The sequence below is a fragment of the Ovis aries genome, chromosome 2 (assembly GCF_016772045.2).
Source record: "Ovis aries strain OAR_USU_Benz2616 breed Rambouillet chromosome 2, ARS-UI_Ramb_v3.0, whole genome shotgun sequence".
Lineage (NCBI taxonomy): Eukaryota > Metazoa > Chordata > Mammalia > Artiodactyla > Bovidae > Ovis > Ovis aries.
This window is the reverse complement of record NC_056055.1, coordinates 91,007,243-91,079,331: the sequence shown is the minus strand read 5'-3', so window position 1 is coordinate 91,079,331 and position 72,089 is coordinate 91,007,243.

Genomic DNA, 72,089 nt, shown 5'->3' with positions numbered 1-72,089 from the left:
CTAGAAATCCATCTCCATGAAGCTTTTGACCACATGGTATAAAGAATGAAAGGGGTGTATTAATGGAACAAATAATGAAGGTATCTCTCTCCTGTTGGCATGATGAAGAGGCCCCAAATGAGAAGACCTGAATTCAACCGTCAGGATTTTCTTATAGAGCTTTACCAATTGTATTTTCACTCTATTCATTGAGTTCAGGCCCTGAGGACCAAATGAATGAAAGAGTTGGGGGGAAATATTTTATAAGTGGTTTCCATTAATCACAAAATAAATTATGAATAAGTAGACTGAGGTCATTATATGTCAGTGCCCCTACCCTGGCTAATGCTATTGGTGACGCTAGTGGTAAAGAATCCACCTGCCAATGCAGGAGAAGCAAGGGACACAGGTTCTATCCCTGAGTTGAGAAGATCTGCTAGAGAAGGAAATGGCAACCCACTACAGTATTCTTGCCTGGAAAATTCCAAGGACAGAGGATTCTGGCAGTCCATGGAGTGGCAAAGAGTCAGACATGACTGAACACATGAACACATATTGAACATGTTTGTATACATTGACTTAACCCCATTTGACAGATGAGAAGGCTAAAAGACTATAGCTCAGTATGAGTGAATATAAGACTCAAACCCAGGACTGCCAGACTTGGAGACCTATGCCTTTTAACAGTTTTCTATTGAATATATAATTATAAAATATCTCAAAACCCATTTTCTAGGGCAGAGAACTAAGCAGCATTATCCTTATTTTTTTTAATATAAAGATTCTATAAAGTGATAGGCCTCTCCTCTCTTTGATGATAAGTCATATGCCATGTCCTGCTTAATCTAACCTGTAATAGTCATGACGCAGGAAATTTTTCAGATGCCTGATATAAGGCTGCCAGTTTATGCTAATTGCTAAGCTAATGAGAATTCAAAAGAAAATCAGAAGGTCATTTGAAAGAAAGAATATGATGCAATATGATTTTGCCATTACATCATCAAAGACATTCTCTACACTGAGAAAACGTGTCCACTATAAACAGAATGATATATGTGGTCAAATTTGTAGAAGACTTAGATGATTATTTTCATCCGTTAATACATACTGAAAATTAATTTTTAACAATAATTATGGAGATGCAAAGCATTTCTTAATGATTAAGACCCTTCCAAGAACTACAGATATACAAAGGAACATTCACCCCACTTGCTTAGTATCCTTTAGGAATAATTCTCATTTCCAGAATCATTTTGTACTCATAAATTATCCTTAGAGGATGAGAAAAGATAAAAGCTCTAACAAAGAACACATGAAGATTCTTTTGAACTCTAGGTAAAAATGCAATATATGTCCAAAAAAATCAATACATTGTATTGCAAACTAAATTTAATTATCAGAAATTCATCTTTTCAGAGTTTGAAGGTGCCTCTGAAGACAAATGATCAAATCTTCATCCCTTTCCTTTTACGCACTCTGCCCACCACTGATAAAACTTGTATCTATCTTCCATATAACATTCTTTTTTTTTTTTTTTTGAGCTTCCCTGCTGGCTCAGATGTAAAGGAGTCTGCTTGCAATGCAGGAGACCCGGGTTCAATTCTTTTTTAAATTTTATATTAACATTCTATTTTTAATTGTATATTAACACATATATATGGAATCTAGAAAAGTGACACAGATGAACCCATCCGCAGACCAGGGATAGAGATGCAGGCACAGAGAATGGACATGTGGGCCCGAGGGTGGGACAAATTGGCAGGTTAGTATCAATGTATAATTGCACTCATCTCACATGCTAGTAAAGTAATGCTCAAAATTCTCCAAGCCAGGCTTCAGCAATATGTGAACTGTGAACTTCCAGATGTTCAAGTTGGTTTTAGAAAAGGCAGAGGAACCAGAGATCAAATTGCCAAAATCCGCTGGATCATCAAAAAAGCAAGAGAGTTCCAGAAAAACATCTATTTCTGCTTTACTGACTATGCCAAAGCCTTTGACTGTGTGGGTCACAATAAACTGTGTAAAATTCTGAAAGAGATGGGGATACAGACCACCTGACCTGCCTCTCGAGAAATCTGTATGCAGGTCAGGAAGCAACAGTTAGAACTGGACATGGAACAACAGACTGATTCCAAATAGGAAAAGGAGTATGTCAAGGCTGTATATTGTCACCCTGCTTATTTATCTTATTTGCAGAGTACATCATGAGAAATGCTGGGCTGGAGGAAGCACAAGCTGGAATTACGATTGCCAGGAGAAATATCAATAACCTCAGATATGCAGTTGATACCACCCTTATGGCAGAAAGTGAAGAGGAACTAAAAAGTCTCTTCATGAAAGTGAAAGAGAAGAGTGAAAAAGTTGGCTTAAAGCTCAACATTCAGAAAACGAAGATCATGGCATCTGGTCCCATCACTTCATGGGAAATAGATGGGCAAACACGGGAAATAGTGACTGACTTTATCTTTCTGGGCTCCAAAGTCACTGCAGATGATGATTGTAGCCATAAAATTAAAAGACGTTTACTCCTTGGAAGGAAAGTTATGACCAACCTAGATAGCACATTAAAAACCAGAGACCTTACTTTGCCAACAAAGGTCCGTCTGGTCAAGGCTTTGGTTTTTCCAGTGGTCATGTATGGATGTGAGAGTTGGACTATAAAGGAAGCTGAGTGCCGAAGAATTGATGCTTTTGAACTGTGGTGTTGTAGAAGACTCTTGAGAGTCCCTTCGACTGCAAGGAGATCCAAGCAGTCCATTCTAAAGGAGATCAATCCTGGGTGTACATTGGAAGGACCGATGTTGAAGCTGAAACTCAAGTACTTTGGCCACCTGATGAGAAGAGCTGACTCAGTTGAAAAGACCCTGATGCTGGGAAAGATTGATGGCAGGAGGAGAAGGGAATGCAGAGGATGAGATGGTTGGATGGCATCACCGACTTAATGGGCGTGGGTTTGGGTGGACTCCAGGAGTTGGTGATGAACAGGGAGGCCTGGCGTGCTGTGATTCATGGGGTCACAAAGAGTCCAACACGACTGAGAGACTGAGCTTAACTGAACTGAACTGAACTGATATACACCACCATGTGTAAAACAGGCAGCTAGTGGGAACCTGTTGTGTAGCACAGGGAGCTCAGCTCAGTGCTCTGTGATGATCCAGATGTAGGTGGGATAGAAGGGTGGGACAGACGTCCGAAAGGAAGGAGACATATGTACACATGTAGCTGATTCACTTTGTTGTACAACAGAAGGTAGCACAACATTGTAAAGGAATTATATTCCCCAAAATGTCTGTACCATTTTGCCTTCCCTGTAACAGTGAGCAAGAGTTCCCATTCCTCCACATCCTCAACAGCATTTGGTTTTGTCTGTGTTCTGGATTTTGATCATTCTAGTAGGTGTGTAGTAGAATCTCATGATTGTTTTAAATTGCAGTTCCCTGATGATATATGATGTTGAGCATCATTTCATGTTTATTTGCCATGTATATATATTTTTGGTGAGGTGTCTACTAATGTCCTTGACCCATTTTTTAATTGGGTTGTTATCTTATTGTTGAGTTTTTAGCTACTTGTATATTTTGGATAATAGTCCTTTAGCAGATATGTCTTCTGCAAATATTTTCAACCAGTTTGTGGCTTGTCTTATTCTCTTGACAGTGTCCTTTGCAGAGAAGAAAGGTCAAATTTCAAAAAAGTCCAGTTTATGGACTTCTTTCACAGACTGTGGTTTTAGTGTTGTTTCTAAAAAGTCATCACTAAACCCAAATTCATGTAAATTTTCTCTTATGTCAATTTCTAGGAGTTTTACAGTTTTGCATTGAAAATTTAGCTCTAAGATCCATTTTGAGTTAATTTTTGTGAAGGGTATAAGGTGAATATATAGATGCATCTTTTTACTTGTGGATGTACAGATATTACAGCACCATTTACTTAAGAGACAAACTTTTCTCCATTGTCTTGCATTTAGCCCTTTGTCAAAGATCAGTTGTCTATGTCAGTATATTTCTGGACTCTGTGCTGTTCCATTATCTATTTGTCTAGTCTTTTGCCAGTATCATACCGTCTTGGTTCAGTTCAGTCACTTAGTCATGTCCAACTCTGCAACCTCATGGATGACAGGACACTAGGCTTCCCTGTCCATCACCAAGTCCCAGGGCTTGCTCAAACTCATGTCCATAGAGTCAGTGATGCCATCCAACCTCTCATCCTCTGTCATCCCCTTCTCCTCCTGCCTTCAATCTTTCCCAGCAGCAGGGTCTTTTCCAATGAGTCAGTTCTTCACATCAGGTGGCCAGAGTATTAGAATTTCAGCTTCAGCATCAGTCCATCCAAAGAACATTCAGGACTGATTTCCTTTAGGATGGACTGGTTGGATCTCCTTGCAGTTGAAGGGACTCTCAAGAGTCTTCTCCAACACCACGGTTTAAAAGCATTAATTCTTTGGCACTCAGCTTTCTTTAGCTGAATATCAGATCCATTTTATTAATTTTTTGTGAAGGACGTAAGGTGAATATATAGATTCAATTTTTTTTTAATTATCTTGATTACTAAGTCTTAAAGTCAGGTACTATCAGTCCTCAGACCCTGTTCTCCTTCAGTATTCAGTTGGCTATTCTGCATCTTTTGCTTATTCATATAAAATTTAGTGTCATGTAAACTTCCTGGGATTTTTTTCCCCTCCCTTTTGAACCTCTCTCACATCTCCCTCCCCACCCCACTCATCTAGGTTGATACGAAGCCCCTGTTTGAGTTTCCTGGGCCATACAGCAAATTTCCATTGGCTATCTGTTTTACACATGGTAATGCAAGTTTCCATATTACTCCTTCCATACATCTCACCCTCTCCCCATGTCCACAAGTCCACTTTCCACATCTGTTTCTCTACTTCTGCCCCACAAATAAATTCATCAGCACCATTCCCCCAGATCCCATACACATGCACTAGAATACGATTTTTATCTTTTTCTTTCTATGTCAGAAACAAAATAGTATAATAGGTCAGTCATCGAACTGACTCAAATGTGTTCCATTTTATAGCTGAGTAATATTCCATTGTGTATATGTACGACGACTTTTTTTTTAATTTAAATGTATTTATTTTAACTGGAGGCTAATTACTTTACAATATTGTAGTGGTTTTGCCATACATCAACATGAATCCACCACAGGTGTACATGTGTTCCCCATCCTGAACCTCCCTCCCCTCTCCCTCCCCATACAATCCCTCTGGGTCATCCCAGTGCACCAGCCCCAAGCATCCTGTATCCTGCATGACTTCTTTAACCATTCATCTGTTAATGGACATCTAGGTTGCTTCCGTGTTCTAGCTATTGTAAATAGTGCTGCAATGTATCTTTTTCAATTTTGGTTTCCTCAGGGTATATGCCTAGGTGTGGGATTGCTGGGGCATATGGGCTTCCCTAGTGGTTCAGACAGTAAAGCATCTGTCTGCAATGCAGGAGACCCGGGTTCGAGTCCTGGGTTGGGAAGATCCCCTGGTGAAGGAAATGGCAGCCCACTCCAGTATTCTTGCCTGGAAAGTCCCATGGACCATGGAGCCTGGTAGGCTACAGTCCATGAGGTCGCAAAGAGTCGGACACAACTGACTTCACTTTCACTTTCATGGTGGTTTTATTCCTAGCTTTTAAGGAATTTCCATACTGTCTTCCATAGTGCCTGTATCAATTTGCATTCCTACCAACAGTGCAATAGTGTTCCCTTTTCTCCACACCCTCCGCAACTTTTATTCTTTGTAGATTTTTTGATAATGGCCATTCTGACTAGTGTGAGGGGATATCTTATTGTGGTTTTGATTTTCATTTCTCTAATAATGAGCAATGTTGAGCATCTTTTCATGTGTGTTAGCCATCTGTATGTCTTCTTTGGAGAAATGTCTGTTTAGATTTTTTCCCACTTTTTGATTGGGTTGTTTGTTTTTCTGGCATTGAGTTGTATGAGCTGCTTGTATATTTTGGAAATTAATCCTTTGTCAGTTGTTTCATTTGCTATTATTTTCTCCCATTCTGAGGGTTGTCTTTTCACCTTGCTTATAGTTTCCTTTGCTGTGTGAAAGCTTTTAAGTTTAATCAGGTCCCACTTGTTTACTTTTGTTTTTATTTCCATTACTCTAGGAGGTGGGTCATAGAGGATCTTGCTTTGATTTATGTCATTGAGTGTTCTGCCTATGTTTTCCTCTAAGAGTTTTATAGTTTCTGGTCTTACATTTAGGTCTTTAATCCATTTTGAGTTTATCTTTGTGTATGGTGTTAGGAAGTGTTCTAATTTCATTCTCTTACATGAAGCTGTCCAGTTTCCCCAGTACCATTTATCGAAGAGGCTGTCTTCGCCCCATTGTATACTCTTGCCTCCTTTGTAAAAAATAAGGTACCCATAGGTGCATGGGTTTATTTCTGTGCTTTCTATCTTGTTCCATGTGTCTATATTTCTGTTTTTGTGCCAGTACCACTCTGTCTTGATGACTGTAGCTTTGTAGTATAATCTGAAGTCAGGAATGTTGATTTCTCCCAGCTCCATTCTTTCTCAAGACTGCTTTGGCTATTTGGGGTCTTTTGTGTTTCCATATGAATTGTGAAATTTTTTGTTCTAGTTCTATGAAAAATGCTATTGGTGATTTGAGAGGGATCGCATTGAATCTGTAGACAGCATTTGGTAGTATAGTTATTTTCACAATATTGATTCTTCCTACCCAGGAACATGGACTATCTCTCCCTCTGTTTATGTTGTCTTTGATTTCTTTCATCAGTGTCTTATAATTTTCTGTGTAAAGTTGTTTTGTCTCCTTAGGTAAGTTTATTCCTAGATATTTAAGTCTTTTTGTTGCAATGGTGAATGGGATTGATTCTTTAATTTCTCTTTCTGATTTTTCATTGTTAGTATATAGAAATGCAAGTGATTTCTGTGCATTGATTCTGCATCCTGCAACGTTGGTAAATTCACTGATTAGCTCTGGTAATTTCCTGATACTACCTTTAGTGTTTGCTATGTACAGTATCATGTCATCTGCAAACAATGAGAGCTTTACTTCTTCTTTTCTGATCTGGATTCCTTTTATCTCATTTTATTTTTTTCTTCTCTGATTGCTATAGGTAACAGATTTCCAGAACTGTTGCATAATGGTGGTGAAAGTGTACACCCTTGTTTTGTTCTTGATCTAGGGAATGCTTTCAGTTTTTCACCATTGAGAATAATGTTTGCTGTAGGCTTATCATATATGGCCTTTACTATGTTGAGGTAGGTTCCTTACATGCCCATTTTTTGAAGAGTTTTAATCATAAATGGCTGCTGAATTTTGTCAAAGGCTTTTTCTGCATCTATTGAGATGATCATGTGATTTTATCTTTCAATTTGTTAATATGGTGTATCACATTGATTGATTTGTGTATATTGAAGAATCCTTGCATTCCTGGAATAAACCCAACTTGATGATGGTGTATGAGCTTTTCGATGTGTTGCTGAATTCTGTTTGCTAAAATTTTGTTGAGGATTTTTGCATCTATGTTCATCAGTGACGTTCGCCTGTAGTTTTCTTTTTTGTGTGTTGTCTTTGTCTGGTTTTGGTATCAGGGTGATGGTGGCCTCACAGAATGAGTTTGGAAGTGTTTCTTCCTCTGCAATTTTTTTTAAAGACTTTTAGAAGGATAGGCATTAGCTTTTCTCTAAATGTTTTATAGTATTCTCCTGTGAAGCCATCTGGTCTGGGCTTTTGTTTGGGGGGAGATTTTTTATCTCAGCTTCAATTTCATTGCTTGTAATTTGATTGTTCATAATCTCTATTTCTTCCTGGTTCAGTCTTGGAAGATTGAACTTTTCTAAGAATTTGTCCATTTCTTCCAGGTTATCCATTTTATTGCCATATAGTTGTTCATAATAATCTCATAATCCTTTGTATTTCTGCATTGTCTGTTGTAACCTCTCCTTTTTCATTTCTAATTTTGTTGATTTGATTCTTCTCTCTGTTTTTCTTGATGGGTCTGGCTAAAGGCTTGTCAGTTTTGTTTATCTTCTCAAAGAACCAGCTTTTAGTTTTATTAATCTTTACTGTTGTTTCTTTCATTTCTTTTTCATTTATTTCCGCTTGGAACTTTATGATTTCTTTCCTTCTACTAATTTTGGGGGTTTTTTTGTTCTTCTTTTTCCAGTTGTTTTAGGTGTAAAGTTAGGTTGTCTATTCGATGATTTTCTTGTTTCTTGAGGTAGGATTGTATTGCTATAAACTTCCCTCTTAGGACTGTTTTTGCTGCATCTCATAGGTTTTGAGTTGTCGTGTTTTCATTTGTCATTTGTTTCTAGAAATTTTTTTATTTCCCTTCTGATTTCTTCAGTAACCTGTTGGTTATTTAGAAATGTGTTGTTTAATCTCCATGAGTTTGTGTTTCTTACAGTTCCTTTTTTTTCTTGTAATTGATATCTGGTCTCATAGCATTGTGGTTGGAGAAGATTCTTGATACGATTTCAGTTTTCTTAAATTTACTGAAGTTTGATTTGTGACCCAAGATGTGGTCTATCCTGGAGAATGTTCCATGTGCACTTGAAAGGAAGGTGTATTCTTCTGCATTTAGATGGTATATCCTGAAGATTATCAATGAGATCTATCTCATCTAATGTATCATTTAAGGCTTGTGTTTCCTTATTAATTTTCTGTTTTGATGATCTATCAATTGGTATGAGTGGGGTGTTAAAGTTTCCTACGATTATTGTATTACTGTCAATTTCTCCTTTTATGTCTGTTAGTGTTTGTCTTATGTATTGAGGTGCTCCTATGTTGGGTGCATAGATATTTATAATTGTTATCTCTCTCTCTTGGATTGATCCCTTGATCATTATGTAGAGTCCTAATTTATCTCTTGTAATCTTTATTTTAAGGTCTATTTTGTTTGATATGAGGATTGCCACTCTGCTTTCTTTTGCCTCCCATGTGCATGGAATATATTTTTCCATCCTCTCACTTTCAGTCTATATGTGTCTTTAGGTCTGAAGTGGGTTTCTTGTGGACAGCATATACATGGGTCTTGTTTTTGTATCCATTCAGCCAGATTGTGTCATTTGGTTGAAGCATTTAATCCATTTACATTTACAGTAATTATTGATATATATGTCCCTATTGCTATTTTCTCAATTGTTTGGGGTTGATTTTGTAGATCTTTTTTCTTCTCTTGTATTTCTTGACTATATAAGTCCCTTTAACAGATGTTGTAAAGCTTTTTTGGTGATATTGAATTTTCTTAACTTTTGCTCATCTGAAAAGCTTTTTATTTCTCCATCAATTTTGAACGAGATCCTGCCAGGGACAGTAATCTTGGTTGTAGATGTTTCCCTTTCAGTACTTTAAATATATCCTGCCATTCCATTCTGGCCTGCAGACTTTCTGCTAAAAGATCAGCTGTTAAGCTTATGTGGTTTCCCTTGTATGTTACTTGTTGCTTCTTCCTTGATGCTTTGCTATCATTATTCTGAATTCTTTTTCAGGTAGTTTGCCTATTTCCTCTTCATTTATTTGGACTTCTGTGTTTCTAGTTTGTTCCTTCATTTGTGTAGTATTTCTCTGCCTTTTAATTATTTTCTTTAACTTGTGTTTGAGGTCTCCTTTTCCCTGGCTTCAAGGTTGAATTCTCTCTTCCTTTTGGTCTCTTCCCTTCTAAGGTTGGTCCAGTGGTTTGTGTAAGCTTTGTATAGGGTGAGATTTGTACTGACCGTTTTTGTATGTTTGTTTTTCCTCTGATGGGCAAGGCTGAGTGAGGTGGTAATGCTGTTTGCTGATGATTTGGTTTGTATTTTTGTTTTGTTTGTTGTTTAGATGAGGCGTCCTGCACAGGGTGCTACTGGTGGTTGGGTGAGTCCAGATCTTGAATTCTAGTGGTTTTCTTTGTGTGGGTTCTCACTATTTGCTACTCCCTGGGGTTAGATTGCTGGTAGTCTAGGGTCTTGGAGTCAGTGCTCCCACTCCAAAGGCTGAGGGCTTGATCTCTCCTCCAACAGCAGCCGCTGCTTCTCTCCATACATGCCTCCCTCAGGATGACTTCCAGCCTCAAGCTCCACTTCTCATAGCCATCTGTCAAGTGTCAGGTGCAAGTCTTTCCCATCCCTTTACAGCATGCATATAACATTCTTTACAGACATTTTCCCCCTCGATAGTCCTACTGCAGTAACCAACATTTGATATTCAAAGTCAATTGGTAGGTAAGAACTAGTATTTTATCTTGAGACTTCTGGATAAGAAATAGAAATTCAGGGACTTACCTGGAAGTCCAGTGGTTAGGACTCCATGCCCCTAGTGCAATGGGCATGGGTTTTATCCCTGGGTGGCAAACTAGGATCCTGCATGCCACACAGCACAGTCAAAATAAATAAATAAATCATAAATACATAAATAAATAAACATACACCCAAAAAAAAGAAAAGAAGTAGGAGTTCATACCGTAACCTAAGATATACCATTGAAAACAGTGCTCATTCTTGTCATTTAATAGACAAACAAGTGTCCTCTCAAATTGATGTTGTGCCTTTTCTTAGCTCTGTGTTTCTTATCTTCTCATCCTATCCTACCTATCAATCAGGATTCTCTCTCCAAAAAGCTTTAATGATTATCCCAAACCCACTACAAGCTTGAATTTCTATAATTTTTAAAGTCTAGTCTTCTACAAAATATATTATGTTTATTAGTTTAAAAATTGCACCATTTTTAATAAAGATTTTTTTTTCACTCTTCCCTGATAACCCTCAGTTTGTAGACAGCATCATACAGGATGAAGAGAGATTCTTCAATAAATACTTAAAGGTGGAAACTGTGATTTATTGGAAAAAGACCCATTCAATAATCTTACTTAAAAGCTATCATAATACTCGAAATCCCCACACATAAACCACCTTTTTGGCATGTCCCATTAAAGGTATTTAAAATCACACATTGTTATGAGGAAATAAAGAAGCCCATATTAATCTCAGTCACTAAGACTTTAGTAGAGGTGTGTTTAAAGATCCACTAGTCACTGATCAACAAAGTCCTAGGTATCTAAAACTCATAAACAGTTATTATAATAGCTAAAAACTAGCAAAAATATATTTCAAAGCATGCCAGAAGTAATTTTGGTTGCTTCACATGCATTTACTCATTTCATTTTTGCCAAAATGCTATGAGGTGGATTCTACAATTAAACATTTTATAGATGAGTAAAGTAAGGCACAAGGACATTAAATAACTTCAAAAGATTTACACAGTGTGTAAAATAAGGGAATCAGGATTTGGTGGTAGGCAGTCTGATCCAAAACCCATGCTTTTAACATCTACATTTCACTATCAAATAAATTTTAGATAAAGAAAATTGGGAATGTTTTGAACTCTAGAGTTCTCCACCAAGGAAAAAAGATTGTATAATATCAAGAGTGTTTAGAAAGCAGCATAAAATACCTATGTGCTATTAATAAGATCATACATCATGACCAAGTGGGCTTTATGCCAGTGATGCAAGGATTCTTCAGTATTCACAAATCAATCAAGGTGATATACCACATTAACAAATTGAAAGATAAAAGCTATATGATATGGAATTTAGAAAGGTGGCAATGATGACCCTGTATGCAAGACAGCAAAAAAGACACAGATGTATATAGCGGACTTTTGGACTCAGAGGGAGAGGGAGAGGGTGGGATGATTTGGGAGAATGGCATTGAAACATGTATACTATCATGTAAGAATCGAATCACCAGTCTATGTCCGATGCAGGATACAGCGTGCTTGGGGCTGGTGCACGGGGATGACCTAGAGGGATGTTGTGGGGAGGGAGGTGGGGGGGGGGCGTTCATGTTTGGGATCGCATGTACACCCGTGGTGAATGCATGTCAATGTATGGCAAAACCAATACAGTACTGTAAAGTAAAATAAAGTAAAAATAAAATTTTTTTTAAAAAAGCTATATGATTATCTCAATAGATGCAGAGAAAGCCTTTGACAAAATTCAAAATCCATTTATGATAAAGAACCCTCCAGGAAGCAGGCATAGAAGGAACATACCTCATCATAATAAAAGCCATATATGATAAACTCACAGCAAACATTATCATCAATGGTGAAAACTGGAAAGCATTTCCCCTAAAATCAGGAACAAGACAAGGATGCCCACTCTCACCACTACTATTCAACATAGTTTTGGAAGTTTTAGCCATAGCAATCAGAGAAAAAAAAGAAATAAAAGGAATCCAAATTGGAAAAGAAGAAGTAAAACTTTCACTGTTTGCAGATGACATTATCCTCCACATAGAAAACTCTAAAGACTCCACCAGAAAATTACTAGAGCTAATCAATGAATATAGTAAAGTTACAGGATATAAAATTAACATACAGAAATCCCTTGCATTCCTCTACATTAACAATGAGAAAACAGAAAGAGAAATTAAGGAAACAATTCCATTCACCATTGAAATGAAAAGAATAAAATACTTAGGAATAAATCTACCTAAAGAAACAAAAGACTTATATATAGAAAACTATAAAATACTGATGAAAGAAATCAAAGATGACACAAATAGGTGGAAAAATATACCATGTTCATGGATCGGAAGAATCATTATAGTTACCCAAAGCAGTCTATAGATTCAACACAATCTCTTTCAAGCTACCAATAGTATTTTTCAGAGAACTAGAACACATAATTTCACAATTTGAATGGAAATACAGAAAAACTTAAATAGCCAAAGCAGTCTTGAGAAAGAAGAATGAAACTGGAGGAATCCACATGCCTGACTTCAGGATATACTAGAAAGCAACAGTCATCAAGACAATACGGTACTGGCACAAAGACAGAAATATAGATCAATGGAACCAAATAGAAAGCCCAGAGATAAATCTATGGACACCTTATCTTTGACAAAGGAGGCAAGAATATACAATGGAGAAAAGACAATCTCTTTAACAATGGTGCTGGGAAAACTGGTCAACCACTTGTAAAAGATGAAACTAGAACACTTTCTAACACCATACACAAAAATAAACTCAAAATGGATTAAAGACCTAAACGTAAGACCAGAAACTTAAAGCTCCTAGAGGAAAACATAGGCAAAACACTCTCTGACATACATCACAGCAGGACCCTCTATGACCCATTTCCCAGAGTAATGGAAATAAAAGAAAAAATAAACAAATGTGACCTAATTAAACTTAAAAGCTTTTGCACAATGAAGGAAACTATAAGCAAGGTGAAAAGACAGCCTTCAGAATGGGAGAAAATAGTAGCAAATGAAATGACTGACAAAGAATTAATCTCAAAAATATACAAGCAGCCCCTGCAGCTCAATTCCAGAAAAATAAATGACCCAATCAAAAAACGGGCCAAAGAAATAAACAGACATATCTCCAAAGAAGACATACAGATGACTAACAAACACATGAAAATATGCTCAATGTCACTCATGATCAGAGAAATGCAAATCAAAACCATAATGAGACACGATCTCACACTGGTCAGAATGGCTGCTATCACGAAGTCTACAAACAATTAATACTGCAGCGGGTGTGCAGAAAAGGGAACCCTCTTACACTGTTGGTGGGAATGCAAACTGGTACAGCCACTATGGAGAACAGTGTGGAGATTCCTTTAAAAACTGGAAATAGAACTGCCATATGAGTCAGCAATCCCACTGCTGGGCAAACACACCCAGGAAACCAGAATTGATAAAGGCACGTATACCCCAATGTTCATTGCAGCACTGTTTACAATAGCCAGGACATGGAAGCAACCTAGATGTCCACTGGCAGACGAATGGATAAGAAAGCTGTGGTACACATACACAATGGAATATTACTCAGCTATTAAAAAGAATGCATTTGAATCAATTCTAATGAGGTGGATGAAACTGGAGCCTATTATACAGAGCCAAGTAAATCAGAAAGAAAAACACCAATACAGTATATTATCGCATATATATGGAATTTAGAAAGATGGTAACAATGACCCTATATGTGAGACAGCCAAAGAGATACAGATATAAAGAACAGACTTTTGGACTCTGTGGGAGAAGGCAAGGGTACAATGATTTGAGAGAATAGCATTGAAACATATATTATCATATATCAAATAGATCATCAGTCCGGGTTCAATGCATGAGACAGGGTGCTCAGGGCTGACGCACTGGGATGACCCTGAGGGATGGGATGGGGTGGGAGGTGGGAGGGAGGGTCAGAATGGGGAACACATGTACACCCATGGCTGATTCATGTGAATGTATAGCAAAAAAATCACCACAATATTGTAGAGTAATTAGCCTCCAATTAAAATAAAAAAATTTTTTAAATCCCTATGTGCATAGCCAGGGGTGCAAGTCCTTCTGTTACTTTGTAACTTTGTCTAATGCTTAACAATTTTGATTGATTTTCATTCATCAATCCATCCAACCAACAAATGCTTACTGAGGATTCATGACGTGTTAAGCTTTATGCTATATAATGAGACATTTAAAAACATAATACCTAGGGGATTTCCCTGGTGGTCAAGTGGTTAAGACCCCAAACTGCCAATGCACAGGTGCAGATTCAACCACTGGTCAGTGAGAACCAAGATCCCACATGTTGCACATGTGGCCAAAAAAACCCAACCCCTTCCCCCCGCCCCAATAGAACTTAGTCCTTTATCTCAAGGTGTTCATTCTTATGGTATAACAAATATTTTTTAAAGGATTAAGTTTAAAATAAAGGCATAGAAATAAATCCAGGAGACTAATTGATTGGTTCTTCTGTCAGAAGGAGTCATAAAGACAATCTAAATGGAGTTAATGTTTTAAAGGGTTTTGAAGGATTGGTCTGAATTCTCTAAGTGAAGTAAAGAAGTGTCAATCCAGGAAAAATAAAAGGCAAATCCAAGGCCAAAAGAGAAGAAATTATAAAGTGTGTTCAGAGAAATAAACTTAATTTGTAACATCTATGGAAGGGCATGGTGGTAGACAACCAAGGAAAGGAAGGTTTGGTTGTGATTCAGGAGCTTAGTGTACAATCAAGTTTGGATTTGATTATATGCACCATGGAAAGTCATCAAACTAATAATTTAAAACTTAATTCTGCATTTTAGAAAGGCTATTCTGCAAGCTGTATTGACACTAAGATGAGTTTAATAGAATCAAGATAGGGAAACTGGTTAAAAGACCATTGAATTTATGTGAGACACTGAACTAAGAGTGGGGAACAGAAAAGAGAAAGAGCGATATGAAAAACCTTTTGAGTTAAAATTAGAATAACTGAATGCAAACTTGGATCATCCAAGCACTTCTTGGAAGAGGAACATCAGTCATAATTACACAATGATAGCTTTTTATGTTATTTTAAATGTAAATTCAAACTGCTGTCTCTATTTTTAAGGAAAAATACCATTTGTTTAATTTTAAGCTTGCTAAATATGGCAATATCAAGATAATGTATTTTCAATTTTAAATATAATGATTTATTTTATGTTTAATATTGCATTAAATTTTATTCAACAATTATTATTTATCTCCAGCTAATGAAGCATACTTGACAAATAAAAGTTGTATATATTTAAGGTATACAATGTGATGTTTTGCTATATGTATTTATTGTAAAATAATTATAACAAGGAAGCTAATTAACATATCCATCACTTCACTTAGTTATGAATGTCCTTTTTGTGTGGTGAGAACACTTGTGTTCTACTCTCTTAGGGGAACACTTCCAAACTCATTTTATAAGGCCAGCATTACCCTGATGAGAAAACCAGACTGGGAAGAAATTTTTCTTTTCTTGGATCATTTTAGTGATGATGTTAATATTCTATCCCCATTATTCCTGGTGTTTGTTTGCTTAATGTTAAGATGCCAAATCATTATCATCAATGATAGAGACAAACTGAATATTATGGTCTTGTCAATAAATAAACCTGTAATACAGAAGAACAAATCTGACACCATATTGGATCTGTTTCTTTAAACTTTATATCCTATCATTTCCGCTACAAGTTAATCACTAAAGGGATATTGCCTATATCTTAAATTATACATAACGGCCCATCTCCAAGAACCCTGCTTCCCATGCAAAGAATGTTAAGCTAAAATACCTTTCCTTAAGCTCACAGGAATCATCCTAACCATGCCCACCTGTGAATGGATGCAAGAAGAAATTAACACATCTTCTCTGAAGTCTGGCCAGAAACAGGAAATATTTGCAATACTATTTCATATTTTTTAATGTACCTCCTCACCTTCCACTCTCTGTTCTATAAAATAAACTAGCATCCAAACCCAGGCAAGAGTGTTCTTTGGGACACTAGTCCACCATCCTCTCAGTCTGCTGGCCTTCTGAATAAAGTCACTCTTCCTTGTGCCAAAAACTTATCTCTCAATTTATTGGCCTGTCATCTGGTAAGCAATACAAACTCAGACTCAGTAACAAAGCAACCTTTTTTTGAGAATATTTCTATACTTCTCTTCCAAGAGCTATACAATTTGTGGCAACATTATTCTCTTACTCATAGGTACAACAGAGTTGGCCCCACAAATCAGTGAAATTACCTGCTGCTGCTGCTGCTAAGCTGCTTCAGTCCTAGTTGCATACTATTCTCTATAACACTTAAAAACGCATTGTCTAAAAAATGAAACATAAAACATTTCCAAAAGGTCCTAAATTTGCCTTTTCCTGTCAGACAACTCTGGTGAAATAAGTGATTGAAGAAGCACAAAAGACAGAAAAAAAGAGTAGTCTTCACTGTGAAAAATAAAGTAATCTTAAAAGGCAAGTTTATGCAAATGCTCATGATTCTTTTGTCCTGTTTCAAAGCTGTAACACTTTTGGAAACTTCTTGGGATTTTCAATCTTCTTTTCTCTCACAGAACAGAAACAAACACAAACAAGGCACCTATAATCTATGCTTTAATTTGGGGGGAAATGAGAGAGTAGGATGAATCATTCTTCTACATAGATATTTCACTGTGAAAAACATTTTGATATATTGATTCAAATTTAATGTGTTTTCTGAAAATAGCATTATTATCTCCTGGTGTTAATATCTTATGATGCTTATAATTGCATGTAATTCATTAACATTCACAACCGTTTGCCAGCCAGCCCACACAGGCACCTCATTTTTCAAAGAACAAAATGTGTTTGATAACCTTTATAATGAATTGTTCACCTGATAGAAAATGAAAGTATATACCTGTATCTTTTTGTAAGCTTCCGGTTGCTATTTCTGTTCTGGAGTAACTGTCCTGAGTTAACCAATAAATTGGCAACTCCATTAGCTCAGAAATACTCCCCTGGGGTGATTTGCGTTAAATTAGCATTGCTGGTAAATGCTTTCAAGAACACTATTCAATTATAGCCAGATGAACACATTCTTCATACAATTTCAGGATTAATATTAGTCTCTTAACAACCTAGAAACCAAGATCATAATTACCGACTGCCATTTCCCCTCATTGTCCAGGTAACTGGCCCTCAATATACAGCCAATTTGAAACCTGGGAATCTTGGGGGAAAGCATCAGGTCTGCTGTTGGGAAATTGAATTCAAGTGCAGCCCTGCTCCCTGAACACTCATATTCTTCTTTTCTCTTTGTGCTATTTGTTTGTCTCTATTGTGCAGAGCTATCGTTTGTGCACACATTCTGTGTTAGATTTTCTACCCGATTGAGCTTGAAAAACCAAAGCTTAAGTACTAAATGTTTCCCTAAAGCCTGAATGGACTTAAAAGGACATAGGTGCAAAAAGAAAAGAAAGGAAAATAGGGGGAGAAAACACGGCTTGTTAAGTTGTTGCAATAATCTCATGCTGAGAATAAAGACCTTCAGAGTTAAGAGAATGAAAAACACTCTTCTAAATAGATTGCTTGCTTTTGTTGCACAGGTGGCAAGGCCTGGAAATATAAGATATGGGGAACAGCAGGGCAGCCTGCTAGCATTTCATTACGTTTAGAGAATAGCAGAATTGTGGAGTGGTCTCTTCCCACTTTACAAGAGACCTAGGCTTCTTGACAACTTGGACTTCAGAGTGTTGGTTTGCCGGTATAGAAATACTCTGAGGAAAGAGTGTATATCCTTACATCTTGTAGAGATTTACCCCCTCCCCATCATTAAACCTGGAGGAGGGCACAGCAACCCACTTCAGTATTCTTGCCTGGAGAATCCCATGGACAGAGGAGCCTGGAGGACTATAGTCCATGGGGTCGCAAAGAGTCAGACTCGACTGAGTGACTTAGCATGCACGCCATTATTAAAACAAAGCCTTTCACATGGGGCATGGATATGTGATCATCATTGCTTTGGGCTTTCCATCATTTAGATACTGTCATGCCTTCAATATAAAGTCTGTATGATAGATAACAGAACTTTAAATAAAATGCTATCTCTGAACACTGACGCTTAAAATCATACAAGTGTAATGTGCCATGGCATTGGGCAATCCTTTGGATTCAGGAATTAAATCACTCCTCACAATAAGTGAACAATAACTAAAAAGCTTCTTCACAGCAAAGAAAACAATCGGCCTAATGAATAAGCAGCCTTTGAAATAGGAGAAAAAATTTGTAAAAAATATATCTGGTAAGGAGTTAATTTCCAAGATATAAGGAACTCATACAACACAATAGCAAAAAGAACAACAACAACAACAAAAGCCCAATTTAAAGATGGGCAGAGAACTTGAACAGACATTTCTCCAAAGAAGACATGAGTATAAAAGTTTAAATAAATATGTGAGTGTTGTCTGCTTTCGTTGTCAACCTGTATAAGAAAAGTTGCTCAATGTCACTAATTATCAGGGAAATGCAAGCCCAAATCACAATGAGATTTTGATCAACACCTATTTGTGTGGCTGTTTTCAAAAAATAATAAAGAACAAGTGTTGGAAAGAATGTGGAAAATGTGAGCCCTTGTACACTGTTGGTGGGAAATTAAAATGGTGCAGCTACCAAGGAAAATAGTGTGGAGATTCCTCAAAAATCTAAAAATAGAACTACTGTATGATCCAGTCAGCCTATTTCTGGGTATAGAACCAAATGATTTGAAATCTGGTTCTCAAAGAGATATCTGTACTCCTCTTTATTACAGCTTATTTACAAAAGTCAAGATATGAAAACAACCCAAGCATTTGGGTCAATACATAAAGAAAACATAGCATATGCATGTGGTGGAATATTATGCTGCCTTAAAAAATATGAAATCCTGCCATTTTCAACACCATGGATGCACCTGGAGGACATTATGCTAAGTGAAATGTCAGGCACAGAAGGACAAATACTGCATGATTCTGCTTATATAAAATATCTGACTAAAATACTCAGACTCATAGAAACAAATACAGTAGTGATTGCCATAAGCTGGAGGGTGAGGAAAATGGGCATTCTTGTGTAATGGATTTAAAGTTTCAGTTAGGCAAGATGTTTAAGTTCTACAGATCGGCTATACAATATGGTGCCTATAGTTAAAATATAGTGGTGTGCCCTTCAAAAATTATCAGGCAGGCAGATTTCATGTTAGATGTTCTTAACACAAAAACAAGAACAAAGTGACACAAGAAAACTTCAAGGTGTCGAATATGTCTACCACCTTGATTATAGCGATGGTATCACAAATGTCCAAAGTCATCAAACTGACACATTAAAGAACAGAGGGAAATTTTAAAAAATACTTAAGGGTTGTCTGCTTTCATTGTCAGATTAAGTCACTGATAGGATGTGACCACTGGTTGATCTCCTGGCTGAACATGAACAGAGGCTCCTCCCCCACCTCCCCTGGCCTGGCCTCAAGATGTAAGTTAAGTTCGGCCCACAGTTCACACAATGGGAATTATTTTTGAGGACACACCCTTGAGAGAATAATGTGTTGTTGAGACCAGCTGGATGGTATATGTGATGTAACTCAATTAAGGCCTCCATATAAATTTTTAAGATTCTAGCAGGCAGCTGCAGAGATCTACTCATCTTGTGGCCTGAGAAAAGCCTCAAATGTAAGTTCCCTTGCTTATTAAAACTACCACCTACCAATCTGGAGTGGTTTGCCTTTTTCCTTTTCCTTACCCTCTGTGTACCAGGGCCAGGGTGTGAACCAACATCCATTTGTGTCAAGCACAATGTCAAAACTAACGCAAGTTGACCACAACTCATAAGTTAGATCTATTAGCCTTAACTAAAAGACTTCTAGTAAGCTCCTTGGTATCAAGCACCACTGATTTTAATATGGTGGTTATTTCCAGTCTGATTAAATGTTTGTGCTCCAAAGTCACTTTATTCTCAATACAGCCATTTCCAGCTTTGGGAGTTCAGTCCAAAAATGGGAATCCAACTTGGGCAAATGAGGTAACAGCACCAACCAAGAGCACACAAAACAGTTCAAACAGATTCAGAGATCTTATTGGAGGAAAATATCAACCCTTTCTGCTAGCTCCCTGGATTTCCAAGAAGAGCAGATGGTGACTGGCCACATGGTTTGGGGAAAAAAACCCAAACTCCAATTATACTCTTAAAAGTTTCACAAAAATATTAAAATTGGCCAAAGTCCCATTCCATATACTTGATACTTGAGAAAGACAGTAGAGTAGATATGCTGAGTTTTTGTTGCTCTCAGTTCTCTATGCTCTGGATTAAAAGTGTGGTCCTGAGAGTACTGTCTCAAATATATAAGGAATAACATACATTAATTAAGATTTAATATTGTGTCCCCATATATATAAGGAAAAGACAACCATTTGAATGAAATTGCACTTTTATAAAAGCTTTATAAACCATCTTCTATGTGTTAGCTGTTAGCTCCTTGAGTACAGAGACATTGTCTTTTTTGTCTATAAACCTCAGTACCTAGCACAGTACCTGATGATGTAGCAGGTGCTCAGTAAAAAAAGATAATTAATTAACTAGCTTGGGCCAGTAAGTATGTAAAAAGCAATAGCTTTACCTTCAATGTCAGTAAAAATGTTATCCCTGTTGAGAAAATTGTGTATTTCTCTTTTCTAAAAAATAGCACTATGTTTCCAGTGGTTTTCATTTTTTGTTATAGCTGTCAGAAAATGTTGTGTTCTACCATAACTTTTTCAAAAATATCAAAAGCACAGAATTATGAGGAAATTATGCTACATTCTTATTCATTCATCAAAGCATGCATAGGCAAGCATTCAGCCTACTTCTTCTTGCCAAATGTACTTGAATGCAATAAAATTGCATTTCACTTAAAATAATCCATACTTCTCAGTGGTGTTCACTCCAATCCTTTTCCATACATTCAGTCAAGTGAGATTTTTTTCATAGGTTTGAAGGTGTTAGTCGCTCAGTCATGTCCCCATGTCGTGTCGTGACTCTTTGTGACCCCATGGCCTATAGCCCCCAGGCTCCTCTGTCCATGGAATTCTCCAGGCAAGAATACTGGAGTGGGTAGCCATTGCCTTTTCCAGGGGATCTTCCCGACCCGGACCCAGGGATCGAACCCGGGTCTCCTGAATTTCAGGCAGATTCTTTACTGTCTGAACCACCAGGGAAGCCCTTAGAGTGAAAGTGAAAGTGTTAGTTTCATATGTATAGTATGTATAGTCAAACTTAATCTGGCCTTAGGAATAGACTCCAAAACAGAACTGAAAACTCTAAGAGTCAATGTGTTAAACACTTTGGGGGAGAAAGTGCTAATTCAAAATGTCCCTTTCGAGGACTGGATGGAATATAGGTCCAAAATTGTACACCTGCACAGTTTATCTGAGATCCACATTACAAGGACATGGAATGGATTGTAATAGAGTGGGATTCCTAACACAATTTAAAGACTTGACTTCAGTAGTTTCTTGTATAGTATTGTAAAAAACAAGCTCTTTTTCCAAGGAGAAAGAACTCTTCCAACAGAAGCAAGTAAGATTATGGTCTCTAAGAGGGAGACAGATGGTAGTGCTGGTCTTCCACAACATTAGTCTCACAAAGCATAAGGCTAAAAATAATTCTGATGTTAGAGGCTGTATATAACTCAGTACTTGCTGTAGCTCACCGATAAGGAATGATAATCTCTTCTCCCTTATAAAAGGGATAAATCTAAGTTTGTTTGCACAGACTAAGGTTACTGAGAAGGCTTGAAGTACAGAGAGCTCATAAGCCTATTTGGTAACAGATATGATCTTTAACTTTCCCTAGCCTGAGAAGCCAAAAATAAACATTTCATAACTTTAATGTGTGGTTAGCAAATATAGCTGGCCATGGTCGTGTCCCCACAACCTGGAGTCCTAGACAGAGTCAACTTAGCTGGATGCCTGTGGCCGCCTGCTCACAGCCTTCGCCTGTAGTTTCAAAAGAACAGGCTCTTTTTTATCTGCTTAGTTCAGTTGCTATAAACACTTGCTGTATGTTAAATGACTTCTCAGGTCCATTCAGTCCGATTTGCACATCATTAGTCTGTGCAAGATAAAATGTATGCTTTCAGATATTTAATTTTGTTAAATACTGAGACTTTTGTAAGTGAAAAGCCCTTCATAGAAAATATTACATCAGAGTTGGCTAACATTCCTATTTCATGAATCATTGGTACCTCCAAGCCGTCCTTGAAATTTCAAATTCACTGCAGATGCTTCCAGACTCATACAGTACTTCTCTTTTTTTGTTGTTTTATTTATTTATATTTTTATATGGATGCCAACTAGGCTACAAAAAGATGTGCAAAATTTAGCATTAGAGCAGAACCCTTCCTCTACCTCAAAAAAGGAGAAGAAAAGTAGCATTATAGAGCTGAGAGGAAAATGTGAGTCTAGACAGCAGAAAAATTCATCAGAGATCTGTGCTTTATTCTGGCTTACCACACTATTCAGGGATCATCATTTACCTTTTCAATTTCTCAGTGGTAGTGGCCATATTCATACCTGATATAAGCCTCTACTTTTAAAAAAAATGAATTTATTTATTTTAATTGGAGGCTAATTACTTTACAATATTTTAGTGGCTTTTGCCAAACATCGATATGAATCAGCCAGGGGCACACATGTGTTCCCCATTCAGAACCGCCTCCCACCTCCCTCCCCATCCCATCCCCCAGGGTTATCCCAGTGTGGCAGCCCCAAACACCCTGCATCATGCATCGAACCTGGACCAGTGATCCGCTTCACATATGATAATATGCACATTTCAACACTACACTTTCAAATCATTCCACCCTCGCCTTCTCCCACAGAGTCCAAAAACTGTTCTTTACATCTGTGTCTCTTTTGCTGACTCGCATATAGGGTCATCGTTACCATCTTTCTAAATTCCATATATATATGTTAGTATATTCTATTGGTGTTTTTCTTTCTGGCTTGCTTCACTCTGTATAATAGGCTTCAGTTTCATCTACCTCCTTAGAACTGATTCAAATGCATTTTTAATGGCTGAGTAATATTCCATTGTGTGTATGTACCACAGCTTTCTTATCCATTCGTCTGCCAATGGACATCTAGGTTGCTTCCATGTCCTGGCTATTGTAAACAGTGCTGTGATGAACATTACACGTGTCTCTTTCAATTCTGGTTTCCTCCATGTATATGCCCAGCAGTGGGATTGCTGATTCATATGGCAGTTCTATTTCCAGTTTTTTTAGGAATCTCCACACTGTTCTCCATAGTGGCTGTACTAGTTTGCATTCCCACCAACAGTGTAAGAGGGTTCCCTTTTCTGCACACCCGCTGCAGTATTAATTGTTTGTAGACTTCGTGATAGCAGCCATTCTGACCAGTGTGAGATCGTGTCTCATTATGGTTTTGATTAGCATTTCTCTGATCATGAGTGACATTGAGCATATTTTCATGTGTTTGTTAGTCATCTGTATGTCTTCTTTGGAGAAATGTCTGTTTAGTTCTTTGGCCCATTTTTTGATTGGGTCGTTTATTTTTTTGGAATTGAGCTGCAAGAGCTGCTTGTATATTTTTGAGATTAATTCCTTGTCAGTTGCTTCATTTGCTATTTTCTCCCATTCTGAAGGCTGTCTTTTCACCTTGCTTATAGTTTCCTTCATTGTGCAAAAACTTTTAAGTTTAATTAGGTCACATTTGTTTATTTTTTCTTTTATTTCCATTACTCTGGGAAATGGGTCATAGAGGGTCCTGCTGTGATTTATGTCTGAGAGTGTTTTGCCTATGTTTTCCTCTAGGAGCTTTATAGTTTCTGGTCTTACATTTAGGTCTTTAATCCATTTTGAGTTTATTTTTGTGTATGGTGTTAGAAAGTGTTCTATTTTCATTCTTTTACAAGTGGTTGACCAGTTTTCCCAGCACCACTTCCTAATGAGATTGTCTTTTCTCCATTGTATATTCTTGCCTCCTTTGTCAAAGATAAGGTGTCCATAGGTGCATGGATTTTTCTCTGGGCTTTCTATTTTATTCCATTGATCTATATTTCTGTCTTTGTGCTCTACCATACTGTCTTGATAACTGTTGCTTTGTAGTATATCCTGAAGTTAGGCATGTGGATTCCTCCAGTTTCATTCTTCTTTCTCAAGACTGCTTTGGCTATTTAAGTTTTTTTGTATTTCCATAGAAATTGTGAAATTATTTGTTCTAGTTCTCTGGAAAATACTATTGGTAGCTTGATAGGGATTGCATTGAATCCATAGATTACTTTGTGTAGTATACTCATTTTCACTATATTGATTCTTCAATCCATGAACATGGTATATTTTTCCATCTATTTGTGTCATCTTTGATTTCTTTCATCAGTGTTTTATAGTTTTCTATACGTAAGTCTTTTGCTTCTTTAGGTAGATTTATTCCTAAGTATTTTATTCTTTTCATTCCAATGGTGATCCTTAATTTCTCTTTCTGTTTTCTCATTGTTAGTGTAGAGGAATGCAAGGGATTTCTGTATGTTAATTTTATATCCTGCAAGTTTACTGTATTCATTGATTAGCTCTAATAATTTTCTGGTGGAGTCTTTAAAGTTTTCTATGTAGAGGATCATGTCATCTGCAAACAGTGAAAGTTTTACTTCTTCTTTTCCAATCTGGATTTCTTTTATTTCTTTTTCTTCTCTGCTATGGATAAATCTTCCAAAACTATGTTAAACAGTAGTGGTGAGAGTGGACACCCTTGTCTTATTCCTGACTTTAGGGGAAATGCTTTCCATTTTTAACCATTAATAATAATGTTTGCTATGGGTTTATCATATATGGCATTTATTATGTTGAAGTATGTTCCTTCTTGGAGAAGGCAATGGCACCCCACTCTAGTACTCTTGCCTGGAAAATCCCATGGACAGAGGAGCCTGGTAGGCTGTGGTCCATGGGGTTGGGAAGAGTCAGACACCACTGAGTGACTTCCCTTTCACTTTTCACTTTCATGCACTGGAGAAGGAAATGGCAACCCACTTCAGTGTTCTTGCCTGGAGAATCCCAGGGATAGGGGAGCCTGGTGGGCTGCCGTCTACGGGGTCACACTTCGGACACAACTGAAGTGACTAGCAGCAGCATGTTCCGTCTATTCCTGCTTTCTTGAGGGTTTTTATCATAAATGTATGTTGAATTTTGTCAAAGGCTTTCTCTGCATCTATTGAGATAATCATATGGTTTTTATCTTTCAGTTTGTTAATGTGGTGTATCACATTTATTGATTTGTGGATATTAAAAATTCCTTGCATTCCTGGGGATAAAGCCCAATTGGTCATGATATATGATCTTTTTAATATGTTGTTGGATTCTGTTTGCTAGAATTTTGTTGAGGATTTTTGTATCTATGTTCATCAGTGATATTAGCCTATAGTTTTCTTTTTTTGTGGCATCTTTGTCTGGTTTCGGTGTTAGGGTAATGGTGGCCTCACACAATGAATTTGGCAGTTTACCTTCCTCTGCAATTTTCTGGAAGAATTTGAGTAGGATAGATGTTAGCTCTTCTTTAAATTTTTGATAGAATTCAGCTATGAAGTCGTCTGGTCCTGGGCTTTTGTTTGCAGGAAGATTTCTGATTACAATTTCGATTTCCATGCTTGTGATGGGTCTGTTAAGATTTCCTTTTTTTTCTGGTTCAGTTTTGGAAAGTTATACTTTTCTAAGAATTTGTCCATTTCTTCCAAGTTGTCCATTTTATTGGCATATAGTTGCTGATAGTAGTGTCTTATGATCCTTTGTATTTCTGTGTTGTCTGTTGTGATTTCTCCATTTTCATTTCTAATTTTGTTGATTTGATTCTCTCCCTTTGTTTCTTGATGAGTCTGGGTAACAGTTTGTCTATTCTATTTATCTTCTTGAAGAACCAGCTTTTAGCTTTGATGATTTTTGCTATGGTCTCCTTGTTTCTTTTTCATTTATTTCTGCCCTAATTTTTATGATTTCTTTCCTTCTGCTAACCCTGGAGTTCATGTCTTCCTTTTCTAGTTGCTTTAGGTGTAGAGTTCGGTTATTTATTTGACTTTCCTCTATTTCTTGAGGTAAGCTTGTATTGCTATGAACCTTCCCCTTAGCATGCTTTTACTGAGTCCCATTGGTTTTGGGTTGTTGTGTTTTCATTTTCATTCATTTCTATGCATATTTTGATTTCTTTTTGATTTCTTCTGTGATTTGTTGGTTATTTAGAAGAGTGTTGTTTAGCCTCCATATGTTTGTATTTTTAATAGTTTCTTTCCTGTAGTTGACATCTAATCTTACCACATTGTGATCAGAAAAAATGCTTGGAATGATTTCAATTTTTTTTTAATTTACCAAGGCTAGATTTATGTAAGCCTCTACTTTTTACACACATTCAGGTTTGAGTTAAAAACTGATGAGAAAGCAATGAGCTACTTGTCCTTGTAAACTTTTCATTTTGACTTTTGACAGAGTTCATAGACAGAGGATGAGATGGCTGGATGGCATCACTGACTTGATGGACATGAGTTTGAGTGAACTCTGGGAGTTGGTAATGGACAGAGAGGCCTGGCATGCTGCGATTCATGGGGTTGCAAAGAGTTGGACACAACTGAGTGACTGAACTGAACTGAACTGATAAGATAACTGCTTATGATTACAAATAGGACAGATGATTACTTTTTAAAACTAGATCTTAGTTAGAACAATCAACATCAGTGATTAAAAGCTGCTGCTATATTATCACATTGAAATGACTCTGAGACCTCATGGCCTTTCTATGATGATGCTAAACTGCTGCTGCTCTGGACCCTACCTTCACTGAGAGGTCATCAGAGTAATGAATTGCTGTGATGGCAGCTATACAATAGAAAAGAAGCTTGATAGTTCTAACAGTATCACTGTCATTTCTTGAGAATATCCCAATATCATTTTTCCCATGAAGTTTTCTTACTGCTAACAGATTATAGCTGTGGGGCCAAATACATCTAGAATACTGACCAAATTTCAGTTTCCCATCATTCTGCCTGTAGTGTTTCTATTAGCAGATTTTACTGAGAAATTTCAGATGCTACAGATGCTTTCAAAAGATGACATATTTTGCCCCTTCCATGACCCTTCAGTCAGAATTTTTTTCATGAGGTTGAGCTTTTTTTAAGATGAAAGAAAAGTGACATTCTTTGATATATATTGAATGTATTTTATGGTAAGAGTTTAAGATATATGTGTGATTCATTTAATCTCCAGAATAGCCTTGTAAAAGAGTTTCTCATCATCCCTGCTTTACAAATATAGAAACTGAATCTCATGGGGCAATTTGGTACTTGCTTTCTTCCAGAAAATGTTTTCAATAGCTTACTGAAAATGTGACAAAAAGGGTAACCACCATTTCACTGAATATTACCAAAACTATGGAAGAATTTTTTTAATCCAAAACATTGTTAAGAAACAAAAACTGGGATTCTTGAATGATAAAAAGTCAATGGGATTGTATTAGAAAATCAAAACCAGAGGAAAGCACAGTTTAAAACACACAGAGGTGAAAACTGCCACAGAGCTAGAAGTTGAAAGATCTTCAGAGCCAGAACCAATAGATGCATCATGTCACATTTGGCCCTGGAGAAAGCAGCAGATGAGTGTTGGAAGAACTGCAGAAGACAGTGCATTTGCACCCCAGATAAAGTCAGCCCTGGTGGCTCAGATGGTAAAGCATACACCTGCATTGCAAGAGACCTGGGTTCTATCCCCTGGAGAAGGGAATGACTATCAGTATTCTTGCCTGGAGAATTCCATGGACAGAGGATCCTGGCAGGCTATGGTCCATGGGGCTTGTAAAGAATAGGACATGACTGATCAAGTAACACTTCCATTTTCATGAAAGCCGGCATTATGGACACTGAGATGAAAAACACAGGGCATTGTTCCAAGTAGCCTCACATCTGGGAGAAAACTAGTGGCCAACTCAGGGGCGTGTTTCACGCCTTTCCCATGGTCTGTAAGCAACTTAAATAGAAATACTGTCCACAGACAGGTGAAAGGGGAATTTTAAGAATAAGGATGATTCCATAACTAAGAGCAATTAAGCTCAACATTGAAGAGATAATTTTCCATAAAATAATTATAAATTCAGTATTTTCCCAACCAAATTCATAACAGGACTTCTATACAACTAGACAAGTCTATTTGAGAGGGACAGTTGAGATGACTTGCCATAACAAATATCAAAACATACTTTAAAATTCTGAAAATGCAAGCAGTATATTACCAATGGAACAAAACAGAGTCCAGAAGAAGTATGGGTGAGTGTACATGTATGTATCTGTATTAATGTATGAGAAAAAATGGAAATTTAAATTAGTAGAGAAGTATTGCACTATTTTAAAAATGAGGTTTTAGGAAGTATGGAGGCTCCCAAGGGGAAAAATGGGAGAGGAGGCCAGAGCTGTAGCTGGAAACTGCTAAACTCAGAGGCCATGATTGTTTATTTTATTTTTACCAACATCACGCCACTTCACTTTCACTTTTCACTTTCATGCTGGAGAAGGAAATGGCAACCCACTCCAGTGTTCTTGCCTGGAGAATCCCAGGGACGGGGAGCCTGGTGGGCTGCCGTCTATGGGGTCGCACAGAGTCGGACACGACTGAAGCGACTTAGCAGCAGCAGCAGCACTTGTCTTCATTGGCAGGATTTCAGAAAAAGCCACCTAAGGTCACCTAGAACCTACTTTGGACTTGCTTTGGGGACAATAACAGGCCCTTTGAGCACTGTAGCTTCCAAGCACCCTTGCTTTGATGTGTACTTTATAATAAAATGAAACTAGAAGGAAGTGGGAAACTGTGCTTCTAACCTGCCAGCTCCCAGACAGGCAGCCACCCAATGAAACTCTACATTGGACTGGTTTCTACAATTGGTATGGAGTTAATATTTGCAAGTACTTATCTAACCCCCAAATGGCAAGATTTAACTTTTTGACATTTCAAAACTGATTTTTGCATTCATAATTAAAGAAAATAAATTTACTGAAACATCTTTAAAAAAAAATATATGATTAGCCCTTTAAATTTAGGTTAATTGGAACACTATACACAAAACAAATTATAGAATAATTAAAGTAGTAATGTAAATAAAACTATTTTAAAAATTTAATAGAATGATGGCTTTTTATCTTAAAGGAATGAGAAGATCTCCCACACAGTAAAGAAAATTACCAACAGATTAATTGCATAAAAATCTTGAAACGTCTTTGTGGCAAAGATTATAATGAACAACAATATAGTAATAATAATAGTAAAAGACAATACTGACAGAAAACATAATAATAATAAAAAAGAATACTGAGAGAAAATATTTGTAAAAAGTTTAAGAAACAAGTAGTAATAATTATTGTGTAAAGAGAGCACCCATGTTATTAAGAAGAGGCAATGATCTTATAAGATCATTGGATAAAAGTTACTAGGAAAGAATTCACAGATGAAACTGTGACCCTACATAAGTATATGAAATTATGCTAAACCTTCATAGTTTTAAAGGAAATTGAAACTAAAACAATATCACTATGTAATTTTTTTATTCCTCAGGTTATATGCACTTTTAAAATTTGATAATGCCCATTTGGGGGAGGGTATAAAGAAACAGTTACTTTCATAACCCATTCATGGAAGTTTGAAGTCATAAACCATTTTTAGAAGGTACTTTTGTTGATATCTATTAAAACTTAGCATTTCTAAGTATGGAAACCATACCCATGAATTTTATTTCTATATATTTATCCTAGATATTTCCCAGGTGGCACAGCAATAAAGAATCTGCCTACAATGCAAGAATCACAGGAGACGTGGGTTCAATCCCTGAGTTGTGAAGATCCCCTGGAGGAGGGCATGGCAACCCACTCCAGTATTCTTGCCTGGAGAATCCCATGAACAGAGGAGCCTGGCAGGCTACAGTCCATGGGGTCACAAAGAGTCGGACACAACTGAAGCAACTTAGCACAGCACAGCATATATTTGGCCTATGGAAATTCGTATTTTCCCTAAGATTCATGTATAAGTTCATTGCTGTACTTTTTAAAACAAATAAATAAAATCAATCTAATTTCTCTTAGACAGTAACTAAATAAATTATGTCATGACAGTTCTATGAAAGTCATTGTACTTACTGAATAATTATGTATTGACTGAGACTAGCAAATCACCAAGATAAACTCTTAAAATAATAATACCTCAAAAGGTGTGTGGTGAGATCTCATTTATATTTTTTTAATGTATGTATGTGAGTATGTATATATAAATGCAAGAAATAGTGGATTATTTTGACCTAAGGTTTTGGCAGTAGAAAAGTGGTTGAATTTGAGTAGGGAAATATCTTTTATAAGATATATAGCAAATTTTTAAATATCTTCTCTTTGTGTGCAATTACAAGCTAAGGTACATATAGTTTATCCTACAGACCAAAAGTACACCTCTGAATATCAGATCATAAAAATTCTCTAATCTTACAGGTTTTACCTAGCAAAAAAAAATTCTTCCTCCTTATACCTTGTGAAAATTTCATAAAAAGAAATCACAATCTTTTCATAACATATAGATGAAATCCAAGTGATCAACAATTTTGTTTAATAAATATCATTTGCAGTTCAATGCGTAATTCAATTACATGAAATCACTTTTTTTTTTGCTTTCAAAACTAAGAGAGTAAAAATATTTAAATAAAAAGCAAAACATTACTCTGGAGGTTAAAAAAATAAGACTGTAAAAACTTAGCCATGGAAATGTCTCTTTTTTAATTTTACCACAACTTTTTACTAGAGCTTAAATCATTTTAGCACTCCCTATATGGGTAAAAATTCTACTTTTACTTCAGCTATTTGAGACCAAATGAATTTAAAGTATGAATAACAAATATAATTACTGTAAACTTTCTGTACTGGCTGTGGAAACCATCACATTCACACTTGGCAAGATTTCCCAATAGTCTAATATATGTCTAGCTGATGCATTTGATATTTTTATATAGAGAATTTACTTACCAGCATTATAAAATAATATTTTTAATGTGGTAGTTTTACAATTTTCTTTTTAAAATATTGAAGATGGAGTGTTTTCTTTATTTGTTGTAAGTCTTCAGAACTAAAAACAGTTGAAAATAAATTCTTTCATTATTTCAGTATCAGTATTCAATGTTAAATAATTACTGGGAACATAATAGAGAACATCATTCTTTTCCATTATAAAATCTTTTGGATTTTCCTTCTTTAATTGTAATCAGAAGCCATAAAATCCTTTTTGTTTGTATGTATTAGCTCCACAATGCTCATATGATGTCTGGAATTAGGATACCTGTGGGAGCTTAAATAGAATTTGTCTAATTATTTTTCTTCTTGCATTTAGATTTTTGAGCTCCTTATAAAGGATAAAATTCATTTCAATACTATTTACTGAATGTTGGTCTTTGGAAGCTTCAATGAATGGGCCAGAGGCAAGAACATGTTTGTTCATAAAAGGCAGAAGTGGGAGCATTTTACATTTAAATCAGAGTTGTAAACCAGGAGTTTGGAATGAGGATAACTGATCTTTGAAAAGATATGAACAAAGTTCACTGCATTTGGACTATATAATTCAGGCTGATTGGTCTGAGATTTTAATGGTTATTTTGCAAGAGTGCATTTTAAATGTGACTTTTATAGTGGTCAAGTAATAGAATTTATTGATAATTAAGACTGGCATATACATATTGTTTTCCTTTATAGATCTCTCCCTTTCTAGAATGAGTTCCATGAGGATGGGAAAAGGTTTTGGAATTTTTTGAATCCTAAAGACCTAGTATAGTGACTGCTGAAATAACTTCTAAATAAAGGGATGGGTAAGTTAATATATTAATGCATCTCTTAAGTAAGCAAGGCATTAGAAAGTGATGCAATATGCCCTTTCCAAATTCTGAACAAAATATTATACAAAGTGGTACATAAACCAGTACTTAAAATGTATTAAGGGCCTACCATTTATTCAGTCACATGCTTTGCTATACATTGGAGAATATTTTTATCATGTGAATGATACTTCATGTTCTCAAGAAACCACAATCCAGTCTAGTGAAAAGACAAAGATAACACTAAGAAACATCAAAACTAGCCAGCATGTAGTTAAGTAAAAATGTATGAAGATCCAAAATCATGAAGGCACATGGCATAGCTGCCTAATAGCCCATCACAGGTAGCCAACACACAGATGCATGTGCTAAGTAAATGCTACTGTTGTATGTCATTGAGGTTTTAGAAAACTTGTCAGGCACCACTGGTTAATCTAAGCACCTCCAATATTTAACTCACCATAAAATTCTAGTTTACTTCCAAAATTCCCTTCCTATTCAAGTCTAAGCCACCTCTGTCTTCCACCTAAACTACTGCCACCACCTGGCTCTTGAGCCTCACTAGGTCCATTTTTCTCTCTCATGCTTTGTCACACTGCATCCAAAATGACCTTTTAAAATGTAAATGTGAATATAATCCTGTCTGTTCTAAAATCTTTTGACAGCTTTCAATTGAACTTAGGATAAAGCCAAACATTTTTAAATGGACTACAGGGTTCAACATCATGTGTCCCAGGTTTGGATTCAACCTCATCATCACTCCTTAGTCACACTAACTTTTTATTTCTTTCAGCTCTAAGAATACACCACATGTTTTCCTTTTTCTGGACTTTTGCACAGATTTCCCCTTTCCCTGCAGTGCTCTTCTCCAAACCTGACTTCCTTACCTTAACTCTTACTCATCTTTCAAATTTAGCTAAAATGTCACTTAACAAGCCTTCTCTGACCCTATAATCTATGATAAAACCCCCTATTATGTGTTCCTATAACATTCCACACTTTTCCTTCATATCACTTATAACAATTAATCATTATGTATTTATTTGGATTTGGATTAATATTTATTTATATTAATATCATCATTTCCAGACTGATGGTAGGGATCATGTGTATCTTGTTGAATACTGTATATTATGTATCTCTAGTATATTCTGGACCATAGTAGGTGCTCAATAAATATTAGGTTAATTAATTCTGATATCTAATGGATTTATTCATTTTTTTCTATACGAGGAAGCCCAATAAAACCATTAATATCTGAAACACACACAAAAAAATTGCCTCCACTCCTTATTGCTTTGAAATTGGAAGAGATATCTTTTAAAGAAAAATGTGTACTTATATTACAGGATTTTGCCGCACTTTTCTACCTACTTTCTATTTACAATCCACAAGAGAGTGTTGGATGAATTACATCTATTTCCCTTTGATGAATTCAGATTTTAACACAATAAGGTTAGAGGTTAGATAGAAACATAAAGAGAAGGATGGATAAAGTTATATATCAATAGACTGATTAATTTTAAAAGAAACCAGACAAACAGCTAGATACACAGTGTATTTAGCTTGGCTCACTCATACATTTGTGGGTCCACTGGAAGTCAGTTAATCTGGGCTGAACCTGATTGAGGAGCATGCAAGTCGCTAAGTCGTGTCCAAATTTTTGCAACCCCATGGACTGTAGCCCACCAGGCTCCTCCATCCATGGGATTCTCCAGGCAAGAATACTGGAGTGGGTTCCCATTTCCTTCTCCAGGGGATCTTCCTGACCCAGGGATCGAACCCAGGTCTCGCGCATTTCAGGCAGACGCTTTAACCTCTAAGCTAAAGTTGGCATACTGTCATTTCCCTATTCTATTAGCCAAAGCAAGTCACATGGAGAAATCTAAAGTCAAGAGCCAGAGAAAAATGCACTTCTCCTTTAATGGGAAGAGCCACAGTCATGTACAAGGAACATGTTTTATAGGGAAAGGTAAAGTTAATGTTTGGGACAAATATGTGATGTACCACAAGAGATAGGAAATGGAACTATCAAACCATCTATCTATCAAAGCAGCTATCAAATTATCTATACATATATATAGAGAGAAACCAATTACATGTAGAAATAGTCTAGCTAGGATAGACATTTTTCATAGTATTTGTAAAAAAAGAATTTGCTCCCTATAGCATATTCTATTTTCTGTTGATCTCCAAATATCATGCATGACATTTTTGCTGATTATCTTGTTTAACACTTAAGTATTAAGAAATTTATACTGAGCACTCTTATTCTAGTGTTCAACTACAAACAAGATAACCATTTTTGTCCATTTGGGTTTTAAATTATACAATTAAAACCAACTCCAAACACTACTGCCCATCAACTTCATGTTATATAATCTGCCCTAAATTATTATATATATTCATGAGCTTCTCTGGTGGCTCAGCAGTAGAGCCTGCCAATGCAGGAGTCGCGAATCTGATCCCTGAGTCAGGAAGAGACCCTGGAGAAGGAAATGGCAACCCACTCCAGTATTCTTGCCTGAAAAATTGCATAGACAGAGGAGCCTGGTGGGCTACAGCCCATAGAGTCGCAAGAGTTCGGCATGACTTAGTGACTATACAACAATGATATACATATATAGTCTTGGGGAAAAAGTTTTTGTTCTGACAATTAATGAGACTCAATATCCTAGACACTATGATTGGGCTTTCTAACTTGAGGAAAGTTGAGAGTCACTGAACTCCATGACCTTACAGTCACCCGAAAGCTCTTTGGTTTATTTTTAATCCATATACTTATATGATTTTAAAGTCAATAAATATGGTATTGGCCAACTGCACTATGTCTATGTAACTGGACTATTTTAAATTGTCTTTATTAACTGTTTTCAGTTTCAATAACCATTTTGGGGAGTTTATTTATTATGTTTCAGCACAAATTACTATATGCTCAATAGAAAACAAAGGACCCTTAGAAACCTGCATTAAATCACCTGCAGTAGGAAACAACCTAGATTGAGCCACAAAAATTTATCAAGTGGTCAATACATGGTTTTAAAAGATATTTAAAAGATAAATGAATAGAGAAGAAGCTGAGGAAGCAAATGTATAGAATATTTAAGGATTTTAACCTGTGGGAAAGTCAATTGAAGTTCAGAGAAAAGTAAATAGTTACAATTAATACCTGTTAACTGCTTTTGGCCCTCAGGCTCACCCCACCAAATGATGCATAATAATTAGAAAACATTTTATTACCAGCTGGCATCAAAGGATTAAGTGTGTAAGAAAGAGCTTTGCAAACTATAAATTTATGAAACAAGGTAGCTATTGTTTCCATTATTACTATCAGATGATACACCATGTGGACAGGTCTTTTGAAATCTCACTGATAAACATATAGTAATGTATAAACTTTAAATACTGTATACAAACCATAACTAAGGGAATATGTAGATGATTCTTCCCACTAGTCATAAATACATGTCATGCTTTAAGATTTTACTGAGAACTGTCTTTCTAACTTGGAAACATATTAATATTAATTGTGATATTAATGTCACCAATTTATTTTCAAATATAAATTCATCACATAATTAATATGAAGAAAGACTATATTTTCCTATATTCTCAATATGGGCTTCTTTGTTGGCTTAATGGTAAAAAATCAGCCTGCTAATGTAAGAGATGTGGGTTCAATCCCTGAGTCAGGAAGATCCCCTGGAGAAGGAAATGGCAATCCACTCCAGGATTCTTGCCTGGGAAATCCCATGGACAGAGGGAGGCTGGTGGGCTACAGTACATGGAGTCGCAAAGAGTCAGACATGACTTAGCCACTAAACAACAACAACAGTATTAATATAAGTTGAAGGGAAAGGAAGATTTCAAATCAATACCATATACCTATCATGTGTATTTGTATTTACATACCTAACAACAAAATAAAACAATTAATGATCAAAGAGCTTCAAATATTGCCAGGCAACCAATAAATATTGGATGTGGGATTTAAATGAACAGTGCATCAGATTTCTTAGTTCAACATACCTCTCGAACATAATTTTTTTTTCAAAATTATTCTTCATTAAAATTAAAACCCAACACAAATATGTTCTGTAAGAGCTCTGCAGCCTATGAACGATGTGGGAGAAATGGGAGGCTGTAAGCTCCCTGAGTCCTTACATCTCTGGCAGTAGTCCATTAAAGAGTAGATCAATAATTGGTGCAGTAGTTGGGTTTGTTTATTGAGATGTTTTCCTGTGAACCTGATGACCAAAGTATATCATTCCATACTCAACCCTTACACATGTTCTATTGACTTGCTTATCCAAAGTGCTTGTAATGGGTTTGCTCCACTCAATCATTCACCCATCCAGTCATTCAAGTACCTTCTATGGACCAGGCACTTTTCTAGGAGCTAGGGATTCAGGATTGAATAAATTGCATTATCTGCCTTCATCAAGTTTACATCGTAGTGGGAAGATGTCTGTATATGAGCAACAACTAAACAACAGAATGATTACAATAATGGAGAATAGATCTGCCTAGAAGAAGACAGAAAGACTTTGATCTGAAAACTGATGAATGGATGCATTTTCAGGAGTGTGCCTTGTGTTTAAGGCAGAGATATGACAGTGTGATTGTTTAATGGAAAACAGAAGGTGATTCTCCATGGCTGGAAAGTAAAGTACATGGATTATAGCATATGGAAAGTTGACAGATGATAGAGTCAGAAGCCAGATGACTGTTTAACCTGCTCAAATGTAAAAGGTAAAAACTAACTGGTCTATAGAAAATCCTGGGTACTTCTGAGTAATATGTTGAAATAGCAAAGGCATTTTGCTAGACCTCCATAGATAAATACAGAGGCCACAGAACTTAAAAATAAGCAGCTGTAATTTATCAGCTGTACAAAATCAGAATGTTATCTATCTGTCAGAAATATAAGGAATTTCTACTAGGTACGGCGTTGATAGAACAAGACAGAATAAGACATAAAGATTAATGGCGAGGAAATAGAGGAAACTTGAACTGAATCTCACTCTGAAACCTTGGACTATGAGGAGTCAGAAAATATCAAGTCAAAGCCAGTAGGATGGAGTTTCCTTCAGAGTCAATGGCCAGGAGACAACAGGGCCAGAATAGCAGATCAAGTCATTTTGTCATATCAAGATGAAAGAACAAGAGTAGGGAAAAGTCATAAAATGTATGAAGAACTGTACTCTAATCCAGGAGAATGATTTTAAGAGAGAAAGTTAGTGAGTATCAAGATACAAGAGAAAACTGCCAGGAAATTTTGGATTAATATTCTCAATGACATTTAAGAAAGCATCCCAGCTTCGGATATCTAAGTAAGCAGTCACAAAATCAGGTAGCTTCTGAGATCAGAGAAGAAAATATGAAACTAAAAACTCCACTGTAAATTTACCAACTACAATGGTGATAATTAACAACTTATACAAAAATTCAGGCAATCCACTCAAAGATTATAAGATTTGAAGATATCTGTGTGTACTGGAAACAACAGAGCATAATAGATACTGCTGCTGCTGTTGCTAAGTCACTTCAGTCGTGTCCAACTCTGTGTAACCCCAGAGACGGCAGCCCACCAGGTTACCCTGTCCCTGGGATTCTCCAGGCAAGAACACTGGAGTGGGTTACCATTTCCTTCTCCAATGCATGAAAGTGAAAAGTGAAAGTGAAGTTGCTCAGTCGTGTCCGACTCTTAGCGACCCCATGGACTGCAGCCCACCAAGCTCCTCCATAGATACTGGTCAATAGCTAAAGAATAATGGAAAAATTCTGGAATGAAGCAAGGCATGACTCTAGATAGAAAGGTTTTTACCAAGTAAGAATACTTCTTACCTGGTAAAATGTCAATTCTGGATGTATACAAATAGGAACAAAATTTTTAATCTTCTATTTTTAAAATTCTTTTATTTTAAAAGGTCTGCAATCACCACAGCAGAGAAAAGAAAGAATTACTTAAATAGAGGCAAAAAAGGGGGGATCAGTTTGGAATCAGAATTCTCTTCTATAGCACAAAATACTAGGTATCAATGGCTTGAAGAAATGATTCTGAAATAAAAATTCCATGTACAGTCAATCGGTCTTGCCAGTTCAAGAGTAACCAAAAGTTATTTTAGACAAGTAAGCAAAAGACTGTGAAACCTATATTTTCTTCCTGTAAAATTGCTCAAAAACATACTCTAGCTAACTAAGCAGTGAATTCACATAAAGAAACAAACTATGGAAATTTCAGAATAAAAGCATTGATAGTGATAAAATAACCCAACCAAATACTCTTTGTATTTATAAGTATGGTTAATCTTTTAATTACAATAGAATATAATTACTAATAAGCCCTTAAACTTTAAGCAAAATATCAAAATGGCATCTAGAAGTTAGTCTTGAAAGAAATAATACTAAATTGGACCGAAATCCCAGCTAACATAAAAAAATTGAGAGGGTAAATAAAGAAGGAATGAAATTATGAATGCCAAAGTTTTCATCATATTAAAGACAAATTATCACATAATATTTTATTCTTGGTATTTATAATGGAAGAAATAAATTTAATTATATTTTATATACTTTTAAAACTTTATCACAATGAAAAGATGTGGTCTACAACATTAGAGAAATTAAAAATAACTTCAACTGTAAAGAAATTAAAAGAAAAACAAAGAAGCAAATAAATACTCTTACACTTTTTATACTATCCTAGTAAGAACAATCACCTATGACAGTTACATATACTGATTTTCCTCTTTGCTTCCATATTTTTAAACACTACTTGAATAAACCTTAAAAAATTCAGAGCATCATGTGGCCTTTGTCTGTTTTTCTCCTTCCCATAACCTATGCTATAAGCTATTCATAAGACTAATTTCTGTACCAAAAATAAATAAAACATTCTGATCAAATTAAGCATCACTGGAATTTAAAGGACTGCTTTGAAGTTCTATTATGTATTTTTAAGGAAACAATATTGTATCCAAAAAGAAAAAGATGTTAAAAAACCTTAAGAGAAGAGGTTGCAGTGTTTTGAACACATAGGGTAGTGAAGTAAATGAGAAAGCATGGTAATGGAGTAGAACATTTATCCATAGTGGTACATACAACTCTACAGAATATATACCTTGAAATCCTAGATCTCAGTATGAAAACCAATTATAATTACTTTAAAAATTATACTTCTTGATCTGGGAATTGAGAATCACTACCTACAGCAATGTTATTGCATGACTTATGACATCAGGCCTTAATGCATTCTGTATCATAACTCTTCCCATGGATTCTTCTTTCATTTGTTTAGAATATTAAATACACTGTCATAACTGAATTGGTTGTCTACATCCACTCATCATAGACTCATTTGTCTGTCTAAAGCTCTCTTATTTTGTTAAGGAAGAAATTGCTATTTAAAAAATGTAAGCTGTAGCTCCAAGGCTTAGTTTTCACCTCTGTAAAGTTAAGATGTTGGATTAAATGACCCCTGAGTCCCTCTGAGCTCCAAATCCTATAATTCTACCATCTGATCACCTCAGGCTTATAGTATTCAATGAAGTTCTTACCATGTAGACTAACTGAAAAAAATTGTGAAGAGCTAAAGTAAAAGCAATTTAACATTTAGATTTTTAAATGTCATAAGCCTAATTTTTAAAACTAGCTATACCAGAGTTTCCCATTCTTCTTTCTACAAAACAAGGCATATTTCAAATTAAATAAACATACAGTCTGTTCAATAAACTTGTTTAAACTGTAGGTGGCAATTTGTCAGAATATCCAAATCTAAGTCATGAAGATAGAACTTGAGTTTTTTACAGAAACTATAGAAAAAGAATTTCAAGTATAAACACTATATCTAGATCTTCAGGTAATGAACTTGATTAGATCACCTTTGTAATAAATGAGCCAAAACATGGCAACTCTCCATCAAAATATATTCTGCTCTATTATATTGGCATTAGGCATGTTTTCACTTAAATATCAGAATCATATATACAATAACTCATTTAAATTGCTGGACCAGAAGATTCTATTACATTCATGATCATCTACTGTGCTCAGAAAATGTAACTAATATTTCCCTTACAGTAACATGTCAAATGCCAGGAAAATTTGACTCTACCCCACCTCCACCACCTCCCTGACACCCACATTAACTCAAGTCACCTAAGCACCATATGTTGTAATACATGTGTTAATGAGATGTTAAGTTGTACAGTTGAGACTTGTTACTTTGATGATCCCATGTTAGACTCCTAAAAGTGAAACTAATTAGAGCATATCCTGAGTGTGAATTTCACTAGGTATGGAGGGGAAAAGAAAACTGCATATATTGAGACAGAGGTAGACTTTATGTCCAGAGCTTTTGGAGCCTTTTCCCTCATTGTAAAAATTTAGAATGCTTCATCAAAAATGAGATTAAAAGCAAGAACAAAATTAGAAAGCTTAAAGCTTGAGCTTCTTTGTATTCCAAGGACAGAGAATTAGTAGATACAAGGAAAGAAAGACTGTGATTATGGTTTCACAGGTATATGCATATCCACAAACCCATCAAATTATATACATAAAATATGTCCTTTTTTTTGTATACCAAGTATATCTTGATAAAGCTGTTAAGGAAAAGAAACTTTAGAAGATAGGTTTAGTTTATGGTATTCACTTTGGAAAATATGGAAATACAAGAAATAGACAAGAAATTTATTTCTTCCATTTGTCTAGGATTCATCATCATGATTTTTTCCCTTGCTTTTGTAGGAAGAAAAAAAATTTCAAGGAGCAAGAGAAAAAAGAAATTATCTTTCAAGGTTCAATACAATTAACATTATAAATTAATACTTATCTAGCACTTTAACTTAAACTTAAGAAAGTAGAGAAAACCACTAGACCAATCAGATTTGACCTAAATCAAATCCTTTATGATTATATAGCAGAAGTGGAAAATAGATTTAAGGGACTAGATCTGACAGACAGAGTGCCTGATGAACTATGGATGGAGGTTCATGACATTGTACAGGAAACAGGGATCAAGAGCCTCCCCAAGAAAAAGAAACACAAAATAGCAAAATGGCTGTTGGAGGAGGACTTACAAATAGCTGTGAAAAAAGAGATGCAAAAAATACAGGGGTAAAGGAAAGATATACCCATTCAAATGCAGAGTTCCAAAGAATAGCAAGGAGTGATAAGAAAGCCTTCCTCAGTGATCAATGCAAAGAAAGAGAAAAACAATAAAAGGGGAAGGACTAGGTATCTCTTCAAGAAAATTAGAGATACCAAGGGAACATTTCATGCAAAGATGGGCACAATAAAGGACAGAAATGGTAGAGACCTACAGAAGCAGAAGATATTGACAGAGGTGTCAAGAATACACAGAAGAACTGAACAAAAAAGATCTTCACGACCCAAATAATCACAATGGTGTGATCACTCACCTAGAGCCTGATATCCTAGAATGCAAAGTCAACTGCGCCTTTGTTCACAAAGCTAGTGGAGGTGAAAGAATTCCAATTGAACTATTTCAAATCCTAAAAGATGATTCTGCGAAAGTGCTGCACTCAATATGCTAGCAAATTTGGAAAACTCAGCAGTGGCCACAGAACTGGAAAAGGTCAGTTCTCATTCCAATCCCAAAGAAAGGCAATGCCAAAGAATGTTCAAACTACCACACAACTGCATTCATCTCACACGCTAGTAATGTTCAAAATTCTCCAAGCCAGGCTTCAACAGTACATGAACTGTGAACTTCTAATGTTCAAGCTGGTTTTAGAAAAGGCAGAGGAACCAGAGATCAAATTGCCAACGTCTTCTAGATCATCAAAAAAGCAAGAGAGTTCCAGAAAAACATCTATTTTGCTTTATTGACTATGCCAAAGGCTTTGGCTGTGTGAATCACAACAAACTGTGGAAAATTCTTCAAGAGATGGGAATACAGACCACCTAACCTGCCTCTTGATAAATCTGTATGCAGGTCAGGAAGCAACAGTTAGAATTGGACATGGAACAACAGACTGGTTCCAAATAGGAAAAGGAGTACACCAAGGCTGTATATTGTCACCCTGCTTCTTTAACTTATATGCAGAGTACATCATGAGAAATGCCGGGCTGGATGAAGCACAAGCTGGTATCAAGATTGCTGGGAGAAATATCAATAACCTCAGATATACATATGACACCATCCTTACGGCAGAAAGTGAAGAACTAAAGAGCCTCTTGATGAAAGTGAAAGAGGAGTGAAAAAGTGGGCTTAAAACTGAACATTCAGAAAACTTTGATCATGGCATCTGGTCCCATCAATTCATGGGAAATAGATGGGGAAACTGAAAACAGTGGCAGACTTTATTTTGGGGGTCTCCAAAATCACTGCAGATGGCGACTGCAGCCATGAAATAAAAGATGTTTGCTCCTTGGAAGGAAAGTTATAACCAACCTAGACAGCATGTTAAAAAGCAGAGACATTACTTTGCCAACAAAGGGCCGTCTAGTCAAGGCTATGGTTTTTCCAATAGTCATGTATGGATGTGAGCGTTGGACTATAAAGAAAGCTGAGCACTGAAGAATTGATGCTTTTGAACTGTGGTGTTGGAGAGACTTTTGTGAGTCTCTTAGACCACAAGGAGATCCAACCAGTCCATTCTAAAGGAGATCAGTCCTCAGTGTTCATTGGAAGGACTGATGCTGAAGCTGAAACTCCAATACTTTGGCTGAAACTTCAATACCTGATGCGAAGAACTGACTCATTGGTAAAGACCCTGACACTGGGAAAGATTGAAGGCAGGAGGAGAAGGGGATGACAGAGGATGAGATGGTTGGATGGCATCACCAACTCAATGGACATGAGTTTGGGTAAAGTCTGGGAGTTGGTGATGGACAGGGAGGCCTGACATGCTGCAGTCAATGGAGTCACAAAGAGTCGGACATGACTGAGCGACTGAACTGAACTGAGAACTTTACAGTTTAAAAACTATTTTTTGGAGGATAGCCACTATTAGGAATGAAATGGTCAAAAAAAACATACTCTGAGCCATGGATGTTTAATAAATTTTGCAAAATAGTATGACATCCCTTCTTCCCCTGATGGGAGATAAATTATCATGTTGGTCCCTAAACAAGATGCTATTTTTCTTGCTGAAAGACATAAGCTATGTAGACTTTCCAACCACTGAAGTGGGGCAGCCAACAAAAACAAGAAAATTAGGGAAAAGAATGCCATCCCCTGTTAAGACTCATAGTCAATATGCAGAACTTAATGGAAAAACCACACCTTCATCAAAACTAAAGATCTGAACTTCAGACTATAACATTAGCAGACTCTGAATAATATCGGCAAAGAATATCCAATGAGGCAAAGAGCTATCATATTCCAATGAAATTAGGAAACAGAAAAGAATTGTTAGCACCTAGGAAAATATGCATCTTGATGAAAGTGAAAGAGGAGATAGAAAAGGCTGGCTTAAAACTCAACATTCAAAAAACTAAGATCATGGCATCTGGTCCTATCTCTTCATGGCAAATAGATGGAGAACAGTGAAAGCAGAGACAGGCTTTACTTTGGGTGGCTCCAAAATCACTGCCAATAGTAACTGCAGCCATGAAATTAAAAGATGCTTGCTCCTTGAAAGAAAAACTATGACCAACCTAGACAGCATATTAAAAAGCAGAGACATTACTTTGCTGACAAAGGTCCATCTAGCAAAACTATGGTTTTTCCACTAGTCACATGGATGTGAGAGTTGGACCATAAAGATAGCTGAGTGCTAAAGATTGATGCTTTTGAACTGTGGTATTGGAGAAGACTCTTGAGAGCCCCTTGAACTACAAGAAGATCAAACCAGTCCATCCTAAAGGAAATCAGTCCTGAATATTCATTGAATTACTGACGCTGAAGCTGAAGCTTTGATATTTTGACCACCTGATGTGAAGAACTGACTCTTTGGAAAAGACCCTGATGCTGCAAAAGATTGAAGGCAGGAGGAGAAGGGGACGACAGAGGATGAGATGGTTGGATGGCATCACCAACTCGATGGACATGAATTTGAGCAAGCTCCAGGAGTTGGTGATGGACAGGGAAGCCTGGTGTGCTGCTGCCCATGGGGTTGCAAAGAGTCAGACATGACTGAGCGACTGAACTGAACTGAAGAAAAGATAAACCCAAACCAAAAGAGAAACACTTCCTTAATCTCAATAACTGAACTTTCTGTCCAGCTTTTTTGCTTTGTGAGTAAGAGCTAGAAAATGCCAAAACTCCACTTCACAGTAGGATAGTGTATCTATGCATAAGCTAATTGTATCACTTATGTAGCTCCCATTATACAATATGGTTTTCTTTTTTGGTGTTCTGAGACCAAGTCCAATGTGTGTAGGGGGTGGAGGGATGGGATTGCCACACCAATAAGAATTTTCTGACACCAGCTAGGGATCCTACAATTCAACTCAATTCTGATACTGTCTATCCTGAGACAGTGTCAGATTCGAAAACTTAAGGGTTCAGTCCTACAAGAATGCCCCCGTTCAAAACTTCAGATGTCAATCAGAAGCCCAGATTATCAACTGTGTTTCTGACTGACTGGCTATCAATCAGAGGTCCCTGTGGCCTCCTCTTTGAGTCTGATAAATTTGTTAGAGTAGCTCATAAAACTCAGGAAACCCATTGACTCAGTATCACAAGTTTTGTTGTAAAAGGATTTATAACTCTGGAATTACCAGATGGGAGAGAGGCATAGGACGAGTATAGAGAAGGGGTAAGGAGATTCCATACCCTCTCCAAGCTCTCCAGTCTCATATAATCTCCCTGTTCACCAACCAGGAAGATCTCCAAACCCCCTGCTTTTGTTTTTTTTTAATAGAGGCTTGTGATTGATTGACCCATTGGTCATTGGTGATTGATTCAACCACCAGCCTTTCTGCCTCTCAGAGGCTGGGAGTGGGGCTGAAAGTTCCAATCATCTAATTGCATGGTTGGTTTTTCCATAGATCAGTCCCCACTCTTAGATAGGGTCCCAAAGTTACCTTACTAACACATAACAAAAGTCACATTTATTGGTCCTCTTAGGAAATTCCAAGGATTTTAGAAGCTCTGTGCCAGAAAAGGGGATAAAAGTAAAATCTGTATTTCTTATTATAAATCACAACATCCTACTTTTCTTAGTCAAATTGACCCTTTTATTATCTTTAGAGGGTTTTGAGTTAGAGAATTTCTTCAACTATTTTTACAGATGAATATACACTTTGGGAGATTCCTGACAGTTAAAATTTTGTATCCTGAGTGGATAAAGAATCCTTAATGGAGTTTAATTATCTCTGAATATTTTATATTATTGATGAAAGTGAAAGAGGAAAGCAAAAAAGTTGACTTAAAGCTCAACATTCAGAAAACGAAGATCATGGCATCCGGTCCCATCACTTCATGGGAAATAGATGGGGAAACAGTGGAAACAGTGTCAGACTTTATTTTTGGGGCTCCAAAATCACTGCAGATGGTGACAGCAGCCATGAAATTAAAAGACGCTTACTCCCTGGAAGAAAAGTTATGACCAACCTAGATAGTATATTCAAAAGCAGAGACATTACTTTGCAGACTAAGGTCCATCTAGTCAAGGCTATGGTTTTTCTTGTGGTCATGTATGGATGTGAGAGTTGGACTGTGAAGAAGGCTGAGCGCCAAAGAATTGATGCTTTTGAACTGTGGTGTTGGAGAAGACTCTTGAGAGTCCCTTGGACTGCAAGGAGATCCAACCAGTCCATTCTGAATGAGATCAGCCCTGGGATTTCTTTGGAAGGAATGATGCTAAAGCTGAAGCTCCAGTACTTTGGCTACCTCATGCGAAGAGTTGACTCATTGGAAAAGACTCTGATGCTGGGAGGGATTGGGGGCAGGAGGAGAAGGGGACGACAGAGGATGAGATGGCTGGATGGCATCATGGACTCAATGGACGTGAGTCTGAGTGAACTCCGGGAGATGGTGATGGACAGGGAGGCCTGGCGTGCTGCGATTCATGGGGTCGCAAAGAGTAGGACACGACTGAGCAACTGAAATGAACTGAACTGAACAAATATAATCATATTTTATACTCACAAAATTCATGTGGAAATGAAGATACAGGTATTATTAATTCTACTTTACAACAATGCTTTAAAGTTACTTATTCAAGCTCATACAGTTTATAAGCCTCATAACCTATTTGATACTGGCTGTTATAAATCTAGACCTAATTCTTAATCTTAAACTCTCTGAAAGCCTAAAAGTTTCTCAGGTAAAAGCACTTCAAAAGCTCTTATTCTTCCATTTATTTTGTTTTTGCTGTTGTTTTGATTGGAGTATAATTGCTTTACAATGTTGCATTAGTTTCTGCTATACAAGGAAGTGAATCAGCTGTATGTATACATATATCCCCCCCTCCATTGTTCCCAAAGCCAAGCCAAATTTCAGTATTTTTATATTTTTGTTTTGAACTGCAACACTTAAATATTCTGATTTTTATTTTATTTCAGGTAATTGTTTGCATAAAATAAAACAAACCTATAGAACAATCAGTGGAGTGTATACACTCATATGACAGAATTTACTGACTTTCTCAGTTGACATATCAGAAAAGTCTTACATTAGGGAAATGAAACCACACTCCCACCAAAAGGGGTAAATTTCAATGAATGAAAATTTCATATGTTGATAAAAACATGCAGCACCTAGGCTGTTTAGAAAATCATTTTGGAAAAGTTGGCAGCATCTACCAAAGCTGAACAAAGTAATTCATTGCTTGCTGCATATCGAAGGGAATCACCTACATGCTAACACCAACAGACACGTACAAGAAATTACACAGGTTCATTCATGGTAACACCAACATGAAAACAATCCAAATATTCAAGGGTGATCCACAAACCAAATCCAACCTATCATTATTGGAACACAGCCACAGCTATCATTTACACATTGTCTATGACTACTGTAATAATATAATATCAAAGATGAAAAGTTGCAACAAAAACCATACAGCCCACACAGACTAAAATAATTAGTATCTTACCATTTATAGAAAAATTCTACTGATTCCTGATCTTCAGTATACTAGCCTAGAGATTTTTCCTTATTTAGTCATACAGTGGAATACTATACAGCAATTAAAACAAATGAGCTAAAACTACATGAAACAATATCAATGAACCTAACACACATAATCTTAAGTCAAAGACAGAAGCAAATACTTTTTACTCTATGATTCCATTTATGTAATTTTCAGAAAATAGCAAAACTTCTCTTTGGTGACAATGGATACCAGAAGGAAATGGCAACCCACTTCAGCACTATTGCCTGGAAAATCCCTTGGACAGAGGAGCCTGGTATGCTACAGTCCATGGGGTCGCAAGGAGTTGGACACGACTGAGCGACTTCAATCATCAGTGATTAGAGGGGTCATGGTGGGACTTCTGGATGACTGAAAAGTTCATATATAAATGTTATTAGTAAGTCAATTAAGATATTATTTTATTTGCAGAGGAAGGTAAACTTCCAAACTCATTCTATGAGGCCACCATCACCCTAATGCCAAAACCTGACAAAGAGGCCACAAAAAAAGAAAACTACAGGCCAATATCACAGATGAACATAGATGCAAAAATCCTCAACAAAATTCTAGCAATCAGAATCCAACAACACATTAAAAAGATCATACATCATGACCAAGTGGGCTTTATCCCAGGGATGCAAGGATTCTTCAATATCCGCAAATTAATCAATGTAATTCACCACATTAACAAATTGAAAAATAAAAACCATATGATTATCTCAATAGATGCAGAGAAGGCCTTTGACAAAATTCAACATCTATTTACGATAAAAACTCTCCAGAAAGCAGGAATAGAAGTAACATACCTCAACATAATAAAAGCTATATATGACAAACCCACAGCAAACATTATCCTCAATGGTGAAAAATTGAAAACATTTCCCCTAAAGTCAGGAACAAGACAAGGGTGCCCACTTTTACCGCTACTATTCAACATAGTTCTGGAAGTTTTGGCCACAGCAATCAGAGCAGAAAAAGAAATAAAAGGAATCCAAATTGGAAAAGAAGAAATAAAACTCTCACTGTTTGCAGATGACATGATCCTCTGCATAGAAAACCCTAAAGACTCCACCAGAAAATTACCAGAGCTAATCAATGAATATAGTAAAGTTGCAGGATATAAAATCAACATGCAGAAATCCCTTGCATCCCTATACACTAAGAATGAGAAAGTAGAAAAAGAAATTAAGGAAACAATTCCATTCACCATTGAAATGAAAAGAATAAAATACTTAGGAATACATCTATCTAAAGAAACTAAAGACCTATATATAGAAAACTATAAAACACTGATGAAAGAAATCAAAGAGGACACTAACAGATGGAGAAATATACCATGTTCATGGATCGGAAGAATCAATATAGTGAAAATGAGTATACTACCCAAAGCAATCTACAGATTCAATGCAATCCCTATCAAGCTACCAGCAGTATTTTTCACAGAACTAGAACAAATAATTTCAAGATTTCTATGGAAATACAAAAAACCTCGAATAGCCAAAGCAATCTTGAGAAAGAAGAATGGAACTGGAGGAATCAACCTGCCTGACTTCAAGCCCTACTACAAAGCCACAGTCATCAAGACAGTATGGTACTGGCACAAAGACAGAAATATAGATCAATGGAACAAAATAGAAAGCCCAGAGATAAATCCACACACCTATGGACACCTTATCTTCTACAAAGGAGGCAAGAATATGCAATGGAGTAAAGACAATCTCTTTAACAAGTGGTGCTGGGAAAACTGGTCAACCACTTGTAAAAGAATGAAACTAGAACACTTTCTAACACCGCACACAAAAATAAACTCAAAATGGATTAAAGATCTAAACATAAGACCAGAAACTATCTCCTAGAGGAGAACATAGGCAAAACACTCTCTGACATACATCACAGCAGGATCCTCTATGATCCACCTCCCAGAATACTGGAAATAAAAGCAAAAATAAACAAATGGAATCTAATTAAAATGAAAAGCTTCTGCACAAACAAAGTAAACTATAAACAAGGTGAAAAGACAGCCTTCAGAATGGGAGAAAATAATAGCAAATGAAGCAACTGACAAACAACTCATCTCAAAAATATACAAGCAACTCCTGCAGCTCAATTCCAGAAAAATAAACTACCCAATCAAAAAATGGGCCAAAGAACTAAATAGACATTTCTCCAAAGAAGACATATGGATGGCTAACAAAGATGATGAAAAGATGCTCAACATCACTCATTATCAGAGAAATGCAAATCAAGACCACAATGAGGTACCATTTCACACCAGTCAGAATGACTGCAATCCAAAAGCCTACAAGCAATAAATGCTGGAGAGGGTATGGAGAAAAGGGAACCTTCTTACACTGTTGGTGGGAATGCAAACTAGTACAGCCACTATGGAGAACAGTGTGGAGATTCCTTGAAAAATTGCAAATAGAACTGCCATATGACCCAGCAATCCCACTGCTGGGCATACACACCAAGGAAAACAGAATTGAAAGAGACACGTGTACCCCAGTGTTCATTGCAGCACTCTTTATAATAACCAAGACATGGAAACAACCTAGATGTCCATCAGCAGATGAATGGATAAGAAAGCTGAGGTACATATACACAATGGAGTATTACTCAGCCATTAAAAAGAATATATTTGAATCAGTTCTAATGAGATGGATGAAACTGGAGCCAATTATACAGAGTGAAGTAAGCCAGAAAGAAAAACACCAATACAGTATACTAACAAATATATATGAATTTAGAAAAATGGTAATGATAACCCTGTATGCAAGACAGCAAAAGAGACACAGATGTATAGAATGGACTTTTGGACTCTGAGGGAGAGGGAGAGGGTGGGATGATTTGGGAGAATGGCATTGAAACATGTATACTATCAGGTAAGAAAAAAAATAAAAGATATTATTTTATATTTTAGGCATTTCATCATAATTTTTCCGACTGGAAATTCCACAAGGGACAGAGCTAGGCCTCATTTACCATCTAAACAGAGTCCGAAGAAGAGGATATTGGCTCCCGGGTATTTAATATTTTTATGCCTTTGGAAAAACTATCCCTGCAATAGGGAACGGTGACTCAAACAGCTTACCTGAGGAAAAGAAAAAACCCTCAAACTATTTTAAATCAGCCTTTCTGTTCTAATTTTACACAAATCAAGCTTCTAATTAAATGTGACTTCCCTTGGAGTTTGTCCTATAAGAAAATAATTCTCTGATCATGATGATTTGAATTGCAAGTTACATTTCCCATTGTTTTTTTAATTCATGCATTAGTTAATCCTTGCAAAGTGAATGCATTTCAAAAGGGTTGCCCAAACTAGTTTCTGATTTTGCAGACAATGAATATCTCCCTATGTAGACCCTCTGGGAGATGGCCAGTTGACCTTTCTTGCTAACAGCTAGACCTCATTGCAGCTCATTCAGTTTAAACTTTAACCCTGTGAATTGGTATTTTGTGGCTTGTTTCATTACTGATTTACTAATGAATAGTAAAATAGTAAAATATTGGAGAAGGCAATGGCACCCCACTCCAGTACTCTTGCCTGGAAAATCCATGGATGGAGGAGCCTGGTTGGGCTGTAGTCCATGGGGTCGCGAAGAGTTGGACACGACTAGCGACTTCCCTTTCACTTTTTACTTTTATGCATTGGAGAAGAAAATGGCAGCCCACTCCAGTGTTCTTGTCTGGAGAATCCCAGGGACGGGGAAGCCTGGTGGGCTGCCGTCTATGGGGTCGCACAGAGTCGGTTACGACTGAAGCAACTTAGCAGCAGCAGTAAAATATTTTCTTGTTAGTTATTGGTCAAAACAGTCATTATTTTCCTCTAACTGTTTGATTTTAAAAGATTTACTGCCTTAGTAATGTTATTAGGCATTGGGTCAAAAAATGTCTACAGCAAAATACATTTTCAATTTTATTATAAGATTGAAGTATAAAATTCCATTTTATGTATACCAATTCAGTTTACACAAAGGTTGTGTGGAAAATAATCATTCAATATAATAATGCTTATAATACATTGACTGAATATATTATTGAGCCCACTTTTCCATTGTAATGTAACATAACAAGATATGTATGAGCCAAAAACTCATCTTTCATTGGCAGAGTTCCTTCACAAGCAGAGGGTTTAGTGCCTTTTAGACGTCTCTCCTTTGATCATGTTTTGTAACTCTGAGAAGTATGCCACATCATAAAATGAAAAATATCAAAACTGAGGATGTGTCCATGCTGCCTTTCCAATCCCATCCCCTCATCACACACATACAGACACACACATACACACACACATACCCCATTGCCCGCCCCCCACACACACAGATACACACACACACTCATTCATCCTTTCCCAGTCTATGACAGCCTTTACAAAAGTACTGAAGACAATCAACATTTGTTTAAATTTGTGGGCATAGACTCCTTTCTCCCTGAATATTTAACTGAAACAGGCTGTGATCACAAATGCCAAAACTGTGATATTCCTGGTTGCCTCCCAAAGCTGCCTGGGCTAAGTGGAGCGGGATATCATTCCTGCTGGATCATCATCTCTCAGTGCTCTTTTTCAAGAAGAGAATATTTGGAATGGGTGTTAAGCCAGAGAAATTAACCTAAAATGGTAGTAGCAGTTCTTTCTCCTTTAAGGGAGCCAGTTAAAACAATTCTGGCCAGAATTTTCTCGATAGCTTTCAAACATAGTAAAGAAATTAAGTTTGTATCTCCCAATAATTTTTCTTGAAGGAGTTCATTTCTCATTATCATTTTCTCCATCACACCTCACCTCCCCAACGACTGCCTGTTTTGAATGAGATATTGGAAAGCTAACCAGCAGAGCCTAAGAAGTGCATGAGCTCCCTCTTGTGGGTCTTGGAAGTCACTTCTGAACCTAGAAGCTCCAGCCACTCAAATTGAATGTAGGTAAATTTGAAATTAAGTCGTTGTCTCTAAGAGAAGGTCTAATATCTTGTCTCATCTTCACCAAATATCTCACCAAATGAACAATGCCCATTTCAAGCTATGCTTAGTTGTTCTGGGAATTTATCTTGACTCTCCAAATCAATCCTAGAACCATCATTGTAAGTAAAAAATTAAGCTTTAGAAACTTACTTGTGACAATGCATGCCTCCTATTTGCTTTGCTAAATTTATATTTTACAAAGGACACTCATATAACTCTATTTCGTTTGAACTACAGGATGACTCTGAAAATGCAACATTACCATTCTCAGTTTCAGGTTTGAAGTCAGCAGGGGTCAGCTGCTGCTGCTGCTGCTGCTGCTGCTGCTGCTGCTGCTAAGTCGCTTCAGTTGTGTCCGACTCTGTGCGACCACATAGACGGCAGCCCACCAGGCTCCCTCTTCCCTGGGATTCTCCAGGCAAGAACACTGGAGTGGGTTGCCATTTCCTTCTCCAATGTATGAAAGTGAAAATTGAAAGTGAAGTCACTTCAGTCGTGTCTGACTCTTAGCGACCCCATGGACTGTAGCCCACCAGGGTCCTCCATCCATGGATTTTCCAGGCAAGAGTACTGGAGTGGGGTGTCATTGCCTTCTCTGAAGCAGGGGTCAGACATAAACCTAAATCTTTTGGCACCAAATCTAACATGCTTTCTATCCCACCCGATCCTCACTCTTCCACATTTGCAATCTTACCATTCCTCCTCTCAAGTTAAGATTCTTTCTCAAGTTTCAGAGTCTCAGATCACTGTCCCAATATCTCTTTCTTCAGAAATTTCCTACCAGATATATGATTGGAAGCCATATGTTTCTAACTCTTAAAACATGCATCAGTTAATGCTAATACCTCTCTCCACAGTGACAATATCTTTGAACAAGAATTTAAGATAATTGTGGTATGTTTGGAAATGCATTTGAAGAAGGTAGAGTATTTTGGAAATAGAGTCCCTCAAGAATTCAAATCTTGAAGTTTCCACTTCTACATCCTTTTTTTGTTTGATTATGCAGAAATAACTACTGAATTTGAGGGAGACTAAGTTGATATATCATTTATTCAAGCAAAACCATTGGCTGAATTGTAATCAAATGACAAATGATACCTGCTACTCACCATAAAATTCATTACAAGAAACAGTGAGATAAGTGACACTGTACTTACTCCTTGTTCCCTCAGTCCAGTTCATATCTGCTCACAGCCAGAAAGCTGTGCTGAGTCTGACAACCAACTCATTCATTTACTAATCATATCCTTAATCTCTCTGAGACTTAGTTTCCTCATTTGTAAAATTAAGGTAATAATAGAACTTGCCTAATAGAACTGCAGGAAGAACTAAATAACACAATGCATAAAAGTACCAAACATTGTCTGGCACAGATTAAGTAGGCAATAAATGTAACTCTTTCTGCTGCTGCTAAGTCACTTCAGTCAGGTCTGACTCTGTGCAACCCCATGGACAGCAGCCCACCAGGCTCCTCTGTCCAAGGGATTCTCTAGGCAAGAATACTGGAGTAGGGTTGCCATTGCCTTCTCCGAACTCTTACTAGTACTATTAATATTATTAATCCAAGAGCTCTGTAAATGCCTTAATTCTTTTTGCTTTGGTCCCATTTTTGATGTCCAAATAGCTTGCCTATTTTTGATCTCTCTCTGAACACATCCATTTGCCCTGGTCTCTAACCCTTTTTTCTTGATCTCTGCTGCCTTTTATTATGTACTTTCACCTTAAGTAGTGATGGCTCAATAGCACCCCTCTGAACCTCCCTGCCAAGTTGGCTTCCATTGCCTTTATCACTGGCTCTGCTGCATCCTCTCTGCTATATTTTATATCTGCCTTTATACATGCCTTTTATTATTTTTCATTTTATTAGTGCCCCACTGAACCTCCCTGCCAAGCTGGCTTCCATGGTCTTTATCACTGGCCCTGCTGCATCCTCTCTGCTATAGCTGAAACTCCTAATCCTCACGGCACATGGATAGCCTTATGCTGCTGCCATAAGGTCCTGTATGAAACCAGAACAAGGATATGTGCACCAACTGGAATTCTAAGTCTCCGCTTAATGAACAGTCCTTTGCAGTACTGCTCAAACACTGACCAACAAATTTACAGCTCAACAGAAACCCAACAACACAAGATGTCATGTAGCCATTCACAGAATCATTCATTCATTCCCTAAGTACAGCTGAAGATCCAAAAACCTACTGCAAACAGACTGCTGATCACCCCTATTTTCTTCCTCCTTATCTCCACACTTGAGGCTCAAAACAGCACACACAGGGAACTTCTCTGGTGGTTGGGTGGTTAAGACTCCATGCTTCCAATTCAGGGTGCACAGGTTTGATCCTTGGTTGGGGAATTAGGATCCCACATGCCAAGTGGCATGGCCAAAAAATTAACAAATAAATTATTAAAATGAAAAAAAGAAACCCAACACAAACAATTACTGGAGTGAATGCCTAGCCCTCCGATACACACAGGGGAAATTCAAAGATATAAGAGGATGCTGTGGACTTGTCTGATACAGAAGAAAAGATTAAACCCTAGGAAAAGGGGGAACACAAGGCAGAAACTTTAGAACCATCGAAATAATAGCTAAGATGCAAGAAAATGGGAGTGGGTGCCAAGAGAAATGAAGAGCCTGAATTTCTGCATAACAAACGTCCACATTAAGGATCATCCAAATCTTTGCAATGAAGCCTTACATACTTTCTAATGAATAAGAAATAATTTGCTAGATCAAAGCAAGTAATAACTACTTTCTCATGTTAGTAGCTCCATTCCATCTGGTTTTGATTTTATCACCAGGAATGCTGAATAAACAGCTGCTTGGACAGGATCTCCATGAGATGTTTCTGCACCTACATTCATTGCAGAATTATTCAGAGCAGCCAACAGGTGGAAGTAACCCAAGTGTCCATTGTCTTTACAGGGCCTCCACTGCAAATACTGATATTTTCTGACTCTCTTTTGGGACAATCTGCGTGTTTGGATTAATAATCTCATAGCACATGGCATCTTCATAAATTCTTCATAAGTTACAGCTACGTAGCAGGAACTCTTCAAAGCACTTTACAAACAATACCTTTTTCATTTCCCAATGAAATATGTCCTCAGTAAACCTATGAGAAAGATATTATCATTATTAACCCTAATTTGTGAATGATGAAATTAAGATTTAGAGAGATTAAATAGCTTGCCAAAAGTTACACAGTAATTAGAACAAAGATTTCACACACTCCATGCTTACTCACTTACTTTCCATGCACCCAATTTTCAAAGCCCTGGGGAAACCCAGATTAACTCATTATTCATTTTACCAAAACAATATTATTATCTCCTCGGGATATTTAAAATGCCCTGAAGCCTTCATTCATTTGTTCAGTCACTCATTCATTACTTTAGTCATTCCATAAGCATTATTCCAGGAACTGGGTATGCAGTTATCTACATACAAAGCCCTTACTTTCATGGAACTTATAGCCTAGTCCATGTTCAAGGGGCTTTAAAATCTGTATGCACAAAAAACGGTTTTTACAGAGAGGGGCAGAATGTTCTGTCTCCACACTAGGGACAGAGAGGCAGTGTAAGACAGAAAATCCATAAGCTTTACTGTGGAAAAAAGCAACCATTTCTTGTAAAGAACAACGTTTCCATTACTTCTATTTGGATTAAGGTTTACAGACCCAATTTACCTAAGTTACATGAATTCTCATGAATATTCTCAAGTATGTCCTATGATATAGAGTTAGTTGTGTGTGTGTTGTGTGTGTGTGGTTGTGCTCAGTGGCTCAGTCGTATCTGACTCCTTGCGAACCCATGGACTGTAGCCCCGCCCAGGCTCCTCTGTCCATGGAATTTTCCAGGCAAGAATACTGGAGCAGGTTGCCATTTCCTACTCCAGGGGGCCTTCCCAACCCAGGGACTGAATTCCTGTCTCTTCCTCTCCTGCGTTGGCACACAGATTCTTTACCACTCATCACCTAGGATGCAACTGTGATTAAAACTTGGAAGATCACAATCCTAGGAGTATGGCCAGGGTTTTTTTCTCCTAAATGCTTATCTTTTCATTAACCCAGTCATAAGCTCAAAGGTCCTTTATACATAGCAAACAGAATTTCACAAAATATATCAGTATTAGAAACAAAGGCAATGTCTCAACAAATGGCGATTTGTTTTCTCCTCACAACAGATTTTTCTCTAAATTATAGTCACCAAGTGGCAAAAACTGAAGTAGTACTGCTGGTAAGTTCACAAGACTTAAGACTATAGAATCTCCAACTGGACAACTTTCATGCCCCATTTCATGTACAGATTCAAAATCCTGGTATTCCCTCATTTTACTTGATAAGGGCTGATTAACTTTGCAATTAAGCTATATAGTTTTGGGGCATAGCTCTGAAAGAATACCCATCTACTTACTGCTACTTAAAAAGTCTTACTTTCAGTATAATAGCCTTTTCCGTTAGTTTCAATTGGATAGAGCAGACAATTTCTCATGGCACCATTTAACACAAGCGCAGTATATGAGTCCACCAAGGAACAAGCAACTCTCTCAGTGTGCAGTTAATGAATCAAAGTTTAGGACGACAAATTGGCTCGCTGAGGCAAAATAGTTAATTAACTTTTAGTCGGAAATATTCATCCTGCTTTCCTGGCATAAACAAGTCTCATAAACTCTGTTTACTTACTCAAGTGTTTTTCTTCTCTCCTCCATCCCTAGGCGTCATTCAGAGCTCTTTAATATATCATGTCAGAGTAGCTTCATAATTTTAATCCAATTTTTTATGTTTTCAGCCTCCAAGACAAAAAAAAATTACATCGCTTCATCATTAATGTAAGTTCCGTAAACACCAGACTATCAAATAGAAAAAGAAAGAAAGAAAAACCTCCAACGTTTAATTCTGTAGCCTCTATGACTTTGAATGCTAATTGAATCAGACTTTGTGTTTCTTAAAGTAAACACATTAATTCTAAATGTTCGGTTAGCTCAGGCTGTTTAGCCTGTCAGGTAAGGCCGCAGATTAATGTGATAGCAGTAGCTGGTGTGTCCAATTAGCAAAGAGGTTTAATGGCAGCTACTCCAGACTCTCTTGCCTCTGGTATTTTACAGAGGCACCATTTCCTTAAAACAACATTTTACATATTAGCTAATAAGAGAACTATGTCAACAGCTTTGATGAATATACACCTGAACAGTCGTTACATTATATACTCTCCAGCCGCTCTTCCAAAGTCACCTTTCACTAATTCCCACCCCACCAATTATTATGTTTCTTCTAGAGAGAAGGGTGTCTATTTGTTATCTTCTGTCATTGGCCTGTGTTTTCTAAAGAAAGACTGTCTGCTACAGTGAATGCTTGCATTTAACAGCTACCAACACTAACTGCTGTTGCATTTTGTTCTTTGCAATGTTGCCACAAAGTTTACTTTTTTTCTAGCTCTGTGCCAGATTTCTTAAACCTCAAGTCATCATCATTTTATGAGATGATTTTTCCAAAAGCAAATTACAGGTTGATGAATTAAGTAAGTGTTGGTTAAGAAATGGTGCTTATTTTTGGAAGAGACTCATTTGTGTACGAGAAGACAGGTTAATGTCTTTCACTGTATGTTTAGGAATAGACATAGCATACTAGAGAAGGTAACCTTCAACTGGAAAATAAATTAGTTTCAAAAAGTTTACTCTAAGTTGACATATTTTCCCGTAGGTAAGCTAAACATATTTTAATTTATGTATGTATTTAACTTAGGTAAGTTCAACTTTTTTTTCCATGATACCAATCCTAAACAAGATTGATATTGTTTAATTCAGCAAACCTGTGTTGGAACTCCTACAAGGCATCAGGTGATTTTCTAAGAGCCAGGAGTAAGGGCCAGGAGATGAATAAGATAGAGTGCTGTCCTCAAGGATTTGCAAGGTAACAAGACAGAATTTATTTTTATGGTAAATTCATTCAAAACTTTTCCTTGAAAGGTCGAAACATGTATCACCTTTAACTCTACTCATGGACTCCTCATATCCCTCTGCCTACCACCTGGAGCAAAGACTCTCCCAAGTATAATTCCAAAGCAGTATAATAAGTGCATAGAGTGTTAGTGAAGGGAAAAGGGTATCAATCCAAAAAGGGGAAGGGTGATGAGGATATGAGTGAATAGGTAGGTTTTCTAAAGGAGATGACTGCTCAGTTGAGTTATAAAGGGTGTAAGGAGTTTATTAAGCCACTGATCCTCAAAAATTATAAACTTCATAGCAGCAGCATTGTTATCTGAGAACTTGTTAGAATTATTCATTATTGGGCTCCACACCAGAGTGACTGACTCAGAATCTCTGAGGGTGGGAGTCAGCAATCTGAATCTTAAGAAGGTGAATCTGATGCAATAGGTAAGGTTTGAAAACTACTATATTAGGGCAAGTTTTCAGGCAGTAACACTGGAGGAGGGGCTGCTACTTTTTCATGGAGTGAATTGTGTAAGCAAACACTTGGAATGGTTGTAGTAGATCTCCCAGCTGCTCTGAGGATGGGTTGTTAAGAGCTCCCAGTTGCATTCTTCTGAGAATTGTTCTCAACCTATGGGAAAGAACTTGCCTGGAAATGCCTAAGTTACTCCCTGTTCCAAAAGTGACCCACCACCAATAATACACTGATATGGCCAGTCCCCTTACCTCAGGGTAGGAAAGCTTTGTGGTATAATTCATGCTCCAAAAGCTTGCCATAGGATCAGCTGAACCCACATCTTGGCCTGGCCTCCTTCCCTGTCCTGTTGCGCTTCCCTTGTTCCATTTCAGGTTTCTCCTGAAAACACTTCCTCAGTAACTACTGGCACAAGAATCAGCATCTCAGGCTGTTTCCAGGGAACCAAACCCAAGACAGTGGTATACAGCATAGGAATGCTTGGAGAACTTCAAAGGATTGCATTGATGGAGCATAAAAGTATAAGTTCTGACTGGTAAGACTGGAAGGAGCCAGTATATAGACTGGGCAACAAGGTTCTTTGGGCAACAGTTCCCAAAAGCATCAAAATTCACAGAAGCATTCATTGAACTTCAATACATACCAAGTACTGATGTGAGTAGAGGGAGGGAAATCACTCAAATACCACCTTGGATGGCAAGGAAAGTATCTTCCCTGTTTACAATAAATAATAATTCACATCCCATCTCTCACCAGTCACCAAAAATAAGGAGACTCCTAGATCCAAGCCGCAGAGGTCAGGGGCTGTGTGATCATTTGTAGAGACCTATTCTTGGTGATATGGAAGGGAGAGAAGGACTGACCAAGTGAAGAGCTGGGGTAACCCTCTAAGCAATGCAAAATTGTAAGGAATTAGACGCTGGGTTGAGGACGGCAACCAAAGGAATGATATTCAAAACAGGCCAATCATGGGCTTCCATTTTCCTTCTGGGTCTTCTTTAGATTCTCCTTGCCTTGACTGGAAGCTCCTGCTAGTGCAAACTACTAGGACCAAATTTCCAAACTATCTAGGGGATCTTAATAGTTCAACACATTCTTTCCTTCTAAGAGCCTCTGCTTTGCCTTCTACTCCACGAGCGATTGCTCCTAACCAGGATATCTTTCTCATCTGTTCCAGTGCAGTCTGAGAATCAGGACAACACTCCAAGCTTCTCCCCTTCTCCAGTCACTCAAATAAGCACACATACCTTTAGAGCATGCTCTAAGGGTTTTTTTCTTCCTGTCAGAACAGTAAAAAACAGGGCAGGAAGATGCACTAGATTATTATTTTGACATTTTGATTGTGTGTCTTCCCCAGCATCATTTCCTCTTATTATAGCAACCATCCTCAGTTTCTTTTTAACAGTCCTCAATGCCTTCCCTCTCAATTCATTTATCCTGAAAGGGTCCATTACTATTTCCACCAAACAAGGGGGCTCTATTCTGCAAACATGAAGGAATGGAGACTCTGTAGCTACCGTGCCCCCACAAACAGAGAGAATGATCTTCCAGGAACTATACAAGAACACTGAGCAGGATGGTAGCACTGCAGGTGAAGGAAAACTGCTTGGTCCCTGAATTCAGCCATGTCTGAAGCCACACCGCCCCTCAGTTTTTCAGCATTGCGAAATATTAAATTCTCTTTTTCCTTTTAAGCCTCTTTGAAACAATTTTCTTAGCCCTTTCAACAGAGAGTCCTAACTGATCTAAGATGCCTTCCATTTTTCAGATAGTATATATGACTATATATAAAGCTAATCTTCCTTCGGCTTCACTTACTGAAGGACCTTTAAATGTCTTCCTCTTCCTTCATTCATTTATACACAGTATCCCAAACACGTGTTCCAAGTAACATTAGATGGGGTTGTTGCACCATGCAAAATGTAAAAGGAAGGAGATGTGTGTGCGTGTGTGCTCAGGCACTTTGCTGCGCCATGCTGTCGCCTAGTCATGTCCCACTCTTTGCGACCCCATGGACTGCAGCCCACCAGGCTTCTCTGTCCCTGGAGATTCTCCAGGCAAGACTACTGGAATGGGTTGCCATGCCTTCCCCCAGGGGAAATTCCCAACCCAGGGACCAAACCCATGTGTCTTATGTCTCCTGCACTGGCAGGCAGGTTCTTTACCACAAGCGCCACCTGGGAAGCCCCAAATCCCCAAGTGAGGGTCATAATGTCTCTCATTCCCCTCATATGAGTGACTGTAGAAATGCTATTTTCATGGAGTAACTGTGGGGCAAGACTACATGAAATGCATTTCAGAAAATGGGTACCCATTTGAAATTCCAGGCCTTTTTCTATTCCAAACTGCTTGGCATTAAGGGGTCCTTTAACTCCCACCTGGGCTTTTGATCATTCCATCTGGTATGTTCCCAAATGACTCTACCAAAAATAAGATTGGAGGACTGGGTAAAAGGGAATTATAAGCAAAAGAGAGGGATAAATAAGGGTGCTCCACACCACCCTAATTTGGAAGAAATTTTCATTACCCTTGGGCAGATTGTAGGTCTCCAATGTAATGTGGTCATTTTTATCTTCACTGCTTCATGCGGTGTACATTTGTTGAACTTAAGAATATATCCATGAAAACTTCTAAAACACACACAAAAAAACAAAAAACAGAACCAAAATCCTCTGCCCGGAATACAAAAACTACTACAGCAGTTAATTACCTTGAATACATCTGAGCAGAACAGATTTTAGAAAGACAACATATAAGGTTTTGGCTGTACTTTCTAAAATGTTTTTGATGGGCTTTTCATGTTTTAAAAGTCTGACAGCTGCTCCAGAAAATGAAATACTGTTTGTCAGCAAGCTACAGTTAACTCATTTCAATAAATAGGTAATTTGTTCCCTTAGAAAACAGTTGAAAGCATTCAATGACATTTGAGCAGAAAGAAAAACTGAGTGATTTTTGGCTGGGGGAGGAACAAATTTTACATGCCATTTCACCCCAAGCTCTCTGAAAGTAAGAGAGGGATTGGACACATGAGGGCAGACTATTTTGGTGTCTCCAGTGAAAAGGATCAAAATGTAAATGATTTTCTTTTACAGCCTGACTTAGTGAAAAGAGGCCACCATATGAAAACCTGATTCCTCTGTGTGGCCTTTTGCATTCACTTTAAAGAGACGTGGCATCTAAAGCATCTCTCTGAACCTTACACTTTCGTGCTTTAAGAGATATTCTAACTGTGGATAACGTGGAAATCAGACATTTTCTTCCAAGAGCTTCTCAGTCAAGATAATGCCTCCTCTAACACTCCTCAGGGGCAGCCAGCAGTTTACTGGACCAGATCAGAGATCGCTCTAGTTTTCTCCAGCTTTTGGTACTCCCAGTTGCGTATGTATCCACTCCACAGTTAGACATACAAACACACACAATCTACATCTGGCCAGGAAAACAGAAACCCCTAAGACATTTCAAAACACAAAGGACTTGGGAATTCCCTGGCTGTCCAGTGGTTAGGACTCTGAGCTCTCACAATGGCGGCACAGGTTCAATCCCTGATGGGAGAACTAAGATCCCACAAGCCACACAGTGTATACACATACACACACACACACACACACACACACACAAACAGCTTAATATAGGAAATTGGTACACAGGTGTTGGATGACTAAAATAGGGAGAAGGGAGCTGTGAGGTAGACCAGGCAAGAAGCAGTTACTACCCTAAGACTGAAAGAAGAAAAGGCAGAGAGGAGTTTACAAGGACCTATGAGCATGAACCAGGAGCCTTAGGAATTGGTGCTCAGCCCTCTAAGGACAAGGCATATCACTGGCCATGGCTGGTATCCCAAGGGGGTATGAAGACACTGTTCATAGGGTGCTAAAAGTAGTTAGAGTTTGGAACCAATTTTTGCTACTAGGGCCTCCTACTATGTTGTCATTGTTGTTGTTTAGTTGCTAAATTATATCTGGCTCTTTTACAACACCATGGACTCTAGCCCAGCAGGCTTCTCTGTCCACAGGATTTCCCAGGCAAGCATACTGGAGTGGGTTGCTGTTTCCTTCTCCAGGGGAATCTTCCTGGATCAGGGATTGAGCCTATTTCCTGCATTGGCAGGTGGGTTTTTTTACTACTGAGCCACCAGGGAAGCCCACTTCACACTGTAGAAATAGGTAAAACAGGAGAGAAGTCCTCTCCCTCCTCCTCACACGTTCCGGTCTCTCTCTAGTGCCCCTATTGGCAGATCCTAAAAGACAACAGGGACTTCCCTGGTGGCTCAGTGGTAAAGAATATGCCTGGCCGATGCAGGAGACGCAGGTTTGATCCTCAGCTTGGGAAGATCCCTTGGAGAAGGAAATGGCAACCCACTACAATATTCTCGTCTGGAAAATTCCATATGGACAGAGGAGCCTGGCAGGCTACAGTCCACAAGGTCAGAAGAGAGTTACACACAACGACTTAATAAAAAGAGAACAACCTTGGCAAAGAAGTCATAGGAGAGTTGACTTGGAGCCGAGGGAAAATAGGTAAATGACAAATTCTCCTAAGGGAAAGATGACTGACTTTGGGCAAGTTGCATAAACTCACTGGCATTAATCTCCTCTTCTGGGACAGTTACATCTACCTTGGATGGTAGTGTCACATATACAAATCGATAATCTAAATAAAGGGCTTAGTATAGTGCCTGTACCATAATAGATTCCCAATAAATAAAAATTGACTTCCTTCTTTTCCTCCCTTATTCCTCATCTTTCCTAGTGAAATAAAAGGCTTTCTACCTTGTAAATGGACTCCTGGGCATCAGTAAACACCTGTAAGCTCACTGGTAAGGCAATATCTCCTCTAAGTTGAAGAGGTTTTAATAGCCTAGCAAGATTCTCAAGAGTTTCAAGGAAAAGATATGCAAATTGCTTCCAATTCATTGCTTACAATGAATTCATTGTAAGGATATGCGGGACATAGAAAGGGAGGTCTTAGAAGAGCAGCTTCCTGCTCAGGATTGTGTGGCAAACTTCATAAGACACCAGGAAACTCTGCCTAACTTTGCTAGGGACAAGAATTTTTGCCTGTGTGACCTGACTATTTCTTCACTTAACATCTGTGTTTCCCCCAAGTTGTGAATTTAAATGCGGTCTTTTGCCCCTCTAGGTATGAAGTGTTGCTACTGAGCAGAGTTCGCAACAAGTCTTCTCAAAGAGTGTTGACCTCTGAAACCCAGCCTACATGAGACTAATTCCAGTTTATATAGCTTCCCCTATATAATCATTGAGCTAAGGTAGCAAGGTTCAGCTTGATCTCTGAAAGGCCCTCTCCTTATCCATCCACCACAAAGCAAAATACTAAGTGTTTTCCCCACAAACTAGAACTTACTGGCTCTTTCTGTCCTAACATAAAGAAATATTTTCTACTCTTTTCTTTTTTTTTTCCTACTCTTTTCTTATAACTATCCTGTTTCAGAACTATTTCTCATTGAGCAAAGTTTCATGAAGCACTGTGAGAAGCAGTGTATGAGAGTCCACCAAGATAAGTGGATGTCTAGAAAATAAAATAATTTGTCTTTCAACCACATCATGACATGGATCTCAGAAGTGGGGAGCAAAGCAAAAGAGAAGGGCATAATGCCTAGATCTCTAAACTGAAGGATTAAATGACTGTGGTATTAACAGAAATAGAGAAAACAGTGATTGGGTTTGCTTGTGATGAATGAGTTGTAGAAAACTTGAAGAAGGTACTTGTGGAGTGTCCAAATACACTTTTAAGCATGATATAGAGATAAGAGCTTTGAAAAATCAGAGAATGAATCCTGTCTTATTTTGTTTTATTTTTAGTACAATGATTTCTAAGCTTTCTGGTATTATATGTCACTTTCAACATCTAATTACAGCTATATATACTCAGTAAAAAAGCAAAGAAAATATCCAGATGTATATATAGCTAAATAGTATGTAAACTTTTAGAAGACCTTCAGAACTTGCAGGTTAAGTTCCATCATCTCACCCATGTAATGAAAAATTATACAAAATATAAAAATCAAAAGCCCTGAAACTGTACTGTGTTAGAACTTAACATTTCTTGTAAATCACCTTCTTTACCGTCAAACAAGCTAAAATTCAATGTGTGCCAAATAGCTTCTTTCCTGGCAAAGCTTTTGATAGATAATGAGAAACAAAGCAGGGCAATTCAATGATAAGAACTCCTAACTATTGCCAGCAAGAAAATAACCCAAGGTGTTCATTTTCTCAATTACTGCAAAGTTCCTTTATTTGTCGGATGGCCGAGTGCTCCTGAGCAAACCTTCGGGCTAACTGTACACATCCTGGCTTATCCAGTGCACCCTAAGCCCAGATCCAGCAGCTAGCAATTATATTTCACCAATTGATGTACAATCATGAATTTACAGGCTTGATGATCCAATGAGGCTCCCTGCTATGTGAGATAATGAATAGGAAATTGTCAGAATAATTAGCCAAGTCAGACTTTGCAAATCTACCTGTGTATTGAAAGTAAAGAAACAAATAAAAATGCCCATCCTTTGACAGAATTAGAGATTGAAAGGTGGGATGTGAAAAAAAAAAAAATGACCTGATCAAAATACTGCTTTTTGCCATTTTTGCTGAATTTAGCTCCCTACCTATACAGAATCCAGTGTGTACCTCTCTCAGATCCTCCTACAAAGTACCAGGATTTATTCCTATTATTCCAGCCACTGGAAGTACTGGTGTTTCTACAGTCAATTCTCTCCAGAAATTGCCCTTAGCTGGAGTCAGCTGTTTTGGCCAATGTCAGACTCTTACTAGGAAGGAAGTAGGGAAGTTCATATGAAATAAGTGGTCAATTCCAGATTATAAACGTGTAGGCTCTCTTGCCAGAATAAGACACAAATCAGAAGAGTCAACCCATCTTCAAAGCTCCCTAAGGGGTTGGCTGAAGTCTTGGTTGAGATTACAGTGTAGACTGACTTCTCTTTCTGCCCATTCCTAGCTATTTCCCTAAGAACGCTCCCTACCAGAAGTTGGTACTAATTGCTGTCTGAGTATGCTTTTCAGAAAATCTAACTTGCAGCATTGTCAAATCATGTATCAGTATCAGGATTATAACAAAGAAATTCCCTTAACAAGGAATAATCTATTCAATTCAATTTAAGAAATATTTTTGTATGCCTACTATGGACAAGGCGAGTCTACACCAAAAGTAAGTGTTTTCTTGAGATTTTTCCCTTGAGAGTTTTTTTAACTGTTTTTTTAATTAGTTGATTTGATTTGGTGTAGTGAATCAAATATACATAGACACTAACTTCTAAGGTGACCCTTCTGAGTAAATTTACCTACTTCTGGATTTTCACAGTCTAAACTAAAAAAAAAAAACAAATCTTAAAAAATACACCAAAAGAGAAACTACTGATGATGAAAATCAAGACTATTTCTGTTATATTTGAAGTACATAATTATGTGTACAGCTTAACATTAAATTCAAATAGGTCAGGGAAGGAGATAAAAGGACTTTGTAGATATATATATAAAGGTGATATTTGATATAAATATCATAATATATTGTCAATGCAATAAAAGACACCACAATCTCTATTAACTAGAAAGACCAAGAGAAGTGAATGGATTATATGAATTATATATGTTAAAGGATATAACAAGTGTTATATAAGTATAGTTCTAAATGCTATGGGTGAATCCCACTTTGTGCAAATCTGATACTTGAAACCTAGACTAATATAAAAGATGGAGAGTGATTTTAAAATAAATGTGAGACTGATGGGATTAAGATAGTAGAATAGAAAGATTCTGAGCTCACCTTCCCTCACAAACACATCAAAACTACAAATACATACAGAGCAACATTCTCTGAGAATGATCTGCAGACTAGCAGAAAGGTTCTCCTACAACAAAGGCTCCAAAGAAAGAACCACATGGAGTATGGTAGAAAGGGGAGAAGTGATCTAGTCAGGCAGGACCACACCCCTAGCAGGTGACCCACAAGAGAAAGAGGACTTCACAGGCTTGGGGAGCCTCCCTTTGGAGTGAGGGGTTTGAGCAACATAGGCAACCCAGCTGTGGGGTCTAACACCAGGAAGACAAATCTCCTTAACTGATTTAAATATCAGTGGGGCTTAACAGAGGGGTGTGAAAAACCAAGACTCCACTCTCAGTGAATGCATGCACGGGTTTGCTTGCTCCCCATCTCAGCACAGAAGCAGCAGACTGAAAACTGCCTCCTGCTCTGGCCATCCTGCCAGGACAGCCCCACAGGCCCTGCAGCCCATCAGCCTCCTGCTTCAGCCCCGCCTGCCTCCCCACGGAACCAGTTTGGGCCTCAGCCCTGCCTCTAGCCAGGGCAGAAACTGCCGTGGCGGGTGTGCACATGCACAAAGGAAGGAGCAAAGCCAGCTCAGGAGGGCAGCTCCAAGCCCTTGAGCCCTGGCCCTGCCCCCAGCCACAGCAGAGATTATTATTGAGCCCAAGAGAAGCCCCAGCTCACACCTGGCTCTAGCTATAGCCCCTCCATCCCTAGCCACACCTTGCACCAAGGCACCAACTGCAACACAGCCAGGAGAAGACATGGCCTGTGTTCACTTTAGATCAAGCTCTTCCGCCTAAACCACTGGGAACACACGGACTGCACAGGAACACCCACACAAGGACTTGCCTTCAAGACCAGGATAGGCAACTGTGTCAATTAATTTCATGGAGACAAAAAGAGAATACTATTCAGCCAGAAAAAAAAGAATGAAATTTTGCCTTTTGCAACAACATGAATGGACCTGGAATGTATTATGCTACAAAGGAGGCAAGAATATACAGTGGAAATAGACAATCTCTTTAACAAGTGGTGCTGGGAAAACTGGTCAACCGCTTGTAAAAGAATGAAACTAGAACACTTTCTAACACCATACACAAAAATAAACTCAAAATGGATTAAAGATCTAAACATAAGACCAGAAACTATAAAGCTCCTAGAGGAAAACACAGGCAAAACAGTCTCGGACATAAGTCACAGCAGGACCCTCTATGACCCACCTCCAAGAGAAATGGAAATAAAAGCAAGAATAAACAAATGGGACCTAATTAAAATTAAAAGCTTCTGCACAAACAAAGGAAACTATAAGCAAGGTGAAAAGCCAGCCTTCAGAATGGGAGAAAATAATAGTAAATGAAGCAACTGACAAAGAACTAATCTTAAAAACATACAAGCAACTCCTGCAGCTCAATTTCAGAAAAATAAATGACCCAATCAAAAAATGGGCCAAAGAACTAAATAGACATTTCTCCAAGGAAGACATACAGATAGCTAACAAACACATGAAAAGATGCTCAACATCACTCATTATCAGAGAAATACAAATCAAAACCACAGTGAGGTACCATTTCACACCAGTCAGAATGGCTGCAATCCAAAAGCCTACAAGCAATAAATGCTGGAGAGGGTATGGAGAAAAGGGAACCCTCTTACACTGTTGGTAGGAATGCAAACTAGTACAGCCACTATGGAGAACAGGGTGGAGATTCCTTAAAAAACTGGAAATAGAACTGCCTTATGACCCAGCAATGCCACTACTGGGCATACACACCGAGGAAACCAGAATTGAAAGAGCCGCGTATACCCCAATGTTCATCGCAGCACTGTTTATTATAGCCAGGACATGGAAGCAACCTAGATGTCCATCAGCAGATGAATGGATAAGAAAGCTGTGGTACATAAACACAATGGAGTATTACTCAGCCATTAAAAAGAATACATTTGAATCAGTTCTAATGAGGTGGATGAAACTGGAGCCGATTATACAGAGTGAAGTAAGCCAGAAAGAAAAACACCAGTACAGTATACTAACGCATATATATGGAATTTAGAAAGATGGTAATGATAACCCTGTATGTGAGACAGCGAAAGAGACACAGCTGTAGAGAACAATCTTTTGGACTCTGTGGGGGAGGGCAAGGGTAGAATGATTTGGGAGAATGGCACTGAAACATGTATAATATCATATATGAAACGAATCGCCAGTCCAGGTTCTATGCATGATACTGGATGCTTGGGGCTGGTGCACTGGGATGACCCAGAGGGATGGTACGGGAAGGGAGGTGGGAGGGGGTTCAGGATGGGGAACATGTGTACACCTGTGGCGGATTCATGTTGATGTATGACAAAACCAATACAATATTGTAAAGTAATTAGCCTCCAATTTAAATAAATAATTTTTTTTAAAAAAAGAAATGTCACACAGAGGAAGACAAATACTATACTATCTCACTTGTATATGGAATCTAAAAACTGAATCAAACAAATATAACAAAAAACTGAAACAGACTCACAGATAAAGAGAGTAAACTAGTCATTACCAGTGGGCAAGAGGAGTTGGGGTGAAACAGATAGGGAAAAGGATTGTGAGGTTCCAACCACTAGGTATAAAATAAATAAGATTCAAGGATGTAATGTACAGCACACAGAATATAGTCAACATTTTATAGTAACTTCATCTGGAGTATAATCTATGATAACATCAAATCACTATGTTGTATGCCTAAAAATAAAATTAAAAAAAATTTTAAGATTAAGCAGAGACATTACTTTGCTGACTAAGGTCCGTCTAGCCAAGGCTATGTTTTTTCCTGTGGTCATGTATGGATGTGAGAGTTGGACTATGAAGAAAGCTAAAAGCCGAAGAACTGATGCTTTTGAACTGTGGTGTTGGAGAAGACTCTTGAGAGTCCCTTGGACTACAAGGAGATCCAACCAGTCCATCCTTAAGGAGATCAACCCTGGGATTTCTTTGGAAGGAATGATGCTAAAGCTGAAACTTCAGTACTTTTGGCCACCTCATGCAAAGAGTTGACTCATTGGAAAAGAGTCTGATGCTGGGAGGGCTTGGGGGCAGGAGGAGAAGGGGACGACCGAGGATGAGATGGCTGGATGGCATCACTGACTCGAGGGACATGAGTCTGAGTGAACTCCAGGAGTTGGTGATGGACAGGGATGCCTGGTGTGCTGTGATTCATGGGGTCGCACAGAGTCGGACACGACTGAGCTACTGAATTGAGCTGAACTGAATTGAACTGAAAAGATTTTTTAAACATTTAATTAAAATAGATCCCAAATTTTAAAATTTATTTATAATCAACTTTTTATCAGCATATTTTATAGATCTGTCTTTTAATTTTTAAAATCTCCCTTTCTGCCTTATCTTCTGTTTAAATGTCATCACTGTTTTCATTTTTAACTGACATTGTGATTTATAATAAGAAATATACGTTTGGTCTTTGTCTTCTTCTCTGGCACAGAGTTCAGAATTTTCTAACTGATGGGAGTGATAAAGATATTTTTTTTTATATTTAATAAGGTGATTTTGGGATCCCCCTCACCTCAACCTAGGAATGGGGGCTGACTAGCAGGAGAACCTAACATGTGCTTAGAGGTTTGGAACTTTCAATCCTATCCCCTGACTTCTTAGGAGGGGAGAGGAACTGAAAATTGAGTCACCAATGGCCACTGATTGCATCGTTCATGCCTGTGTAATGAAGCCTCCATAAAAATCCAAAAGGATAGGGTTTGGAAGATTTGGGGAAAATGGCTCACTCTGAGCATGGAAATTCTGAGCCCTTTCCTATACCTTTCCCTGTGCATGTCTTCCATCTGGCTGTTCTTGAATTATATCCTTTTGTAATAAGCAGGTTACCTAGGAAGCAAAATGTTTCCCTGAGTTCTGTGTGTTGCTCTAGCAAATTTTTCAAACCTGAGGAGGGGACTACGGGAAGCTCTGATTCATAGCCAGTTGTCAGAAGTATAGGTAACAGCCTGTGCTTGCAACTGGTGTCTGAAGTGGGGGCAGGACTGATGGTGGAACCTGATGCTATATTTAGGTACAACAGATAGAGTCAGAATTGAATTGAATTGAGTGGGATTCTTAGACATCCTGCTGGTGTCCGAGAATTATTTAGTGGTTTGTGGGGAAACTCCCAGCATCCTACCCCCACACGCACACATACACACACACACACACACACACACACACACACACACACGCACACACATTGCAACTGAGTCCAAGACCTTGAGATTAACCTATACATAACACCCATGCTCCTGCCTCTTACCAGTAGTGTGATCTTACAAGGATATTTGTCCATCCAAGCCTCAACTTCCTCTTCTGTAAAATGGATCTGGAAATGCTAGCCGAGAGCTGAGAAAAACTAAGAAATGTATGAGAAAATGCCTCACAGACCTCAGTGGTTGCTACATATTCTCAATAATGCAAAGTGTTTGATACAATTTTCCACACAGATTTTAAGAAAGGAAAGTGTTCAAATAATGTAATGATTTAGCACACACTCAAATCCCTTATAGCTTACATGACTGTATTTTAACACAAGGAGAGTATTTTTAAAGATAAACTTTTAACTCTGTATTTATAAATAATGCCCTGATAAAGAGCAACTCATTATGCCTCTTCAAAATGCCCTAAGATAAAGGAAACTGCTTTCAGATTAAGAAGATCGGCTTACTTAGTGGTTTATGGGGAAACTCCCAGCATCCTACCCCGACTTGTGCACAAGCCACATGATCTGAGCCTACTCTTCTCAAATACATAATGTTCCTTTTATAGTTTGGTGCTGAAAAAAAGTCCTCATGAGAAGAGGCAACAGGCTCACTAAGTACTCAAGTGTTTTGTAATTTGAGGATCTAGCAAGGGTAATAGGCCTTAAATAATCTTTCCAGAAGAAACTTTGTACTGTGTTTAGTACTGTGTTTACTGGGATCATTTGCTTTAAAGTTGAATTTGCTGAAAAGCCTCAGGCACAATTTTTAACAGTGTCCCAAAGCACTGTAATTAGGCAATTAGCGCTTAATGACATAGAAGCAGGGTGTAGCTCTGCTCTACATAAAATTGAAAGAAAGGTACCGCTTGAGCTCTTCAGACCACAGAGGCAAGCATTTTCCACTGTCAGCATTACGGGCATTTTGTTGCTATTTTTCAATCTAAAGCAACTCACACATATTTACCTAAAAGCAATCAGTCAACATTTAGAAGCAAAGATGCAGAAATAGGAAAAGAGAGTTTTGATTTTCTTGTTTATTGAGAAGTCAAGTTGAGTGCATGGCATATTTATGTGTTTGGTGAGCTTGCTTTTTCCTAGTCCTGTTTCATGCGCAATACTAGGATGAATGGAATCCTATAGTTTTAGCACTTTTAGAACTTTCCTCCTGTATGGAGGCTAAGATTTCTGTCAAATTTAGAAACTTTGGGAAATGTTTTCTTAAATTCAAATTTTATTTCCACAAGACCAATGTGATGACGTTTTGAAATATTCAATTAAGTAGACATCACCCAGTGCCATGCACTCTGAGGCACCAAGAATATAAAAATGGCACAGGTACGAGCAGGAGATTTTCACTCTGGCATTCTTGACGATGGGTTTTTGTTATAACTACAATCCTTATACAATGAGTTCATACAGTATTAAGATTATTCTTTTGTAAAGCTGATGTGAAATGACCTTTCATGGATGAATTGTTTTTCTGAGAATGACCTCAAACAGATGCAGTAATTCAT